The sequence below is a fragment of the Dendrobates tinctorius genome, unplaced genomic scaffold (genome assembly GCF_039654945.1).
Source record: "Dendrobates tinctorius isolate UK_male_01 unplaced genomic scaffold, ASM3965494v1 ptg000249l, whole genome shotgun sequence".
Classification (NCBI taxonomy): Eukaryota; Metazoa; Chordata; class Amphibia; order Anura; family Dendrobatidae; genus Dendrobates; species Dendrobates tinctorius.
Window position 1 is genome coordinate 290,983 of NW_027361916.1, and position 72,089 is coordinate 363,071.

Below are 72,089 nucleotides of genomic sequence, written 5' to 3' on the forward strand. Positions count from 1 at the left end.
CACGGTTACTTAATTCACAGTGTTAAATTAAGAGGGTCCGTGGCCAACCCCTTGAATTAGTAGCGATTATCTAACAAAGGCGTATAGTTCGAGTCTTAGAGCATAGAGACAGATCTAAATAATTATTTCATTTATTTTCCGAAAGAGGACAGTGATTACAGATAAAAGTTGCTATAAAATTGAGACATAAAATATGTACAGTACAGGTATAAAATAAAAGTGGAGAAAACAAAGAGAGTACACTCACAGTTCCATATTGTTCCTTAGGCAGACCATGCGGCTAAGGTGGGTGGAGGCGGAGCTGCACTTCTCCACTCATCTGGGTCTTTCTAGCACGACGACTTGAGCTGTTCTGCCCTGGTTTTGTCCAGGAAATGCTTTATAGACTTGCTATGTGACATCACGGAGAGATGCATGCTGGGTTAATCCCACCTCTCCCTTTTGGATTTAGAATTACACTAGAAAACTTATACTAATCATAACTCCGTGGGGGCAGCCCGCACAGACATATATAGGGCATCATTGGTTGTGATTTGTTGAGTACAATAATTCAAGACCAAATATGCAGTAGTTCTGATACACCGTTTAGCTGGAACACATATCTCAGGTTCTGAAAGGATTAGGCTTCGCAAGAACCACGGCAGCGACGCTGTGACCGCCCGGATTACAAAAATGTGATTTTCATATCTCTAGGGTATTTGGTTCTTATGGTATAGTCTCTCATAGTTTTATTCGTTTCAAACAAAGAAGTTTTTCCCGCTCTGAAGAGGAACCAAATGGTGATAGCAGGAAGTATCCTATTGCTAGCTGGAGAGGTGATAACACTTGGGGGAGGGTAGGCACTGCTATAGCTTCAGTGTGCCATGTAACTCAGAAGGGAAGGGGAGATTTCTACCACATTCCAACAGAAAACATCATATTTTGTGGACAAAACCCCATACCTCACAGACATTGTACATCACACCTCCCCCCTTAAGAGGGCGCTAAGGAGGCATTACCTCTCGGTAATCGGCCATGCGCACCTCAGCGTGTTCGCCCCGGCGGGACAACCCATCGGCATTGCCGTTTTCACTGCCCTTCCTGTGTTTTACAGTGAAGTCGTACTGTTGAAGGGCAAGGCTCCAGCGGAGCAACCTTCCATTGGTTCCGGACACTGTGTGCAACCAGCTCAGAGGGTTGTGGTCAGTTACCACCGTGAAGGCGCGCCCGTACAGGTAGGGCTGCAAACGTTGCAGTGCCCACACCATGGCCAGACACTCCTTCTCAATGGTCGAGTATGCTACTTCCCTCGGCAAAAGTTTCCGGCTCAGGTACAACACGGGGTGTTCTTGGTCCCCCGAGTCGACCTGGCTAAGCACAGCACCGAGGCCGAACTCGCTGGCGTCGGTCTGTACCAGAAACGGGCGACTGCTGTCGACTGCTCTCAACACTGGAGAGTTGCACAGGGCTGCTTTCAAAGCTTGGAAAGCCGCCTCACAGTCATCTGTCCAGTTGACTGTTTGGGGTAGCCTCTGCTTGGTGAGGTCAGTCAAGGGTTTGGCAAGGGCGCTATAGTCCTGTACGAACCGCCTATAGTACCCTGCAGTGCCCAATAAGGACTTCACCTGTTTCTTGGTCCTGGGGGTGGGCCAGGACACGATTGCGTCCACTTTTTCTGGCTCCGGACTCATGGAACCCCCGCCTACCCGGTGCCCCAGGTAGTAGACCTCGCGCATGCCTATCTGGCACTTCCCCGGCTTGATGGTCAGGCCTGCCTGGTGAAGACGCTTGAGCACCTCCTGGAGGTGCTGAAGGTGTTCCTCCCAGGTGGAACTGAAGACGACAAAATCGTCTAAGTACGCCACCGCGTACTCCTCCAGTCCCCGAAGCAGGTGGTTGACCATCCGCTGGAAAGTGGCAGGGGCATTCTTCATGCCAAAGGGCATGACCGTGGACTCGTACAGTCCAAAGGGGGTGATAAAGGCGGATTTCTCCTGCGCCTCTGGGCTCAGGGGAATCTGCCAGTATCCCCGACTCAAATCCATGATGGATATGTAGTTGGCATTTGTCAACCGCTCGAGCAGATCCTCGATGCGCGGCATTGGGTGGGCATCAGAGGTTGTGATGGCGTTGAGCCCCCTGTAGTCCACGCAGAACCTGGTGGTTCGATCCTTTTTAGGCACGAGGACTACAGGTGAAGCCCACGCGCTTTTTGACCGTCGAATCACCCCCAGCCTTAACATCTCATCGATCTCTTGGCGCATGACTTGTTGCACCGTCTCAGAGATCCGATAGGGTGTTCGCCGTAATGGGGCGTGATTCCCGGTGTCCACCTCATGAACCGCTAACTCCGTCCTCCCCGGTTGGTTGGTGAACACGGGCCGGAAGAGTTCCAGGGTGGCCATCAACTGCAACCGCTGGGATATGGTTAGCGAACCACTTATCTCCCTGTCCTCAATGGACCCATCGGCCTTGGCCTGGGCCAGCATGTCCAGGAGAGGATCTTCCTCCCCATCCTCTGGCAGATTGCAGACCGGTAGGACGCAAGCTTCACGTTCGTAGTGCGCCTTCAGCATGTTGACGTGAAAGGCCTTGCGCCTACCCCGAGCATGGTCAAGCGTGACCACATAGGTGACCGGGTTGAGCTGTTGGTGGACGACGTACGGGCCTTCCCTGGCTGCCTGAAGCTTATCCGTTGGTACAGGGACCAGCACCCACACCTTTTGACCCACCTGGTAGGTCCGCTCCCGGGCGTTCTGGTCGTACCAGCGCTTCTGGTCAGCCTGAGCCTGCGTCATGTTGTCATGCACCAACTGCGTCAAGGTCTGCATCTTGTCACGGAAACGCATGACATAATCCACGATGGACACTTCTGTGGGGTTTGGCTCATCTTCCCAGGATTCTCTTATCAACCCAAGGGGTCCCCGGACTCGCCTGCCATACAGGAGCTCGAAGGGGGAGAACCCGGTCGAGGCCTGCGGAACTTCTCTGTAAGCGAACAGCAGGTGTGGGAGGTACCGCTCCCAGTCGCGCCCTTGGGTCTCAACCAGTATGCGGAGCATCTGTTTGAGGGTACCGTTGAAGCGTTCACACAAACCATTAGTCTGTGGGTGATACGGACTCGATACCAGGTGCGTCACCTGCATTCTCTCACAGAGAGCCTCCATTAGGCGAGACATGAATTGGGGCCCTTGATCGGTAAGCATCTCCCTGGGAAATCCTACCCTTGAAAAGATGGTCACCAGAGCGTCAGCCACCTTATCTGCCCTGGTTGAAGACAGAGCTACTGCCTCTGGGTACCGAGTAGCGTAGTCTACCACGGTGAGAATGTATCGCTTTCCGGAGCTGCTGGGGACCGACAGCGGTCCTACAATGTCCACCGCGATTCTCTGGAAAGGCTCCTCTATCACCGGCAAAGGAATAAGGGGAGCCTTAAGAGCAGGCCCCGCCTTAACCACTTTTTGACAGGTGGCACAGGAGCGGCAGTAGTGTGTTACATCTGTCCCCATCTTGGGCCAATAGAAGTGTTGAGACAGCCGTGCCTTTGTTTTGCCGATCCCCAAGTGTCCAGCGAGTGGAATCTCATGGGCAATCCGCAACAACTCAGTTCTGAACTGATAGGGGACGACCAGCTGTCTTTCCCTCAACCACTCCTTTTTAGGATCTCCGGGTACTGTCTCCCGGTACAACCTTCCTCGCTCCCAGAACACCCTCTCCTTAACAGACTCGGAGGTGGGCGTCTCGGCGAGACCTCTCAATTTCTCCAGGCTGGCATCTGAGTGCAGAGCAGCCTGGAACTCCATGCTGGAGGCTGCCAGAAGTGACGTCAGGGTCCCCTCTTTACTGGGACCCCCTGGAACCGGCTCTGGGTTCACCTCTGGTTCAGTCTCTCCTGTAGCAGCAGAGGATCCAGAAGACAGTGCGTTACCTGCGATCTGGGCACTCTGACTGCGTGTGACAGCTGCTATGTATGCTGTCTCCCTGGGGATTTCTACAGACCCACCAGCCGGTGCTGCCCTGGGCTCTACCTCCCCATCCACCCCCAACACTTCAGGAGCAGTGCTACTTATGGGCCAGTTACCTTCCTCGGTGGCACTGGTCAGCTGCATGGCATTACCTTCCTCATGGTCCCCATGCACCTCCCCATTCTCTTGAGCACCATTGCTTACTCCTGCCAGGGGTTCCTCAGCCGTCTCACTCCGCAGAGTGACGGGGCTGAGCACTTCGGTACCTGTGGACACATCTACCGCTTCAAAGAAAGGGTTAACGGATTCAGTCGGCACAGATACATCAACCTCATCATCATCCTTCCTAGGGGAAGAATGGTTATCGGTTTGCTTTGGCACATTCACATCAGCATCATACCTGGGGAAAGAATGGTTGTTAGTTGCATCATTACTCATCAAGGCATTAGCAGGTAACACATTCAGTTTCCCGTCATCATCATCATCATCAGGGTTAACGTTACCCTTATTATCAGTTTGGGGAAGGGTGTCAGGGACGTAGTATGCAACCATCCGCCCCAAGTCAGTCCCCAATAAAACATCAGTGGGCAGGTTTTCAGACACTCCCACCTCCCTCAACCCGCTCCCAGCACCCCAATCGAGATAAACTCGTGCCACTGGCAAGGGACAACGGGTGCCTCCAATCCCGGTGACAGTCAGGGTTTTCCCCTCAACAAACTCTTCAGGGGCCGCCAGTCCAGGACGGATGAGGGTTCGTTCAGCCCCGGTGTCCTTGAGGCCTGTAGCAAGACGGGCCCCCACCTGAACAGGTTGAACGTTGTCGTCAGCCCTCCCAACCACACCTCCCACCAAAAGAACAGAGGCATTGGGCCCGGGGGCCTTGGCTGGGGGGTTCTTCGGCCTGTTCGGACAGGCGTAAAAGAAGTGACCAGGCCGCTGGCAGTGGTGACACAGGCGACTGTCAGTAGCCGGCCTGTTGTTGGCAACAGGGACAGGGCCTCCGGAGGGATGGCTAGCTGGGGCATTGGGGTTGGTTGCTGGCTTACCCCCTTTCCAGCTGGTGGCGACTGGCCTCCGTGTCTCGGGCTTCCGGTTGGCCTCGTGGTTGTCGGCGATCTGCGCCGCTTTGTCCGCGTTCGTTGGTTCGCGGTCCAGGATGAACTGTCGGACCTCAGCTGGGCAGAGATGCAGGAACTGGTCTTTGATCATCAGGTCCCGTAGCTGCTCAAAGGTTTCAACGGACAGTCCATGGATCCACTGGTCAAAGTGGGTCCTGAGTCCTTGCACCACATCACTGTAGCTATCATGTGGGCCACGTTGGAGGTGCCGGAACTTCTTTCGGTATACCTCAGGTGTCAGCCGGTATTTGGCGATCAGCGCCTGCTTTATGGTGACATAGTCGTCATCAGCTTCTGGCGGAAGAGAAGCAAATGCCTCCAGGGCTTTGCCTTTTAGCCCTGGGGTCAAGTACCTTGCCCATTGGTCTCTAGGCAGCTGGTACTGTCTGCAGGCTTTCTCAAAGGCTCGCAGGAACGTGTCCAAGTCCCCATCCTTTTCCATCACGGGAAAATGCTCTGGCCGGGGTTTAGGAGTCTGGACGCTGCTGGGCTCACGGCTTCGGGCTGTGGGGGCATTCCCACCCCGCTGGAGTACCTCCAGTTCATGGGCCCTCTGCGCCTGGCGCTCGGCTCTCTCAGCCTCAGCTTAGCGCTCAGCTCTCTCCGCCTGGCGCTCGGCTCGCTGCTCTGCTCTCTCTCGAGCTTGCTGGATCAGCCTCACCCGCCCATCACTGTCTTCGGCGGGGAGTTCGTCCAAGGCCATTTGCAGATAGGGGTCCACCCCGTTCTGGTTGAATGTGGGGCCAGCGCTCAGGAGTGGAGCCTCTGCTGCAGCCCCATTGCCACTTGGGCCAACTTCTGCGCTCGCTGGATTCTGGTCGTTGTCCAGCTGCACTAGAGCCGCGATCATTTGATCTTTGGTTCCGCCTGCGGCGTCTATGCCTCAGTACGTGCATAACCCAGCAAGGGTGTCCTTTTTCTGCTTCTGATACCACTCCACTGTCCTCGCCGCCATGGTTGCCAAATAAAAGATAGAAAAAGAAAAACGAAGAAATGGGAGGGGGATACTTGCATGTACACACTAATGTCTCAGGACTAGTAACCACTGAGTCTGTTCTCCAAAACCTATGATGCAGGATTCCCGCAGGAACCGTGCAGGTCTTTAGTGAGAGGAATGATTGCTCAAACCAAATCACTAATGCTCTAGGATGATCCCACCGCTCTGCCACCAATATGTGACGAACAGCCCACCGCCGTTCGTCTACTTACGGGCGACACTAACGGGGGTCCCGCTGCCACCAAAACGCGACGGACAGCGGACCCTGTGTCACCACTATGTCACAATCCCAACACTGACACCGGTGTATCAGCGGACGGAGGGGCGTGACACAATGCCGGCACACGGCTATCACAGGCGCAGTGGGGCTTATCTTAGTTATCCCAACACTGGCACCATGTGACCAAAAATATCCAGCAAGCTAATCTCGCTCTACAATTTGCCGCAGGGGGAGTTTAATTTGGATGCCCCACCACTGCTATCAATCTTCCAAGTACTGCGGGGATTTCTGTATATCCCACTTTCTCAGTTCCACTTTGGAACTCGCAGCTCTCCGGCGCCCCCCTTACCCTCAGGTCAGTCAGGGAACTGCACCTAGGATAATTAGTCGCCGGACGGGCTGCCTGTTGTGAACCGGCAATTAGGCTTCTGCAGTAAGGGAATTATCAATGCTGTGGCTGCAGCCCCTTATTCAGCAATATAAGACCCTTCTAAACTGCCAGCAAGCCGCAATAGCCGTACACAACGCGCTGCCACCAGTCACGGTTACTTAATTCACAGTGTTAAATTAAGAGGGTCCGTGGCCAACCCCTTGAATTAGTAGCGATTATCTAACAAAGGCATATAGTTCGAGTCTTAGAGCATAGAGACAGATCTAAACACTGGCGTAGCGTGGAGGGGCGGGGGGGCGGTCCGCCCCAGGCGGCATGTGTGTGGGGGCGGCGCGGCAGCAGCAATTCCACCCTGCAGTGCAGTGCAGCGGCAGGCAGGGAGCGATGCGATCACGGCAGCTCCGCTGCCTGCAAGAGTGAATAGCAGGAGCGGAGCGGCAAGGGTCCGTCCTGCTTCCTGCCCGGAGGCCGCGCTTCCTGTTTCACACATAGGAGCGCCGCTGAATGACGTCATCATTCAGCGGCCGCTGCTGTGTGAGGGAGGAAGCGCGGGCGATGCTGCGGACAGGTGAGAGGAGAGAGGTGGTGTCTTGTGTGTATGTATGTATGTATGTCTGTGTGTGTATGTCTGTGTGTATGATGGAGCAGGCAATGATGGGAGTGATGGTCTAGAAGGCAATGATGGGGTGATGGAGCAGACAATGATGGGGTGATGGAGCAGGCAATGATGGGGTGATGGAGCAGGCAGTGATGGAGCAGGCAATGATAGGGTGATGGAGCAGGCAATGATGGGGGTGATGGAGCAGGCAATGATGGGGTGATGGAGCAGGCAATGATGGGGTGAAGGAGCAGGCAATGATGGGGTGATGGAGCAGGCAATGAGGGGAGTGATGGAGCAGACAATGATGGGGTGATGGAGCAGGCAATTATGGGGTGATGGAGCAGACAATGATGGGGGTGATGGAGCAGGCAGTGATGGGGTGATGGAGCAGGCAATGAGGGGAGTGATGGGGGTGATGGAGCAGGCAGTGATGGGGTGATGGAGAAGGCAGTGATAGGGTGATGGAGCAGGCAATGATGGGGTGATGGAGCAGGCAATGAGGGGAGTGATGGGGGTGATGGAGCAGGCAATGATGGGGGTGATGGAGCAGGCAATGATGGGGTGATGGAGCAGGCAATGAGGGGAGTGATGGGGGTGATGGAGCAGGCAGTGATGGGGTGATGGAGAAGGCAGTGATAGGGTGATGGAGCAGGCAATGATGGGGTGATGAAGCAGGCAATGAGGGGGGTGATGGAGCAGGCAATGATGGGGGTGATGGAGCAGGCAATGATGGGGTGATGGAGCAGGCAATGAGGGGAGTGATGGGGGTGATGGAGCAGGCAGTGATGGGGTGATGGAGAAGGCAGTGATAGGGTGATGGAGCAGGCAATGATGGGGGGTGATGGAGCAGGCAATGATGGGGTGATGGAGCAGGCAATGAGGGGAGTGATGGGGGTGATGGAGCAGGCAATGATGGGGTGATGGAGCAGACAATTATGGGAGTGATGGAGCAGGCAGTGATGGGGTGATGGAGCAGACAATGATGGGAGTGATGGGGTGATGGAGCAGGCAGTGATGGGGTGATGGAGAAGGCAGTGATGGGGTGATGGAGCAGGCAATGATGGGGGTGATGGAGCAGGCAATGATGGGGTGATGAAGCAGACAATGATGGGAGTGATGGGGTGATGGAGCAGGCAATGATGGGAGTGATGGGGAAAAGGCACAGTGATGGGGTGATGGAGAAGGCAGTGATGGGGAGAAGACAATGATGGGGTGATGGTCGAGAGGGCAATGATGGGGTGGTGGGTGAGAATGCAATGATGGTGGTGGTGGAAAGGGCAATAAATGGGGGTGGTGGAGGAGGAGGAAATGATGGAGGTGGTGGAATGGGCAATGATGGGAGTGGTGGGGGAGAAAGCAAAGATAGTGGTGGAGAAGAAAATGATGGAGGTGGGGGAGAGGACAATAATGGGATGTGAGGGGAGGAGGACAATGAGGGGTGTGGGGGATTGGGATGGGAGGAAGGGGGACTTATAATGGCCTTAGGAACAGGGGGAGGTGGAGGAAGACATTATCGTTTATTATGTCTAACACAATCCCTTAGTATATAGTGTACTCACTAATTCTGTATAACACCATCCTTAGTTACATAGTTTCCTCTTTTATTATGTATAACACCGCCCCTTATTACCTACCATCCTCTCTAGTTATATATGGTGCCGTCCCTTATTATATAGCTTCCTCTGCTGTTATGTATAGTGCTGTCTCTTACATAGTGTATTTTTGTTATTTTTGTTATTCACAGCGCCCTCTTTTATTACATGGTCCCCTCTCTTGTTAGATATAAAATGACTGCTGATCGAGGAGCCGGTGACCAGACGACCAGTCCATCAGCTCCTCCATTAGAAAGGAAGCTTTCCCATGCTCCATCAGCCATCATTGCATTATACAGCTAACAAGACAGGACGGTATGTAATAAAAAACAGGGCTCTATATAATCCAATATGTAAGGGACGGAACTGTACATAACAAGAGAAGGCACTGTGTATGGGACAGCAATATACATAATAAAGGAGACTATGTAATATATACCTGTATGTGTGTGTGTGGCTATATAATATCAATAATCTATCTATCTATATATATATATACACACACACGTAGCTTTGACGCCATAAAAGGAGGGGGGCCCGGACACATTTCTTGCACAGGGACCCCAAGCTGTCAGTGTCCGCCAAAATAATTTGTACTTTCTGTTTTTTTTCTGTCACATTATTAAAAATTATTATTAAAAAAAGCCATTAGGTCTTCATCCAGCATCATCAAGCTAATACATACATATATATAGAGAACTGCAAGAAGTTGAAAGTCTAGAAATTTAGAAATAATAGCAGAGTTAGTAGCAGACTAAAAATTAGATCTTTGAGTGTAGTGTGGGCTCTTCGGATGCTTCCGAATTATCAACGACCAAAGGGGCGGCAAATTTTTTTCGACCGCCCCGGGCGCCACAAACAGTTGCTACGCCACTGGATTTAAATAATTATTTCATTTATTTTCCGAAAGAGGACAGTGATTACAGATAAAAGTTGCTATAAAATTGAGACATAAAATATGTACAGTACAGGTATAAAATAAAAGTGGAGAAAACAAAGAGAGTACACTCACAGTTCCATATTGTTCCTTAGGCAGACCATGCGGCTAAGGTGGGTGGAGGCGGAGCTGCACTTCTCCGCTCATCTGGGTCTTTCTAGCACGACGACTTGAGCTGTTCTGCCCTGGTTTTGTCCAGGAAATGCTTTATAGACTTGCTATGTGACATCACGGAGAGATGCATGCTGGGTTAATCCCACCTCTCCCTTTTGGATTTAGAATTACACTAGAAAACTTATACTAATCATAACTCCGTGGGGGCAGCCCGCACAGACATATATAGGGCATCATTGGTTGTGATTTGTTGAGTACAATAATTCAAGACCAAATATGCAGTAGTTCTGATACACCGTTTAGCTGGAACACATATCTCAGGTTCTGAAAGGATTAGGCTTCGCAAGAACCACGGCAGCGACGCTGTGACCGCCCGGATTACAAAAATGTGATTTTCATATCTCTAGGGTATTTGGTTCTTATGGTATAGTCTCTCATAGTTTTATTCGTTTCAAACAAAGAAGTTTTTCCCGCTCTGAAGAGGAGCCAAATGGTGATAGCAGGAAGTATCCTATTGCTAGCTGGAGAGGTGATAACACTTGGGGGAGGGTAGGCACTGCTATAGCTTCAGTGTGCCATGTAACTCAGAAGGGAAGGGGAGATTTCTACCACATTCCAACAGAAAACATCATATTTTTTGGACAAAACCCCATACCTCACAGACATTGTACATCACAGTCTGCACTGCGGTTTTTGATTCCCATAGGGAATCATGGTACTGTACACCGCAGCAAAAACTGCTGCGGGTCTGCAGCGGCCAAAACCGCTGCGGAACCGCAGCAAAATCCGCAGCGTGTGCACACAGCCTCACACCTCTTGCCATGTTAACCCTCAACACACCACACTGCCTCAACACACACTCCTCTCACCTTTCACCTCCACTCATGTCCACTCACTCTTTCACTCCACATACGTTCCTTTCTCTCACTCCGTTTCTCATACTCACACCGTCATCGTCGCTGCCCCGACATCTTCCTCCGCCGCCGCGATCCAGGATCCAGACGTTCTCCAGGCCGCTGACATGTTCTTGCGGGACGCCATCTTGGATTTCGTGAAGTCCCGCGATATTCAAGATGGCGTCGCCGCAACAACATGTCGCTGGCATGGGCGACATCGGGATCCAAAATGGCGTCGGCGTAATCACGCGAGATTTCGCCGACGCCATCTTTTTGGATCCCGATGTCGGCGGCCTGGAGAACGTCTGGATCCTGGATCGCGGCGGCGGAGGAAGATGTCGGGGCAGCGACGATGACGGTGTGAGTATGAGAAACGGAGTGAGAGAAAGGAACGTATGTGGAGTGAAAGAGTGAGTGGACATGATTGGAGGTGAAAGGTGAGAGGAGTGTGTTGAGGCGGTGTGGTGTGTTGAGGGTTAACGTGCGTGTGTGTGTGTGGTGACGTCACCGGTTACAACTGGACGGAAGTTGTTACAACCGGAAGCTGGTTAGGGCATTTATTATTATAGATTCCCCGAAAAAGTAGGGCAGTGATTACAGATAAAAGTTGCTATAAAATTGAGACATAAAATATGTACATTAGACAAGTATAAAGCAAAGTGGATGAAAGAAGAAGGTACACTCACATTCAGTCAGTTGTTGTTAGGCATCCCATGTGGCTTTAAGGGGGTGGAGGCGGAGCTGCACGTCTCCACTCATCTGGGTTCTGCTCAGCACAAGGATTGGAGCTCTTGTGAGCTGGTTTTGCCAGGGAATGCCTTATAGACATTCCTATGTGACATCACGGAGAGGTGCATTCTGGGTTGATCCCACCTCTCTCATCCAAGTTATGTTTTGGCTACAAAACTTAGATTAGCTATAACTTTATGGGAGAAGCTGGTATGGACTCATCAGTGGTATCATGTTTCCCAGCGTAATGAGCCTATCAAGAAAACATCAAACATCTATGCAATATGACCGTCCATTTGGGGACAAATCATATATCATGTTCTAGACAGGGTAGAACTTCGAAAGATATGCGGTATCGAAGCTGGGACCGCTCAGGTTACAAAAATGTGATTTTTATATCTCTAGGGTATATGGTTTTCGCAGGGCAATCTCTCATAGTTTTATTCAAACCTCTTTGTTTCAAACAAAGAACCATCCCGCACTTTTTTTTCTTTCAGCTCTGGCGAGGAGCCAAATGGTATGACAGGAAGTGTCCTAGCTAATTAACATTCCTGATCCTACAGAGGAAGTAACCGGGATCAGATTTCAGTGCTAGCTGCTTCAGGGTACAATTATAACCGAGGAAGGGTGGGGGGAGATTCCTAGGCACATATCTCAATATTTAAAACAAAACAACATCTTTTACAGGAAAAAACCTCATACTTCTCAGACATTGTATATCACACCTCCCCCTTAAGAAAGCGCTAAGGAGGCATTACCTCTCGGTAATCGGCCATGCGCACCTCAGCAGGTTCGCCACGGCGGGACAACCCATCGGCATTGCCGTTTTCACTGCCCTTCCTATGTTTTACAGTAAAGTCGTACTGTTGTAGGGCAAGGCTCCAGCGGAGCAACCTTCCATTGGTTCCGGACACTGTGTGCAACCCGCTCAGAGGGTTGTGGTCGGTTACCACCGTGAAGGCGCGCCCGTACAGGTAGGGCTGCAAACGCTGCAGTGCCCACACCATGGCCAGACACTCCTTCTCAATGGTCGAGTATGCCACTTCACTCGGCAAAAGTTTCCGGCTCAGGTACAACACGGGGTGCTCTTGGTCCCCCGAGTCAACCTGGCTAAGCACAGCACCGAGGCCAAGCTCGCTGGCGTCGGTCTGTACCAGAAACGGGCGACTGCTGTCGACTGCTCTCAGCACTGGAGAGTTGCACAGGGCTGCTTTCAAAGCTTGGAAAGCCGCCTCACAGTCATCTGTCCAGTTGACTGTTTGGGGTAGCCTCTGCTTGGTGAGGTCAGTCAAGGGTTTGGCAAGGGCGCTATAGTCCTGTACGAACCGCCTATAGTACTCTGCAGTGCCCAAGAAGGACTTCACCTGTTTCTTGGTCCTGGGGGTGGGCCAGGACACGATTGCGTCCACTTTTTCTGGCTCCGGACTCATGGAACCCCCGCCTACCCGGTGCCCCAGGTAGTGGACCTTGTGCATGCCTATCTGGCACTTCCCCGGCTTGATGGTCAGGCCTGCCTGGTGAAGACGCTTGAGCACCTCCTGGAGGTGCTGAAGGTGTTCCTCCCAGGTGGAACTGAAGATGGCAATATCGTCTAAGTACGCCACCGCGTACTCCTCCAGTCCCCGAAGCAGGTGGTTGACCATCCGCTGGAAAGTGGCAGGGGCATTCTTCATGCCGAAGAGCATGACCGTGGACTCGTACAGTCCAAAGGGGGTGATAAAGGCGGATTTCTCCTGCGCCTCAGGGCTCAGGGGAATCTGCCAATATCCCCGACTCAAATCCATGATGGATATGTAGTTGGCGTCTGCCAACCGCTTGAGCAGATCCTCGATGCGCGGCATTGGGTGGGCATCAGAGGTTGTGATGGCGCTGAGCCCCCTGTAGTCCACGCAGAACCGGGTGGTTCGATCCTTTTTAGGCACGAGGACTACAGGTGAAGCCCACGCGCTTTTTGACCGTCGAATCACCCCCAGCCTTAACATCTCATCGATCTCTTGGCGCATGACTTGTTGCACCGTTTCAGAGATCCGATAGGGTGTTCGCCGTAATGGGGCGTGATTCCTCCCCGGTTGGTTGGTGAACACGGCCCGGAAGGGTTCCAGGGTGGCCATCAACTGCAACCGCTGTGATACGGTTAGCGAACCACTTATCTCCATGTCCTCAATGGACCCATCGGCCTTGGCCTGGGCCAGCATGTCCAGGAGGGGATCTTCCTCCCCATCCTCTGGCAGATTGCAGACCGGTAGGACGCAAGCTTCACGTTCGTAGTGCGCCTTCAGCATGTTGACGTGAAAGGCCTTGCGCCTACCCCGAGCATGGTCAAGCGTGACCACGTAGGTGACTGGGTTGAGCTGTTGGTGGACGATGTACAGGCCTTCCCAGGCTGCCTGAAGCTTATCCGTTGGTACAGGGACCAGCACCCACACCTTTTGACCCACCTGGTAGGTCCGCTCCCGGGCGTTCTGGTCGTACCAGCGCTTCTTGTCAGCCTGAGCCTGCGTCATGTTGTCATGCACCAACTGCGTCAAGGTCTGCATCTTGTCACGGAAGCGCATGACATAATCCACAATGGACACTTCTGTGGGGTTTGGCTCATCTTCCCAGGATTCTCTTATCAACCCAAGGGGTCCCCGGACTCGCCTGGCATACAGGAGCTCGAAGGGGGAGAACCCGGTCGAGGCCTGCGGAACTTCTCTGTAAGCGAACAGCAGGTGTGGGAGGTACCGCTCCCAGTCGCGCCCTTGGGTCTCAACCAGTATGCGGAGCATCTGTTTGAGGGTACCGTTGAAACGTTCACACAAACCATTAGTCTGTGGGTGATACGGACTCGATACCAGGCGCGTCACCTGCATTTTCTCACAGAGAGCCTCCATTAGGCGAGACATGAATTGGGGCCCTTGATCGGTAAGCATCTCCCTGGGAAATCCTACTCTTGAAAAGATGGTCACCAGTGCGTTAGCCACCTTATCTGCCCTGGTTGAAGACAGAGCTACTGCCTCTGGGTACCGGGTAGCGTAGTCTACCACGGTGAGAATGTCGCGCTTTCCGGAGCTGCTGGGGACGGCCAGCGGGCCTACGATGTCCACCGCGATTCTCTGGAAAGGCTCCTCTATCACCGGCAAAGGAATAAGGGGAGCCTTAAGAGCAGGCCCCGCCTTACCCACTTTTTGACAGGTGGCACGGGAGCGGCAGTAGTGTGTTACATCTGTCCCCATCTTGGGCCAATAGAAGTGTTGAGACAGCCGTGCCTTTGTTTTGCCGATCCCCAAGTGTCCAGCGAGTGGAATCTCATGAGCAATCCGCAACAACTCAGTTCTGAACTGATAGGGGACGACCAACTGTCTTTCCCTCAACCACTCCTTTTTAGGATCTCCGGGTACTGTCTCCCGGTACAACCTTCCTCGTTCCCAGAACACCCTCTCCTTATCAGACTCGGAGGTGGGCGTCTTGGCGAGACCTCTCAATTTCTCCAGGCTGGCATCTGAGTGCAGAGCAGCCTGGAACTCCATGCTGGAGGCTGCCAGAAGTGACGTCAGGGTCCCTTCTTTACTGGGACCCTCTGGAACCGGCTCTGGGTTCACCTCTGGTTCAGTCTCTCCTGTAGCAGTAGAGGGTACAGAAGACAGTGCGTTACCTGCGATCTGGGCACTCTGACTGCGTGTGACAGCTGCTATGTATGCTGTCTCCCTGGGGATTTCTACAGACCCACCAGCCGGTGCTGCCCTGGGCTCTACCTCCCCATCCACCCCCAACACTTCAGGAGCAGTGCTACTTATGGGCCAGTTACCTTCCTCGGTGGCACTGGTCAGCTGCATGGCATTACCTTCCTCATGGTCCCCATGCACCTCCCCATTCTCTTGAGCACCGTTGCTTACTCCTGCCAGGGGTTCCTCAGCCGTCTCACTCCGCAGAGTGACGGGGCTGAGCACTTCGGTACCTGTGGACACATCTACCGCTTCAAAGAAAGGGTTAACGGGTTCAGTCGGCACAGATACATCAACATCATCTTTCCTAGGAAAAGAATGGTTATCAGTTTGCTTTGGCACATTCACATCAGCATCAGCATCATACCTGGGGAAAGAATGGTTGTTAGTTGCATCATTACTCATCAAGGCATTAGCAGGTAACACATTCAGTTTCCCATCATCAACATCATCAGGGTTAACGTTACCCTTATTATCAGTTTGGGGAAGGGTGTCAGGGACATAGTATGCAACCATCCTCCCCAAGTCAGTCCCCAATAAAACATCAGTGGGCAGATTTCCAGACACTCCCACCTCCCTCAACCCGCTCCCGGCACCCCAGTCAAGAAAAACTCATGCCACTGGCAAGGGACAACGGGTGCCTCCAATCCCGGTGACAGTCAGGGTTTTCCCCTCAACAAACTCTTCAGGGGCCGCCAGTCCAGGACGGATGAGGGTTCGTTCAGCCCCGGTGTCCTTGAGGCCTGTAGCAAGACGGGCCCCCACCTGAACAGGTTGAACGTTGTCGTCAGCCCTCCCAACCACACCTCCCACCAAAAGAACAGAGGCGTTGGGCCCGGGGGCCTTGGCTGGGGGGTTCTTCGGCCTATTCGGACAGGCGTAAAAGAAGTGACCAGGCCGCTGGCAGTGGTGACACAGGCGACTGTCAGTAGCCGGCCTGTTGTTGGCAACAGGGATGGGGCCTCCGGAGGGATGGCTAGCTGGGGCACTGTGGTTGGTTGCAGGCTTACCCCCTTTCCAGCTGGTGGCGACTGGCCTCCGCGTCTCGGGCTTCTGGTTGGCCTCGTAGGTGTCTGCGATCTGCGCCGCTTTGTCCGCGTTCGTTGGTTCGCGGTCCAGGATGAACTGTCGACCTCAGCTGGGCAGAGATGCAGGAACTGGTCTTTGATCATCAGGTCCCGTAGCTGCTCAAAGGTTTCAACGGACAGTCCATGGATCCACTGGTCAAAGTGGGTCCTGAGTCCTTGCACCACATCACTGTAGCTATCGTGTGGGCCACGTTGGAGGTGCCGGAACTTCTTTCGGTATACCTCAGGTGTCAGCCGGTATTTGGCGATCAGCGCCTGCTTTATGGCGTCATAGTCATCATCGGCTTCTGGCGGAAGAGAAGCAAATGCCTCCAGGGCTTTGCCCTTTAGCCCTGGGGTCAAGTACCTTGCCCATTGGTCTCTAGGCAGCTGGTACTGTCTGCAGGCTTTCTCAAAGGCTCGCAGGAACGTGTCCAAGTCTCCGTCCTTTTCCATCACGGGAAAATGCTCTGGCCAGGGTTTAGGAGTCTGGACGCTGCTGGGCTCACGGCTTCTGGCTGTGGGGGCATTCCCACCCCGCTGGAGTACCTCCAGTTCATGGGCCCTCTGCGCCTGGCACTCGGCTCTCTCAGCCTCTCTTTGGCACTCACGTTTGGCTTGAACCTCCTGCCGATATTGCTGGATCAGCCTCACCCGCCCATCACTGTCTTCGGCGGGGAGTTCGTCCAAGGCCATTTGCAGATAGGGGTCCACCCCGTTCTGGTTGAATGTGGGGCCAGCGCTCAGGAGTGGAGCCTCTGCTGCAGCCCCATTGCCACTTGGGCCAACTTCTGCGCTCGCTGGATTCTGGTCGTTGTCCAGCTGCACTAGAGCCGCGATCATTTGATCTTCGGTTCCGCCTGCGGCGTCTATGCCTCGGTACGTGCATAACCCAGCAAGAACTTCCTTTGTCTGCCGTTTGTACCAAGGTTCTCCTTTTGCCGCCATGGTTGCCAAATAAAAGATAGAAAAAGAAAAACGAAGAAACGGGAGGGGGTTACTTGCAAGTACACACTAATGTCTCAGGACTAGTAACCACTGAGTCTGTTCTCCAAAACCTATGATGCAGGATTCCCGCAGGAACCGTGCAGGTTTTCAGTGAGAGGAATGATTGCTCAAACCAAATCACTAATGCTCTAGGATTATCCCACCACTGCCACCAATATGTGACGAACAGCCCACCGCTGTTCGTCCAAATACGGGCGACTGACGGGGGTCCCGCTGCCACCAAAACGCGACGGACAGCGTACCCTGTGTCACCACTACGTCACAGTCCCACCACTGACACGGGTGTATCAGCGGACGGAGGGACGAGACACAATGCCGGCACACGGCTATCACAGGCACAGTTGGGGCTTATCTTAGTTATCCCACCACTGGCACCAATATGACAAAAATATCCAGCAAGCTAATCTCGCTCTACAATTTGCCGCAGGGGGAGTTTAATTTGGATGCCCCACTACTGCTATCAATCTTCCAAGTACTGCGGGGATTTATGTATATCCCACTTTCTCAGTTCCACTTTGGAACTCGCAGCTCTCTGGCGCCCCCCTTACCCTCAGGTCAGTCAGGGAACTGCACCTAGGATAATTAGTCGCCGGACGGGCTGCCTGTTGTGAACCGGCAATCAGGCTTCTGCAGTAAGGGAATTATCAATGCTGTGGCCGCAGCCCCTTATTCAGCAATATAAGACCCTTCTGTACTGCCAGCAAGCCGCAATTGCCGTACACAACGCGCTGCCACCAGTCACGGTTACTTAATTCACAGTGCTAAATTAAGAGGGTCCGTGGCAAACCCCTTGAATTAGTAGCGATTATCTATCAAAGGCGTATAGTTCGATTCTTAGAGCATGGAGACAGATCTAAACAATTATATCATTTATTCCCCGAAAAAGTAGGGCAGTGGTTACAGATAAAAGTTGCTATAAAATTGAGACATAAAATATGTACATTAGACAAGTATAAAGCAAAGTGGATGAAAGAAGAAGGTACACTCACATTCAGTCAGTTGTTGTTAGGCATCCCATGTGGCTTTAAGGGGGGTGGAGGCGGAGCTGCACGTCTCCACTCATCTGGGTTCTGCTCAGCACAAGGATTGGAGCTCTTGTGAGCTGGTTTTGCCAGGGAATGCCTTATAGACTTTCCTATGTGACATCACGGAGAGGTGCATTCTGGGTTGATCCCACCTCTCTCATCCAAGTTATGTTTTGGCTACAAAACTTAGATTAGCTATAACTTTATGGGAGAAGCTGGTATCGACTCATCAGTGGTATCATGTTTCCCAGCGTAATGAGCCTATCAAGAAAACATCAAAGATCTATGCGATATGACCGTCCATTTGGGGACAAATCATATCTCATGTTCTGGACAGGGTAGAACTTCGAAAGATACGCGGTATCGAAGCTGGGACCGCTCAGGTTACAAAAATATGATTTTTATATCTCTAGGGTATATGGTTTTCGCAGGGCAATCTCTCATAGTTTTATTCAAACCTCTTTGTTTCAAACAAAGAACCATCCCGCACTTTTTTTTCTTTCAGCTCTGGCAAGGAGCCAAATGGTATGACAAGAAGTGTCCTAGCTAATTAACATTCCTGATCCTACAGAGGAAGTAACCGGGATCAGATTTCAGTGCTAGCTGCTTCAGGGTACAATTATAACCGAGGAGGGGGGGGGAGATTCCTAGGCACATATCTCAATATTTAAAACAAAACAACATCTTTTACAGGAAAAAACCTCATACTTCTCAGACATTGTATATCACAACAGGGGTCCGTACACACGCAGAGCTCCGCACACAGGGGTCCTTACACACAAAGAGTGCCACACACATAGGGCTCTGTACACACAAATAACGCCACATACACAGGGGTCCCCAAATACACAGAGCTCCGCACACAGGGGTCCTTACCCACAAAGAGCGCCGCACACACAGGGGTCTGTACACACAAAGAGCGCCGCACACAGGGGTCCTTACACACAAAGAGTGCCACACACAGGGGTCCTTACCCACAAAGAGCGCCGCACACACAGGGGTCCACAAATACACAGAGCTCCGCACACAGGGGTCCTTACACACAAAGAGTGCCGCATACACAGGGGTCTGTACACACAAAGAGCGCCACATACACAGGGGTCCGTACATAGGGGTCCTTACACACAAAGAGCGCCGCACACACAGGGGTCTGTACACACAAAGACCGCCACATACAAAGGGCTCCACAAACACACAGAGCTCCGGACACAGGGGTCCTTACACACAAAGAGCGCCGCACACACAGGGATCTGTACACACAAAGAGTGCCACATACACAGGGGTCTGTACACACAAAGAGCGCCACATACACAGGGGTCCACAAATACACAGAGCTCCGCACACAGGGGTCCTTACACACGAAGAGCACCGCACACACAGGGGTCTGTACACACAAAGAGCGCCACATACACAGGGGTCCACAAACACACAGAGCTCCGCACACAGGGGTCCTTACACACAAAGAGCACCGCACACACAGGGATCTGTACACACAAAGAGTGCCACATACACAGGGGTCTGTACACACAAAGAGCGCCACATACACAGGGGTCCACAAATACACAGAGCTCCGCACACAGGGGTCCTTACACACAAAGAGCACCGCACACACAGGGATCTGTACACACAAAGAGTGCCACATACACAGGGGTCTGTACACACAAAGAGCGCCAAATACACAGGGGTCCACAAACACACAGAGCTCCGCACACAGGGGTCCTTACACACAAAGAGCGCCGCACATACAGGGGTCTGTACACATAGAGCGCCACATACACAGGGGTCCACAAACACACAGAGCTCCGCACACAGGGGTCCTTACACACCAAGAGCGCCGCACACACAGGGGTCTGTACAGACATAGAGCGCCACATACACAGGGGTCCACAAAAACACAGACCTCCGCACGCAGGGGTCCTTACACACAAAGAGTACCGCACACACAGGGGTCCACAAATACACAGAGCTCCGCATACAGGGGTCCTTACACACAAAGAGCGCCGCACACACAGGGATCTGTACACACAAAGAGCGCCACATACACAGGGGGTCCACAAACACACAGAGCTCTGCACACAGGGGTCCTTACGCACAAAGAGCGCCGCACACACAGGGGTCTGTACACACAAAGAGCGCCACATACACAGGGGTCCACAAACACACAGAGCTCCGCACACAGGGGTCCTTACACACAAAGAGTTCCGCACACACAGGGGTCTGTAAACACAAAGAGCGCCACATACACAAGGGTCCACAAACACACAGAGCTCCGCACACAGGGTCCTTACACACAAAGAGCGCCGCACACACAGGGGTCTGTACACACAAAGTGCACCACATACACAGGGGTCCACAAACACACAGAGCTCTGCACACAGGGTCCTTACACACAAAGAGCGCCGCACACACAGGGGTCTGTACACACAAAGAGAGCCACATACAAAGGGCTCCACAATTGCACAGAGCTCTGCACACAGGGGTCCTTACACACAAAGAGCACCGCACACACAGGGGTCTGTACACACAAAGAGCGCCGCACACAGGGGTCCTTACTCACAAAGAGTGCCACACACAGGGGTCCTTACCCACAAAGAGCGCCGCACACACAGGGGTCCACAAATACACAGAGCTCCGCACACAGGGGTCCTTACACACAAAGAGCACCGCACACACAGGGGTCTGTACACACAAAGAGCGCCACATACACAGGGGTCCACAAACACACAGAGCTCCGCACACAGGGGTCCTTACACACAAAGAGCGCCGCACACACAGGGGTCTGTACACACATAGAGCGCCACATACACAAGAGTCCACAAATACACAGAGCTCCGCACACAGGGGTCCTTACACACAAAGAGCGACGCACACACAGGGGTCTGTACACACAAAGAGCGCCACATACACAGGGGTCCACAAATACACAGAGCTCCGCACACAGGGGTCCTTACACACAAAGAGTGCCGCACACACAGGGGTCTGTACACACACAGAGCTCCACACACAGGGGTCCTTACACACAAAGAGTGCCACATACACAGGGGTCCACAAACACACAGAGCTCGGCACACAGGGGTCCTTACACAGAAAGAGTGACGCACACACAGGGGTCTGTACACACAAAGAGAGCCACACACAAAGTGCTCCACAAACACACAGAGCTCCGTACCCAGGGGTCCATACAAACACAAGGATCCGCACACAGGGGTCCTTACACACACAGGGCTCCGCACACACACACAGCTCCGCATACACGGGGCTGTGTACACACACAGAGCTCCGTACACAGAGGGGTCCATACACCTCATACACACACGGCTCCGCTCCGTACACCTCGTACACACGCGGCTCCGCTCCGTACACACAGGAGTCTGTACACCCAGGAGTTCGTACACACACAGAGCTCCGCACACACTCTGCTCCGTAAACCTCGTACACACACATGGCTCCACTCCGTACACCTCGTACACACACGGCTCCACTCCGTACACCTCGTACACATGCGGATCCACTCCGTACACTTCGTACACACACGGCTCCGCTCCATACACACGCTGCTCCGTTCCGTACACCTCGTACACACGCGGCTCCGCTCTGTACACCTCGTACACACATGGCTCCACTCCATACACCTCGTACACACACGGCTCCACTCTGTACACCTCGTAAACACACGGCTCCGCTCCGTACACCTTGTACACACACGGCTCCGTTCCCTAACCTCGTACACACGCGGCTCCACTCAGTACACATGGTACACACACGGCTCCGCTCCGTACACCTCGTACACACGCGGCTGCGCTCCGTAACCTCGTACACACGCAGCTCAGCTCCGTACACCTCGTACACACGCGGCTCTGCGCCGTACACCTCGTACACACAGAGCTCCACTCTGTACTCCTCGTACATACATGGCTCTGCTCCGTACACCTCGTGCACACACAGCTCCGCTCCGTACACCTCGTACACATGTGGCTCCGCTCCATGCACCTCGTACACACGCGGCTCCGCTCCATACATCTCGTACACACGCGGCTCCGCTCCGTATACCTCATGCACACGGGGCTCCGCTTCGTACACCTCGTACACATGACTCCGCTCCGTATACCTCCTACACACATGGCTCCACTCCGTACACCCCGTACACACACGGCTCCGCTCCGTACACCTTGTACACACACAGCTCCGCTCCGTACACCTCGTACACACACGGCTCCTCTCCGTACACCTCGTACACACATGGCTCCGCTCCGTACACCTCGTACACACACGGCTCCGCTCCGTACACCTGGTACATACACGGCTCCACTCCGTACACCCCGTACACTCCGTACACCTCGTACACACACGGCTCCGCTCCGTACACCCCGTACACACAAGGTTCCGCTCCGTACACCCCGTACACACACGGCTCCGCTCTGTACACCTCGTACACACACGGCTCCTCTCCGTACACCTCGTACACACACATCTCCCCTCCGTACACCTCGTACACACACGGCTCCGCTCTGTACTCCTCGTACACACATGGCTCGGCTCCATACACCTCGTATACACGCGGCTCCGCTCCGTGCACCTCGTAGACACAGGGCTCTGCTCCGTACACCTTGTACACACGCGGCTCTGCTCCGTACACCTCGTACATACACGGCTCGGCTCCATACACCTTGTACACACACTGCTCCGCTCCGTACACCTCGTACACACACGGCTCCGCTCCGTACACCTCGTACACAAGCGGCTCCGCTCCGTACACCTCGTACACAGGGTTCTGCTCCGTACACTTCGTACACACACAGCACCCCTCCTTACACCTCGTACACACACGGCTCCGCTCCGTACACCTCGTACACACACGGCTCCGCTCCGTACACCTCGTACACACACGGCTCCGCTCCGTACACCTCGTACACACGCGGCTCTTCTCCGTACACCTCGTACACACACGGCTCCGCTCCGTACACCTCGTACACACACGGCTCCGCTCCGTACACCCCGTACACACACGGCTCCGCTCCGTACACCTCGTACACACGGCTCTGCTCCGTACACCTCGTACACACGCGGCTCCGCTCCGTACACCTCGTACACACGCGGCTCCTCTCCGTACACCTCGTACACACGCGGCTCCGCTCCATACACACGCGGCTCCACTCCGTACACCTCGTACACACACGGCTCCGCTCCGTACACCTCGTACACACGCGGCTCCGCTCCGTACACCTCGTACACACGCGGTTCCGCTCCGTACACCTCGTACACACAGGGCTCCGCTCCGTACACCTCGTACACACGCAGCTCCGCTCCGTACACCTCGTACACACATGGCTCTGCTCCGTACACCTCGTACACACGCGGCTCCGCTCCGTACACCTCGTACACACACGGCTCGGCTTCGTACACCTCGTACACACACGGCTCCGCTCCGTACACCTCGTACACACGCGGCTCTGCTCCGTACACCTCGTACACACAGGGCTCCGCTCCGTACACACACGGCTCCGCTCCGTACACCTCGTACACACGCGGCTCCGCTCCGTACACCTCGTACACACGCGGCTCCGCTCCGTACACCTCGTACACACGCGGCTCCGCTCCGTACACCTCGTACACACGCGGCTCCGCTCCGTACACCTCGTACACACGCGGCTCCGCTCCGTACACCTCGTACACACGCGGCTCCGCTCCGTACACCTCGTACACACGCGGCTCCGCTCCGTACACCTCGTACACACGCGGCTCCGCTCCGTACACCTCGTACACACGCGGCTCCGCTCCGTACACCTCGTACACACGCGGCTCCGCTCCGTACACCTCGTACACACGCGGCTCTGCTCCGTACACCTCGTACACACACGGCTCTGCTACATCCACCCTGTAAACCCCTCCTGACCCCACACAGAAACTTCCCCTCATCTAGCACCATGACAACCAGCACAGCAGAGTCCTGCACCCACTGAGGCCCCTGATCATGTGACCTCTGACTCCTCCCCTCCCGTGACCTCATCACAGGTCCTGTGCGCACTGCACAGTATTATATGTGGAGTTGCTGTATAAGATCAGGTAATGTTTGGCAGAAGTCACCTGCAGAAAGTGAAGCAATTCCCCCCATTAGTGATTGGATCCGGTGATCTCTCGCGGTGCGTTCTCTGGCCTCCACCGCTTTCTTATGCCCCATGGTGCATTCATCCCAGTTAGTTTCCACGCCTGTAACCCTTTCTCTCTCCCTGAGCCCTCGGTGATATTACAGACGGGAGTTTCCAGGAGCCCCAGATCCCGGGCGGTCCTAGCGCTGAATGAGCCGTGCGCCTCCATCTGAAGTCATGTAGGGTCCAGCGGTTCCTCGTCATTGCTGGTAGCGCGCTCCCTGACCATCAAAGGGAAGCACCGGCACATCTGAAAACACCCGCAGCCAATAGCTGGGAGCAGGGCCGGTTGTCATGTCCATATAAAACACGGACATGTCACACCGATATCAGGGTCACCAGTGTTTTCAATCAGTGTGCCGTCCGTGTTTCTCCAGTAGGGATATTGGAAATAGCATTACAAAGCCTCTCACATACGCTACTCTCCATGTTAAACATGTACAGCACACGGACGGCACATGTACAGCACACGGACGGCACATGTACAGCACACGGACGGCACATGTACAGCACAAGGACGGCACATGTACAGCACACGGACGGCACATGTACAGCACACGGACAGCACATGTACAGCACACGGACGGCACATGTACAGCACACGGACGGCACATGTACAGCACACGGACGGCACATGTACAGCACACGGACGGCACATGTACAGCACAAAGACGGCACATGTACAGCACACGGACGGCACATGTACAGCACACAGACGGCACATGTACAGCACAAGGATGGCACATGTACAGCACAAAGACGGCACATGTACAGCACACGGACGGCACATGTACAGCACAAGGACGGCACATGTACAGCACACGGACGGCACATGTACAGCACACGGACGGCTCATGTACAGCACAAGGATGGCACATGTACAGCACAAAGACGGCACATGTACAGCACACGGACGGCACATGTACAGCACACGGACGGCACATGTACAGCACAAGGATGGCACATGTACAGCACAAAGACGGCACATGTACAGCACACGGACGGCACATATACAGCACACGGACGGCACATATACAGCACAAAGACGGCACATGTACAGCACACGGACGGCACATGTACAGCACAAAGACGACACATGTACAGCACACGGACGGCACATGTACAGCACAAGGACGGCACATGTACAGCACAAGGACGGCACATGTACAGCACAAAGACGGCACATGTGCAGCACACGGACGGCACATATACAGCACAAAGACGGCACATGTACAGCACACGGACGGCACATGTACAGCACAAAGACGACACATGTACAGCACACGGACGGCTCATGTACAGCACAAGGACGGCACATGTACAGCACACGGACGGCACATGTACAGCACAAAGACGACACATGTACAGCACACGGACGGCTCATGTACAGCACAAAGACGACACATGTACAGCACAAAGACGGCACATGTACAGCACACGGACGGCACATGTACAGCACAAGGACGGCACATGTACAGCACACGGACGGCACATGTACAGCACACGGACGGCACATGTACAGCACAAGGACGGCACATGTACAGCACACGGACGGCACATGTACAGCACACGGACAGCACATGTACAGCACAAGGATGGCACATGTACAGCACAAAGACGGTACATGTACAGCACAAAGACGGCACATGTACAGCACACGGACGGCACATGTACAGCACAAAGACGGCACATGTACAGCACACGGACGGCACATGTACAGCACACGGACGGCACATGTACAGCACACGGACAGCACATGTACAGCACAAGGACGGCACATGTACAGCACAAAGACGGCACATGTACAGCACACGGACGGCACATGTACAGCACACGGACAGCACATGTACAGCACACGGACGGCACATGTACAGCACAAAGACGGCACATGTACAGCACACGGACGGCACATGTACAGCACAAGGATGGCACATGTACAGCACAAAGACGGCACATGTACAGCACACGGACGGCACATGTGCAGCACACGGACGGCACATGTACAGCACACGGACGGCACATGTACAACACACGGACGGCTCATGTACAGCACACGGATGGCACATGTACAGCACACGAACGGCACACGTACAGCACACGGACGGCTCACGTACAGCATACGGACGGCACACGTACAGCACATGTATAGCACACGGACGGCACATGTATAGCACAAGGACGGCTCATGTACAGCACACAGACGGCACATGTACAGCACACGGATGACACATGTACAGCACACGGACTGCACACCTACAGCACACGGACGGCTCATGTACAGCACACAGACGGCACATGTACAGCACACGGACGGCACACTACAGCACACGAACGGCACACGTACAGCACACGGACGGCACATGTACAGCACACGGACGGCTCATGTATAGCACACGGACTGCACATGTACAGCACACGGACGGCTCATGTACAGCACACGGACGGCACACGTACAGCACACGGACTGCACATGTACAGCACACGGACGGCTCATGTACAGCACACGGACGGCTCATGTACAGCACACGGACGGCACACAGACGGCACATGTACAGCACACGGACGGCACATGTACAGCACACGGACGGCACACGTACAGCACACGGACGGCACACGGACAGCACATGTACAGCACACGGACGGCACACGTACAGCACGTGTACAGCACACGGACAGCACATGTACACCACACGGACGGCATGTTTACATGGACCCATAGACTTGTATTGGCCCTTTGTCATCTGTGCCGATGGGGAAACACAGACATGAGAGCAGCACCATAGGTCAAATAGGGGACACGTGGCATCTGTGAAAATCATGACAGGTCGTGTGAAGGGGCCGTACAGTCACATAATAGAAAACATTAGCAGAATTGCCGTCTTTTTCTACATCCTACCTCACAAACAGCAGAATAAAAAGTGATTAATAACAAGTCCTACATGTCCCCCAAACTACTCTGCTAAATCCCCCCTGGCTCCGTGGCCGATGGTTCGGGGTCCCTGATGGTTATTAGTCACTTTACAGCTATAATATAAGTTGAAGCCACAAGACCCCTGCAGACCAGTGCTGAGACTGATGGAGACCCCCGGAACCACCAGACACCTGCAGCCCAGTGCTGAGACTGACGGAGACCCCCGGAGCCACAAGACCACTGCAGCCCAGTGCTGAGGCTGACGGAGACCCCCGGAGCCACAAGACCACTGCAGCCCAGTGCTGAGACTGACGGAGACCCCCAGGAGCCACAAGACCTCTGCAGCCCAGTGCTGAGACTCGCAGAGACCCCCGGAGCCACAAGACCACTCAGCCCAGTGCTAACACTGATGGAGACCCCCGGAGCCACAAGACCCTTGGAGCCCAGTGCTGAGACTGACGGAGACCCCCAAAGCCACAAGACCCCTGCAGCCCAGTGGTGAGACTGACGAAGACCCCCGGAGCCACAAGATCCCTGCAGCCCAGTGCTAAGACTGACAGAGACTCCCAGAGCCACAAGATGACTGAAGCCCAGTGCTGAGACTCACAGAGACCCACAGAGCCCAGTTCTGAGACTCACAGAGACCGCCGGAGCCACAAGACCCCTGCAGCACAGTGCTGAGACTGATGAAGACCACTGGAGCCACAAGACCCCTGCAGCCCAGTGCTGAGACTCGCAGAGACACCTGGAGCCACAAGATGACTGCAGCCCAGTGCTGAGACTGGCTGAGACCCCCGGAGCCACAAGACTCCTGCAGCCCAGTGCTGAAACTGGCTGAGACCCCCGGAGCCACGAGACCCACAGAGCTCTGTGCTGAGACTCGCAGAGACCCTTGGAGCCATAAGACCCCAGCAGCCCAGTGCTGAGACTGACAGAGACCCCTGGAACCACAATACCCCTGCAGCCCAGTGCTGAGACTGACGGAGACCCCCGGAGCCACAAGACCACTGCAGCCCAGTGCTGAGACTGGCGGCAAAGACCAGAGCCACAAAACCACTGTAGCACAGTGCTGAGACTCGCAGAGACCCCAGAGCCACAAGACCCCTGCAGCCCAGTGCTGAGACTGATGGAGACCCGCGGAGCCACAAGACCACTGCAGCCCAGTGCTGAGACTGGCGGAGAAGCCCTGAGCCACGAGACCCCTACAGCCCAGTGCTGAGACTTGCAGAGACCCCCAGAGCCACAAGACCCCCTGCAGCCCAGTGCTGAGACTTGCAGAGACCCCCAAGACCACAGTAGCCCAGTGCTAAGACTGGCAGAGATCCCCTGGAGCCATAATACTACTGCCGCCCAGTGCTGAGACTGGCAGAGACCCCCGGAGCCACAAGATCACAGCAGCCCAGTGCTAAGACTAGCAGAGATCCCCCGGAGCCACAAGACCACTGCAGCCCAGTGCTGAGACTGGCGGAGACCCCCAGAGCCACAAGACCCCTGCAGCCCAGTGCTGAGACTGGCAGAGACCCCCAGAGCCACAAGACCCCTGCAGCCCAGTGCTGAGACTGGCGGAGACCCCCGGAGCCACAAGACTCCTGCAGCTCAGTGCTGAGACTGGCAGAGACCCCCGGAGCCACAAGACCCCTGCAGCCCAGTGCTGGGACTGGCAGAGACCCCCGGAGCATCAGTGCTGGAACCGCGGGGGATTTATCATTGCATGCTAATTATTTTTACATTCTCAGTAATCCCCTGTAGTGTCTGTTCACACCCACCATTGTTGCTGTGGATTGATCTACAGTGTTGGCTGAAAATATTCTGCTTTTTTGCAGCCTTTTCACTTACATTTTTGTGTCCCATTCATTTGAACAGGAAAAAAACACTGCAGAAACTCTGAAAGACGACAGCAACAGACTTATAAAAAAAAAAGTGTCTTCTGGCAAGTGTCCTTGTCTGGCCGCTGTCCGTGTCTGGCCGCTGTCCATGTCTGGCTGCTGTCCGTGTCTGGCTGGGGTCCGTGTCTGGCCGGTGTCCGTGTCAGGCCGGTGTCCGTGTCTGGCTGCTGTCCGTGTCTGGCCGATGTCGGTGTCTGGCCGCGGTCCGTGTCTGTGTCTGGCCGGTGTCCATATCTGGCCGGTGTCCATGTCTGGCCGGTGTCCGTGTCTGGCCGCTGTCCGTGTCTGGCCGCTGTCCGTGTCTGGCTGATGTCGGTGTCTGGCCGGGGTCCGAGTCTGGCCGGTGTCCGTGTCTGGCCGCTGTCCGTGTCTGGCCGCTGTCCGTGTCTGGCCGGTGTCCGTGTCTGGCTGATGTCTGTGTCTGGCCGGTGTCCGTGTCTGGCTGATGTCTGTGTCTGGCCGGGGTCCAAGTCTGTGTCTGGCCGCTGTCCGTGTCTGGCTACCAGGGCTGCCACTAGGAATTTTGGGGCGCCATACTGTCAAAATTTATGGGGCCCCCCTTGAGACTCTGCCCAGACTCCACACCAAGTTCCGCCTCTACCCTAGCTCCTCCTCTACCACGTGAACCTTCCAAAATCGAATCCAATAGCAATAGTACAATCACGTACTGAAATGGTGGACAAACGAATACATGGACTTGTTACTTACTCACACAGCCAGTGTTGCCGCCCACCACCCAGTCTAGAAGAATCTAATGGTTGTCTCAGCTTGCCCACCGCTGCCGCCTCAGCCTGCCCACCAAATAAATGTAAAGTGTATACTACTGCATATATAATCACTGATTATACACTACAAAAAATTCTTTATTGGTATTTAAAAACCGATAAATTATAGAACAAAAATACACCTGAAAACGTAACGAAGTGATTATGTAAAAAAGCAAAAATGAATAAAATAGGAGTATAGAGTGAAGGGCTGATCACCCCATTTATTTAGATTACTAACTTTTATACAGTAATAATTCCAAAACTCTTTAGGGTATGTTCCCACGGTCAGTAAACGCTACGGTAAAGTAGACCCCGTAAGGAACTTATTTAGTTGTGTGATGAGCATTTTGAACCCCCAAGTGTTTGACAGAAGTTTATAATATAGAGCCTTAAAAATAAAAAATCTTATTTTTTTCACAAAAATGATTTTTTCACCCCCAATGTTTTATTTTCCCAAGTGTAACATGAGAAATTGGACCCTAACAGTTGTGCAATTTGTCCTGAGTAGGCTGATACCCCATATAGGACTACGGGCTGAGCTGCAGGTGGAGACAGTCAACATGCTAGTACTGTGCAGCACAGTCTGTGCTGACTAAAAGGTTAGGACTACAGGCTTAGCTGCAGGTGGAGACAGTCAGAAGTATGCTGGTACTGTGCAGCACAGTCTGTGCTGGCTAAGAGGATAGGACTACAGCTGAGCTGCAGGTGGAGATAGTCAGCAGCATGCTGGTACTGTGCAGCACAGTCTGTACTGACTAAAAGGATAGGACTACAGCTGAGCTGCATGTGGAGACAGTCAACATGCTGGAACTGGTCAGCACAGTCTGTGCTGACTAAAAGGATAGAACTACAGGCTGAGCTGCAGGTGGAGACTGTGGAGACAGTCAACAATGTGCCTACTAATCATGGACGCTGGAGATTTGTCCCCCTGGGCCCTGACTCACCCCATCATCAGCCCCTGGCTCACCCCATCAACAGCCCCCATCATCAGCTCCTGGTCCTGGCTCACCCCATCATCAGCTAGGCCCCTGGCTCCCCCAGACCCCCATCATCAGCTGGTCCCCTGGCTCCCTGAGACCCCCATCATCAGCCAGGCCACTGGCTCCCCCAGACGCCCATCATCAGCAGGGCCCCTGGCTCCCCCAGACCCCCATCATCAGCCAGGCCCCTGGCTCCTCCAGACCCCCATCATCAGCGCGGCCACCATGGGGAGGGAGACAGACAGAAAAGAATACTTACCTGCTCGCTTGCCGCCGCCTCGCTGTCCACCGTCTTCTGCCTCCGGCGCAGCCGCTCCCAGTCCTACGCCACGTGGCACGTGCACACCGCTCTGCTCTGAATGAGGAAATGGAGCAGAGCAGCGTGTGATGTCATGTGAGGGGGCGGCGCTGGACCATGGTGCACCAGGGGGAGGAGGGGCCTGGCAGGCGCTGCGCTGGGTCATCATCATTGTGGTAGGGGCCAAATTGGGGGGTGGTCCGCTGCTTACCGCCACCAGACGATGCAAAGAAGAGACGGAGGCAGATTCCAATTGTAACAGGTCCGAGTATATTGGCAGTCCTCCTGATGACCGTAGCCACACACCACAGCACCTTTACAGTTCTCCGTATTCAGGCCCGGGTACCTTCACCTTTCCTTCAGTCATGGTGACGTTCCTCGCGGATCTTTCGCTGGGGCTGTCCTAGACCAATCTACCGCCAGCGCTTCACCTGCCCGAGGTCGTCGTCCAGTCGGTACCCTCGGGGCCTCGTCTGTCCTGCGGTACGTCGTGTCAGGGCCACCCCCTGACGGTTTTCTCCTGTCAGTCCCCTGGTTGAGCTCTCCACTGTCGTCAGTCTTCTGTAGTGAGTCTCTCCACCTGAGCTCCTCCCGGGACTAACCTAACCTGGAACCCTGTCCTGTCCTATTTATCCCCTCTCTCACTGGGAATTTCCCTCCTGGGTTCCTATCTCCCCACCGCCCATGACTAAGCAGTTTCCTAAGCCCTAAGCTGATGTCAAGTCCTGATCTACACTCCCCCCTGCCATCTTGTAGTCAATTCTAGGTACTGCACTCCCTTTTCTATCTTTCCCAGCTGTTACCCTTCTGTCATCGCCAACCTACGTCTATAGTGCACAAACCATCCCCTCCTACTTCCAGTCAAGTCTGTCCATCAAGTCACCTTCCCCACACCATTATCATGACATGTCATGTAAAAACGGAGAAGCCAGGTCAGGCTGAGGCTGAACAACATGTAGGGGGAGGCCCGGCAGCGCCCGAGCATGCTGGCAGCCCGGTCCGCGTTCGGGAACTGCCGGGCCCGGGCGGGCCCCCCTAATCACCGGGCCCCTTACACCTGTAAGGGCTGTCATGCCCTGATGGCGGCCCTGCTGGCCACTGTCCATGTCCGGCCGGTGTCCATGTCTGGCCGCTGTCCCTATCTGGCTGCTGTTCCTGTCTGCCCTGTGTCCGTGTCTGGCCGGCGTCTGTATCTGGCTGCTGTCGGGGTCTGCCCAGTGTCTGTGTCTGGCCGCTGTCTGTGTCTGGCTGCTGCACTGGGACAGTGTAGAATAGTATAGTAGACGTCACTATTCCACACAATAGGATATTAAGCCCTGTTCACATTGCGCTTCTGCAGTGCGTCTGGGGGCTCTGCCTGAATTCCCCTAAAATAGGATTCACATTAATCCCCGTTGGGGCCACAGACGGCACTGACACCGGCAGAGGTCAAATGAATTTGTTTTTTTTCTGAAATTGACTGATTTATTTCTTAGGCCAGGTGCACACGATCAGGAATTGACAGCGCTTTGGACGCAGCACATGTCCGCCGCCGGCTATTGAACACAGGTAACTCCACATGTGATCACTGAACCGTGCGGATTCACTGCGTCGAATACATTGCACGGGTGAGATTTATGGCGTCTCCGCAAGATAAATAGACATGTTGTGATCTGGAAAGATGCGCCGCATGTCCGTCTCTGTGGGTGAGCCGCGGGCGTCTGTGGACACATAGTGGGCATGGGATTTCTTGAGATCCCATCCACTATGCTGTAACATCTGGACACTGCACAAGTACACAGCGTCCAACCCGCAGCGACTCTCAGAGTCTGTTTGTGTTTTTTTGTCTAAAAGTGTCCACTTTTCTGTGGATGTTGGAACAGACGGACACGTTCAGAAAAAGAAAACATCACATGTGGAATTCATGTGAGCTCCATTCCTATTATTGCAATCTACATCTCTATACATGATTCACGCAGAATGCACCGGGAGCAGTAAAGAAAGATGGTGTGAACAGGCCCCAATGTAAGACACAGGCATCAGACAAAGTGCTGATTCCTATTATGGCGACACTACAATTACAGAACTATATATGCAGCACATATACACAGATAAACACTATACATGGACACACATTATACAGTATATACTTTATAAATATAGAAACATACACTATATAAAGTATATACAGTGTGCTATGAAAATGAATAATAACAATAATATACAGATGCATACAGTGTGTATAAGCACATATATAAAGTATATACATACATTCAGTTTATATACAGTATGCTCACATACATATACAGTTTATATATATTTACACAATATACTGCACACATGCAGTATACAATTATAATATACGTACACATACTATATCTCAAATATACCTATATATAACTCAAAAATATTTCCAGAATCTGTCCCTTCCTCAGCCCTCAGTCTACTAAAACCCTTGTACATGCCCTCATTATCTCCCGCCTTGACTACTGCAACACTCTCCTCTGTGGCCTCCCTGCTAACTCTCTTGCACCATTCCAGTTTGTCCTCAAGTCTGCTGCCCGACTAATCCACCTCTCTCCTCGCTACTCCCCTGTCTCTCCCCTCTGCAAATCCCTCCCTTGGCTCCCAATTCACCAACGCATCCAGTTCAAACTACTAATACTGACCTACAAATCCACCCACAACCTTTCCCCTCCCTATATCTCTGAACTAATCTCCCAATACCTTCCCTCACGTAATCTTCGATCCTCCCATGACCTCCTACTCTCCTCCACACTTATGTGTTCCTCACACAACCGCCTCCAAGATTTTTCCCGAATATCCCCTATCCTCTGGAACTCCATGCCTCAACACGTCTGGTTATCTACCACCCTCGGATCCTTCAAACGGAACCTGAAACCCCATCTTTTCAGGAAAGCTTACAGCCTGCAATGACCATTCTGCCGCCTCACCACCGCCTGAGCTGCCGCCTCATCACCACCAGAGCTGCTGCAGCCCCGACCTTCTGTCTCTTCCCGACTGTCCCATAGAATGTAAGTCCTCAAGGACAGGGTCCTCTCCCCTCTGTACCACTCTGTCATTGTAAACTTGTTTACTGTTAACGATATCTATAACTTTGTATGTAACCCCCTTCTCATGTACAGCACCATGGAATTAATGGTGCTATATAAATAAATAATAATATACACAGTCATACTATATGCTGTATATATGCACACACATACTACATACACATATATTATTATTATTGTTATGCATTTATATAGCGCCATTTATTCCATGGCTCTTTATATATGAAAAGGGGAAATATAGACAAGTACAATAAACATGTGTAAGACAAGGGTCACACAAGTACAGAAGGAGAGAGGACCCTGCCCACGAGGGCTCACAGTCTACAGGGATGGGTGAGGATACACTAGGAGAGGGTAGAGCTGGTTGTGCGGTGGTTCAGTAGACTGAGGATCATTGCAGGCTGTAGGCTTGTGGGAACAGGTGGGTCTTCATGTTCTTCTTGAAGGTTTTCGTTGTTGGCGAGAGTCTGATGTGTTGCGGCAGAGAGTTCCAGAGTATGGGGGAAGCACAGGAGAAGTCTTGTATGCGGTTGTGGGAAGAAGAGATAAGAGGGGACTAGAGAAGGAGATCTTGAAAGGATCCAAGGTTGCGTGCGGGTAGGTACCAGGAGACCATGTCACAGATGTATGGAGGAGACAGGTTGTGGATGGCTTTGTATGTCATGGTTAGGGTTTTAAACTGGAGCCTCTAGGCAATAGGAAGCCAATGAAGGGCCTGGCATAGGGGAGAGGCTGGGGAATAGCGGGGGGACAGGTGGATTAGTCGGGCAACAGAGTGTAAGATGGACAGGAGAGGTGCCAGAGGGGAGGCCAGAGAGTAGGATGTTGCAGTAGTCGAGGCGGGAGATGATAAGGGCGTGCACTAGTGTTTTTGTGGTTTCATGGTTGAGGAATGAGCGGATCCGGGAAATATTTTTGAGCTTGAGGTGGCAGGAGGAGGCAAGGGCTTGGATATGTGGTTTTAAAGAGGGTAGAGTTGAGGATCACCCCAAGGCACCAAGCGTGCGTGACTGGGGAAAGCGAGCAGCCATTGACATTGATGGCTAGGTCTTGTGGAGGGGTATGGGGTGAGATGGGGGAAAGATGATGAATTCTGTTTTGTCCATGTTCAGTTTGAGAATGTGAGCAGAAAAGAAGGCTGAGATAGCAGACAGACATTGTGGGATTTTGGTCAGTAAGGAAGCGAGGTCAGGTCCTGTATTGCCAACTGTTTAGCAATAAGGTTCGGATACGGCTTTAAAGAAGGCACCACTTGGATATGACGCAATTTTATTATACAATGATTAATTTAAATGATAAAACACCAAATTAATGGAATGGCAGATATAATATTACCCTGTTTTGTTAATTCATTTCATGTGAATCATACAATTAATATGAATTATAGTACAGAGAAATAAGCATCAATACTATACATTACCAAGTATTGTAACATCACTTCTCCACTGGAGGGACCACAGTGTCAGCGAGAAGGAAATACTCTGGTTTTGTCATCACAGAAACCGTGCACCCACGATAACTTCTGGAAAATGTCCCTACCTCACTGACACAGGGTCCACCTTTTTATACACAACTACCATATCCTCCCCTATTACATCTATGCAGTATGTTTAGGCTGAATCATCAGTATTTTGCAGTTGCAAAGTTAGTTGTTGTCTTGATAACAGCACAAGACTTCAAGGTCTGTTTGTTATAGACTACTACAATCTTAAAGTTTGTTTGCACCAGCCCAAGATTTATTTGCCACTGGTATGTGTCTTAACAATAGCACAATGCTTGAAGGTTGTCTGCTACTGATTACAACCCAAGATCTGTTTGCCTCTAACAATCAATGTTGCACTGTTCAAAGTTCAACATATGTTGCTTGTCACAAAGTTAACTCTTCATGATCATAGCATAACGCTCTAAGATGGTGGCATGTGATCAGCATGACTTCCATAATCACCTATTCTGAAAACTGGATACCTATCATAACCCAGTCACACACTCATACTCTTCTCATTTGTATCACAATCGGTCCTCGATTATTGATGTTATGCATGACCATTGCTACATTTTGGTCTCAATGTAGAATTCCCATCAACCACCCCCCAATTGGCAGGATATAGAAAAGTGAAAGTATTCAGTATCTATCACTGTTTGACAAAGAAAATATCACAGTGGTCACTTGTGTGCAAATCAGGATAATGAATGTTTGAAACACACAGCTTCAAAGACCACAGAACAATAAACCTTATCAACCTTGTCTTACGGTATTAACACAGAGCAAACGCTTTGTGGCTCAGTATCAAAGTTCATCATTAATTATATTACACCATAGTATATTGCAATATATAGTGTTTGGATTCAAACAACCATATTTCATATTTGCAATACTTTCCACCCTTGGTCTAGTGACCACACTATATCAAAGCGTATAAACAATATATTAGAATATGTAGGCTATAAGATATCCATATTTTTATTAGCACCACAGGTCCAGATAGGTAGATCTGCTTGTCATCGGCGTAGAGGTGATACTGCAGATGATTCTATGAGCTGTCCCAGGCCGAAGGTGCAGATGGAGAAGAGTAGGGGTCCTAGGACTGAGCCTTGAGGAACACGGGGCGAGATGAGGAGGTGGTGTGTGAGAGGGAGACACTGAATATCCGGTCTGTTAGATATGATGAGATCCAGGATAGGGATAAGCATGTGATGCCCAGAGATGAGAGAATCTGGAGCAGGAGGGAAGGCAGAAGACAAGTCCAGGAGAAGGAGGACAGAGTAGTGTCGCTTGCTCTTAGCAGTTAGTAGGTCGTTAGTGACTTTAGTTAGGGCAGTTTCAGTTGAGTGATGTGGTCAGAAGCCAGACTGTAACCTGTCAAAGAGGGAACAGAAGGAGAAGTGGGAGGACAGTTCAAGATATACATGCTGTTCCAGTAGTTTTGAGGTGTAAGGGAGAAGAGATATTGGGCGATAGTTAGACACAGAGGATGGGTCGAGGGAGGGCTTTTTGAGTATGGGTGTGATTGAGGCATGTTTGAAGGATGAGGGAAAGACACCATTTGTAAGTGAAAGATTGAAGAGGTGTGTAAGAGTTGGGATAAAGTCTGTGGCAAAGTTAGGGATGAGGTGGGACGGGAGCGTGTCAAGCACGCAAGTGGTGAGGTTTGATCCTGTCAGAAGAGTCGAAAGCTGAACTTCTGTCATGGTGGAGAAGCTGGCTTTGGAAGAACAGGTCTGAGCGGCTAAGGGGGGCTGCGGGGCAAAGGTTTCTCTGATCGTATCTATCTTCTGCTTAAAGAAGGAGGCAAAGTCTTTCTCAGAAATGAGAGGAGAGGGAGAAGGTGCTGTGGGACGGAGTAGAGAATTGAAAGTGCTTAAGAGCTGTTTAGGGTTGTGAGACAGGGAGGATATGAGAGATGAGAAGTAGGTTTGTTTTGCGGCAGAGTGTGGACTTGAAGCTGGCAGAGGACTGCTTGTATGCATTGAAGTGCTCGGTAGAATGGGTTCTCTTCCTTCTCCGCTCAGCAGCCCTGGAAACCCGTCTCAGTTCTTTGATCAGGCTGGTCAGCCTGTTGATTATACGAGTTTTGCTCTGCGTGAGGGGGGCGGCCAAATCAAGTGTTGCTGTTATTGTGGTGTTATAAAAAGGGGCAGCAGCATCTGTGTCATGAAAGGAAGCTATGTCTTTGAGGGGGAGAAGAGACTCAATGAGCTGTTTGCGATTCCTGCGAGGGTGAGCGAGTTTGTGGAGTGGGGGTTGCAAAGTAGGAGAGGAGAGGGAAGAGAATGTTAGTAGGTTGTGGTCAGACAGGGGGAGGGGTGAGTTAGTGAGATCAGTGAGGGAACAGAAACGGGTGAAGATAAGGTCCAGCGTGTGACCATCTTTGTGAGTGGCCGCAGAAGAGCATTGAGTGAGGCCAAGTTTAGAGGCAGCCGGGGTGGAGGCATCAATGGGGATGTTGAAGTCACCTATGATGATAGAGGGGATGTCAGCAGAGAGGAAATGGAGTTGCCAGCTGGTGAAGTGGTCGAGAAAGATGGAGATGGCTAGTTCTGGGGGGCGGTAGATGACAGCCATTTGGAGGCTGGAGAAGGAGTAGATGCAGACGGAGTGCACCTCGAATGAGGGAAGAGTAGCAGAGGGTGGAAGTTGAATAGGTGTAAAGGAGCAGGTATCAGACAGGAGCAAGCCAACTCCTCCACCACGTTTGTTGCTAGGGTGTGGGGTGTGAGAGAGATGGAATCCACCATAGGAAAGTGCAGCTGGAGAGACTGAGTCAGTGGGAGTGAGCCAGGTTTCAGTGATGGCAAGGAAGGAGAGTTTGTTGGTAAAAAAGAGGTCATGGATAAACGACAGTTTATATACAGACACACACACTGTATACTGCACATGTACACACGCAGATACACATATACATACACATATACACATAGGTTCTGCAGCTTCACTTGGACAGATCCATTCTCAGGACAGTGCTTTACGAGCAGCCATGATGAGGACTCAGGAGGAGATGACACAGACACACAGGGCTGTAGGCATCTTCCTGGTCCTGCTCTGATCTCTGCTGTGCTGTAATCGGCCCCTCCCCCTCACTATCAACTTCTATCCTGACTGCAGGGAGAAAGAGAGAGCGAGGGGGGGTGAGAGACACTCTTGGACTTCAGAGGATGCACAGCATTATTCACTGCTGTACACCCTCTGGGCACTTCTTAAAGGGGCTGCAGATGCAGGGGGCCCCCTTTGTAGGTGAGGGCCCCAGGCATTTACCTGGTCTGCCTGTCCCAAACACCAGCCCTGACTGGGAGACTGTCACAGATGAGGCAGCAGATCGTTGCACTGCATCTGTCTGCAGAATGTCTCAGTAGTTTGCTTGATTTCAAAGAAATAGTTTTCGGATTAAACGTGCGCTGCTAGACAAAACGACTCCTTTCCAGATTGTGTACTTGTATACTTTTATTTTCCCAACGCGTTTCGAAGTTTGAAACTTCTTCCTCAGGGGATGATATGTACCAATATCATCCCCTGAGGAAGAAGTTTCAAACTTCGAAACGCGTTGGGAAAATAAAAGTATACAAGTACACAATCTGGAAAGGAGTCGTTTTGTCTAGCAGCGCACGTTTAATCCGAAAACTATTTCTTTGAAATCTGATGATCTATGGTCACGGCGTGGCCATTTGGATGTGCAGCAGCTTGACCTCTATTCCTTTATGTCTAAAACTCTCCTGCTATTGGTGAGTATAACAGCTTGAATTTTATCTCTTTTTCTTGGGTAAGACCCTATTGCGCTCTTTCTCTTTTAGTTTTAACCACTCAGTAGTTTGCTTTGGAGATGAGTGGCCACCTCTCCTGGTGCTAATGGCCACCTCCCCCCGGTGCGAATGGCCACTTCCCCGATGCTAATGGCCACCTCCCCTCGGTGCTAATGGCCACCTCCCCAATGCTAATGACCACCTCCCCCGGTGCTAATGGCCACATCTGGACTTGAGTGTTGATATACTTGCTGCTGGCAAGCACGGGTGATATTTTCTATTTGCACGTCCCTGTTGTGGCTTGGAGCTACAGCAGTCGGCTAGTGTCCTCTTTGCAGTTTCAAGGACGACGGTGTTTCTCTCTGAGTCTAATCAAGCTAAGTTTCCCCATGTTTTGTGTATCCTAGCTTTCTTTAGCGGTAGTGGAGATTGACTAGCGCCCATCCTGTCTTTCCTGATGCAGGACTTATTGCCAAGATCAGGAAGGGATTAGTCATCCCGCTTGACGATAGGTGCGGAACCTATATAGAGACGATAGGGCAGACAGGATGACATTAGATCTGTCTGGGGGTCTCCACTCCCCCTTCCCTAGTGTTTGGTTACCTTTCCCTTATCCTTCATGTTGCATGACAGAGAAGTTTGATATTTAAGGCACCCTCCATTATTAGGAGGTACCTTAGCAACTTTAGTAATCCGTGTGATTTCTGCTACTTAGTTGTAAGGTCCCTGTACCTGTGCTCCCTTAACCTGATCCTGTCCATTGTGCTTGCCCTGTTTGAACCTGATCATGTGCATCCTTCTGTAACCTACTCCTGAGTCCATCCTGCATCTACCAGAACCTGATCCGTCTTGTGCGCACCTATACCGCTACCCTCACCAGTGCAGTCTGAACCTGCACCCGTGTGGTCTTGTTTCCGAGTCCGTCCTGTGTTCCTGAACATATCTTGTCTGTTTCCTATCCAGTACCTGTCCTTTTTACCAGCCAACGAAAGGTGGTATGGAATTTCCTGATGAAGACGTCGCTCAGACTTTGAAACGCGTTGGATAAACCTCCTTTCTTTATGGGACACACTTTGGACCTTCAATTATTTGGCAGCGCAGACCATATCCACATTATCCCTTTCATCTATCTCTTTACCAGCCATACAGTCCTGATCCAGAACTTATTCTATCTTTATGTGGTGCTCTGCTTACATATTCCTACTGATGGCTTCTGACAGATCACTGATCCCTGACTGACCTGCCACCTATTTTACATACTGCGTTATAGCATGATCGCATTTATAATGTCCATTTAATTTAAATTTTTATTTGGTGATATAAAAATTCAGATAAAAAAAATTCTCTCAAAATGGCGCTGGCCGCGCCTGTGCAGTAGCATCTATTGGCGATCTGATAAATGCTACTGCATGGGTGCCACTGGTGCCATCTTAGTGGAGTCAATTTTTTTTTTTTTTCCTCTAACATAATGGCAACGGCGGCACCTGTGCAGTAGCATCCTTCGGATCGGCGATAGATGCTACTGCACAGGTGCGGCCGGCGCCATATTGAGAGATTTTTTTTTTTCTGAATAAGTTTATATCATGAAATAAAATAATTAAATTCAAATTCAAGTATGATTTTCAGATGTGACCTATAGTCCTGAATTGAGTCGTAGTGAAACACTTCCAAACTCAAGTCAGCCCGCCTACATCATTTTGATGACGTTAATCCTTTTGTTCAGATGTTTGCGCATCTCTTGATTCAGCCTGTCTTTATTTTACACTAAACCCTGTAAGATAATAAATCTCCTCATATGTTTCCCTTATTATCTCCAGTAATTGTATTATTACACAGGATTCTTATGATGTTACATCGGATCATCTTCTCATTCAGGTCTCTACAATATCGGATCCTCTCAGTGAAGATCTTCTACAGAAGAGAATTTTCCTGATTTACCCATCAAGGATGGATATGGACAGAGACAAGATGGCGGAGAGGATGTTACACCTCACCCTAGAGATCCTCTTCCGTCTCACTGGAGAGGTGAGAGATTCTGATGACGTCACATTACATCATTCTTATCTATGGGAATAACAGATGGACAGAACTGGAGAGGTGAGGACTCTGGAAATGTCTGTAGTGAGATTTATTAATGTGTCTCTCCATAACCAGGATTACACAGTGGTGAAGAAGACCTCTAGTGATCGCTGTCAGGACCCTGTGTCTGAGGGATGCAGAAGACCCCTGAGCCCAATCACAGGGCCTCAACCTCACCCCCTGATCCATGAGGACATCAATGACCAGAAGATCTTAGAACTCATCTACAAGATGATTGAGCTGCTGACTGGAGAGGTGACACTGCTGGGAATGCTGGGACATTATACAGTAACACTATGAAGGGATCGGGGGATGACGGTATCATTGTATGTGTCAGGTTCCTATAAGGTGTCAGGATGTCGCTGTCTATTTCTCCATGGAGGAGTGGGAGTATTTAGAAGGACACAGAGATCTGTACAAGAACGTCATAATGGAGGTTCCCCAGTCCCTGACATCACCAGGTAATAGACAGGGCTAAATACACACGGCCTATAATTATCTGTAGGTAGAGAATGAATTCAGTCCCTGTATGTGTTTCCTCCAGATCTATCCAGTAAGAGGACAACACCAGAGAGATGTCCCCGTCCTCTTCTTCCTCAGGACTGTAACCAAGAAGATCCCAGTGCTCCTCAGGATCATCAGGTAGATGGAGAGAAGGTGTCAGGAGATCTCCCCTATGATGTGTAGACGGCTGTGAAGGTCTTGTGCTCAGTCTTGTTTTATCCACCAGTATTATATGTTTTATACTTGTGTAATGAGAACGGTGGAGATGGCAGGATTAGAGCTGATCATAGATGGGATGTCTCCATCTGTCTGTGACTTTTACAATATTTGTTTCAGGGTGAAGATCTGACCCATATTAATACTACAGAGACATATGTGAGGGGTGATGAGCGGTGTAAAGAGGAGATTCCCACATATGACTACCCAGGTGAGTAGTAACCACTGAATGCAGAGAAGTCACAGATTCCTCTCAGTCACCGACTGTGGCTGCTTTATCGGTGGTGTAGTCCGGATTGCAATGATCACCATTTTGCCTCTAGACCACAACACTCTCCACTAAAAACTGTTAAAGTGACTTTGGGCATTGAAAGACCTTTTCTATAAAAATTACAGCCTTGAATATCCACCTTCCTAAATTCGAAGACACTGACCGTTAACTGCCCAGATCTGTAGCTATAAAGCCAAATGACAGCGTACGTAGAATGTGCTGACAAGTTAGAAAATCACTTGAAGAAAAATACTATGATGGGCCTGTAAGAGAAAGCGGAGGGTAATGATGCTGTTGGCTTCCTAGATCCCTGAGATCTTATCGGATGAATCTTCTCTCCCTTCTGTGCTGCTGAATGTCTCATGGTCCCTACAAGACCAGGTCCAGTCTTTCTGAACAAACTTCACTGTTACTATCTACAACATTAAAGCAAACACTGATTACAATTTTATTTTGGTTGATAAAATCCGTCTTGTGGTTGTTGTTTAATCTATATTTGCAATTTTCAGTTGATGAGATTCTCTGCTTCGGGTCGACCTGTGGTTGGGTCTTTATTTGGTGCTTTGTTCTCATATCCATCCTTCTGGGCTTAACTGACATGTCACTGATCCTTAAGTGATCTGCCTCCTAGTTTAAATACTGCATATAATAGTGTTGGCTTTGAAAAAAAAAAATCTACCTCCAGCAAAATGGTGTCTTAGATGCTACTGCGCATTCTCTGCTGCCATCTTGCTGGAGCCTTTTTTTTTGCTGCAACAAAATGGCGCCGACACATTAGCAACTATTGCTTGCAGGTGGGCAGTGCTTGCGGAGATTGAGCGCATTGCTTGCTGATAGATGCTAATGCGTATGTGTTGCTGTCGGCTCCATTTCTTTGGTGCAAAAAAGATAAAATATGGTCTTCAACAACATGGCGGCGCATACGTGATAGCATGTATCAGTAAGCAATGCATGCTGATATGCATGCTCCTCCACCAGCGTCATTTTCCTGCAGGGAAGAAAAAATTTCAAAGACAACGCTAATATATGAAATATTTAAAACCGGAGACAGCATGAATGTGAGAACAGAGCACTACATAAAGCCCCACCAAAGCCACCCTGAGGCACGAGACTCTCATTGTCTGAAAACTACAAAAACAGATTAACCAACAGTCACAAGACGGATTTCATAAACCAATTTATCATTTTAATCAGTGTTACAATGCCAACCTGACAAGGCCTGTAGTTTACTTTGTAAAATCCTAATGACAGATTTGCTTTAAATCTGCAGTGAGGCCAAGTGTGAATCTCTGTACAATAACAACAGAGTTTCCTTTTATCCTGACTTTTCAATTTCTTTAAAAAACAACTAATTTCAAACAGGATTGCGATAAACTACAAAAAACATTACTCCTGTACACCTGTGGTGTTCTGGTCTCTCCTCAGTAATGGCTGACAGCCCTCATATCCACTGATCTCCACCCCCCTTCCTAGCTTGCTCCCCCAATCATTCTCTTCCTCTGCTGCGCCTCCTCCCATATGATGCAGAGGAGCATTGTCTGCTGGGAGTTGTAGTCCAGGGTTGTGCAGCAAGGGATTCATTAAGGTCTGCTGCTGTGAATGTCTGTTCAGAGACTTGAGCTGATGGAATTACACACATGGATCTCATTGCTGGTGTTATACTGTCCCCCTGGTGAGTCGCTGTAGGTCCCAAAGCATAAAATAACGACTCAGCACCTGCAAAAAAATCTGGGATATCACATCCTGACTATTACCTCAGTTAGTAATACACAAATTATTTACAGGCCACATAGGAGCTGGGAAATATGGCCATATGTAATTGAAATGAGGATGTACCATTCTGGGGATATTAGTAGCTTGGCCTATCTGGTCATAAGTTAGCATCATGGGGGGCTAATGTCCCGCTTTCACGAGTGTGTAATATAGGGACTCCCTCATTGACCCCTAGCTCTTGACCTTCAGGCTCAGGTCCCACGGCAGTCACTTCTGTTCCTGGTTCTTCAGCATCTTCTAAATGCTCCCCCAACTGGGGACGGCATGGGCTGGAAGCTGGATCACACTCTTGTGAGGAGTTTTCTCTACAAGACTGGTTCCTACAGTCTTGGATTACTGAGCATGGGTCATCCATCCATTGATGGTAGGGCCCACATCCATCACTGGAATCGCTCTCCATACCTTCAGTAATGACGGCAGGACTGGTCAATTTCTGATTCCGAAGACTCCTATGGGGAGATCGATTGGGGGGATTAACTCCAGTGTCTTGTGGATGCTGGAGCTGTACATTCTGCCCTACAAGCAACAAGTACTGGTGATGATGTGTCTTGACTCTTCCACCTCCTTTCTCTGGCTCCACTCTGTAGACCGGGATACCAGTCAACTTGTCTACCACTACATGTTATTCTGAACGCCATCGATCAGCAAGCTTGTGTTTTCCAGGGAGGACCACCTGATGGATTAGGGCCCTATCTCCGGGCTGCAAGACATGGTGTCATGGTTTGAACAGGGTTCTTGCCCTGCACTCACAGGGTTAAGTGTTCATGGCCTCTTTCTGGATCTGGGAAGGGTATTTATACTCACTCTTTACCAGGGTTCTCTGTCAGCTATACTGTTGTTCTGGTGTGTCTGACCCCTGGTGTGCGTGGATACTGCATTGCTTGCTTCCCGTGTATGACCCGGTCTGTTCTCTCACTCTGTACTCCGTCTCTCATTTTGGTATTATTGTCTTTTCCGGTTCTGACCTCCTGGCTTGGCTATCGTTACTCCGTTACAGTTTGTCCCTATTGTACCGTCCATTGCCCGTTCTGGTTTTCTGATCTATTGCTACGTCCTGACTATCCATTCTGTCTAACCCTTTGGTACTATATTGCTATCTTGTGCTTTGACCCCAGCTTCATCTGGTTTCAGTCTCTGTCTATGCCCCTTGGTAACATTGTCCTGTAGTTACCTTTCTAGGAGTTTCCCTGCAGCTCCTAGCTCTGTGGAGCTTAGGCCACGCCCCCAGCAGACAAGTGCTTCAGGTCCTGATAGTCTGAAGCACGCATCGTCACCGCTGCTGCCCTGCTCCACAGGTATCTTTGAGCACTGTTTTTGTACTCAGGACACACGCACTGGCTCAGTGAGCAAGTGCAGTGCGGGGTTCCTGACACATGGTCCCTGACTTTGCGGCCGTAACGAGTCTTGTTTCTCCTCCCCGATCGACCAGAAGCCGGATCAGCCAGTCTGTAGGCCTCTTTCAGTTCTACCCTCAGCTGTGACACATACTTCGGGTAGATATTTCCCGATGATTAATCAGAAGACACTCCAAAGTTAACGTCCACTGGCAGTCTTGCTTCTCTTCCAGACATGAGGAAGTAGGGGGAGCACCCAGTTGACTCATTTTTTTGTACAGTTGTAGGCATGTACTAATTGACAACCACAATTTCATTTTTGCATCCAATAAGCCCAACATGTTAAGGAGGGTACAGATGAACATTTCAGATTGGAGATCTCCCTGAGGATGAAACGGTGTGGTTCTGGATTTCTTGATCCCACAAATATCACACAATTTCTAAATTATCTAACTCGTGAAGGCTCTTCCTTAGTCAGAAAGGATAAGTGCTGGCAGGCCATAATGCACAAAGAATTTCTCCCACAAAGTTTTGATCACGGTGGTTGCCTTCTGGTCTCTTGTGGTGTAAACTTGAGCATACCTTGTGAAATGATCAGCAACTCTCTAGTGGTCACGTATATTTCCCTCATCAGGCTCAATGGAAAGGAAATAGATGCACACTACTTGGTCAAGGGGGCCATCACTGGTAATGTTGACAAGGGGAGTGGACCGAGAAGTTCTGGACTGGACAAAGGGAATGCAGTGGACGTGGTGTACATGGACTTTTCAAAAGCCTTTGATACGGTGCCACACAAAAGGTTGATACATAAAATGAGAACAATGGGCAGAGGGGAAAATATGTGTAAGTGGGTTATAGCTGGCTCAGGGATAGGAAACAAAGGGTGGTTATTAATGGAGCACACTTGTAGTTGGTCACGGTTAGAAGTGGGGAACCACAGGGGTCAGTATTGCGCCTGCTTCTTTTTAACATATTTATTAATGACCTTGTAGGGGCATAGAGAGTAGAATTTCAATATTTGCAGATGACACTAAACTCTGCAGGGTAATCAATACAGAGGAGAACAATTTTATATTACAGGAGGATTTATGTAAACTAGAAGCTTGGGCTGATAAATGGCAAATGAGCTTTAATGGGGATAAATGTAAGGTCATGCACTTGGGTAGAACGAACAAGATGTATAATTATGTGCTTAATTGTAAAACACTGGGCAAAACAGTCACTGAAAAAGACCTGGGTGTATGGGTGGACGACAAACTCACATTTAGTGGCCAGTGTCAGGCAGCTGCTGCAAAGGAAAATAAAATAATAGGATGCATTAAAAGAAGCATAGATGCTCATGAGGAGAACATAATGTTACCTCTATATAAGTCACTAGTGCGACCACACTTAGAATACTGCGTACAGTTCTGGTCTCCGGTGTATAAGAAAGACATAGCTGAACTGGAGCATGTGCAGAGAAGAGCGACCAAAGTTATTTGGGAACTGGGGGGTCTGCAATACGAAGACAGGTTATTACACTTGGGGTTATTTAGTTTGGAAAAACGAAGGCTTAGGGGTGATCTTATTACAATGTATAAATATATGCGGGGACAGTACAAAGACCTTTCTAATGATGTTTTCATTCTTAGGCTGTGTGCACACGTTCAGGATTTTTCACTTTTTTTTTGCGTTTTTGTTGCGTTTTTCCGAGGCAAAAACGCTTAAAAAATGCATACATTAAGCATCCTATGATTAGAATGAAATCCGCAAATACAAGTTGAGATGATATGAGGCTGGGCTGTATGTTGCTCCATCTCATCATTCTCCGCCTGCAATGCATCCTCTTTGATTGTGAGCAGAGAGTGTTTTAGAACACAGAGAAGTGGGATGGTGACGCTAATTATGACGACATCGCAGCTCACCATCTTGGTGGAGTCTTGGTGGAGTTTTGGAGGATGGTGCATATGTCTGACATCCATATCCACTCCTGAGTTCTATTGTGTGGAGTCTGAACTGAATATCGATAGCCTTGTAGATGCTGGTAGTCAACAACTGCCCTCTTCTGCTCACAAATCCTTCCCAACATCTCCAGTGTAGCGTTCCAATGCATAGGGGCATCACACACCAGTCGGTGAGCCGGAAGCTGCAAACGCTGCTGAAGTATGTCAAGGGCGGCAGAAGCTGTAGCTGACGTTCTAAAATGGGCACACAGGTGGCGTACTTTGACAAGGAGTTCAGGCAGCTCCAGGTAAGTTTTGAGAAACCACTGAACCATGAGGTTAAGTACATGGGCCAGTCATGGTACGTGTGTGAGCTCACCTTGCCTCAGAGCTGCCACCAGGTTCCGCCCATTGTCACACACAGCCATGCCTGGCTGTAGAACAGCGGTGTCAGCCACAGATCAGCTTGTTCTTTCAGAGCTGTCCACAACTCTTCAGCATTGTGTGGTTTGTCACCTAAGCATATTAGCGTCCGCACAGCCTGTTGCCGCTTGGCTGAGGCAGTGCTGCAGTGCTTTCAGCTTATGACTGATGTCATTTCGGAGATGGAGGCTGAAGAGGAGGAGGAACATGTGCAGCAGCTGTAGACTGTGGGGGCAACTCTGACTGACGTAGGGCCCGCAATCTTCGGCGTCGGCAGGATGTGTTCCATCCTAAGGTCCGACTGGGTCCCGGCTTCCACTATGTTAACTCAGTGTGTTGTCAGAGAGATGTACCATCCCTAACCACAAGCACTTGTCCACGTGTCCGTGGTTAGGTGGACTTCCCCAGTAACTGCATTGTTGAGGGCTCGGCTAATGTTGTGGGACCCATGCTTGTGTTATGTGGGAATAATAATAATCTTTATTTATATAGCGCCAACATATTCCGCAGCGCATACCAGGAGACCAAGGGATGGCCGCTGCCGTCAGGTTGCGGAAAACTTCCTTCTCCATGAGCCTAAAAGGCAACATTTCGAGCGCAAACTCACGAAATGTGGGAATTTAGTAGTGTGGCTTGTGGGGCATTGGCTGCGTATTTGCGCTTGAGTTCCAAGGACTGGTGTATGAACAACTGAATTCTGCGCTGGGACAAGGACGTGGACGTGCTTGCTGATGGTGCTAGTTGAGTGTGTGCAATGACAGGTGCAGGGCAGGAGGCATCTTCGCATGCACCATGGACAGGGGATTGACTTGCACGCACAACAGCAGAAGAAGCGGTGGTGTCACCCGCAGACACTGTTCCTGGACCCTGGGGTTCGGCCTACAAAGTCGGGTGCTTTGCTGCCATGTGCCTGATCATGCTGGTGAGGGTCATGCTGGTAGTTTTGCTGGCCTGGCAGATGGTGCAAATGGCTTTTTTGGGGTTATCATCAGAGTCTTTAAAAAACATCCAGACTCGTGAAGACCTAACAGTTGGAATGTTTGCCCGCCTTCTGTCTGTGGCCACCACACTGCTTCTTCCTGCCTGTTGGGGTGCTACGTCTCCCTCCCTCTGTGTGCTGCTGTCCTTGCTCTGCATGTCCTCCTGCCAGGTTGGGTCAGTTACTATATCGTCCTCCACCTCGTCTTCCACTTCCATACCTGGTCCTCTTGATTTTCTGGCAATTGTGTCTCATCATTGTCCATCCCTTGTGACATTTTCTCCTTTTAATCTGCTTCAAATGGACCGGGCGAGAGGCCCAAATCTGTAAATAGAAAAGTGAACAGCTCTTCCGAGTGTCCAAGTGTGGGATCAGTTGTATCTGGCAGGCTCTCAGCATGGTGGGAGGAAGGAGGATCAGGGTGAGGAATATGCAGTCAAGACTCACGGCTACTGAGACTTGACCGTGTGGAAGACAGGGTGGTGGTGGCAAAGTGACTGGAATCATTGTACGCTATCCTACCAACAACTTTTTGACACTGCTCTGGGTTCAATAGTGGTGTGCTGTGGTCCCCTAGTAATTGGGACTGGAAGGCCGGGCGAGAAGATGTGGTGTTTTGTTGTGGCACAATTTCAGCTTTTCTATGGCCTCATCCCCTTCATGCACCATCACGTCCAGTTCCCCGTCCCTTGCCACACGCCTTGCCCATTTTAAATGGAGGACAATATTTTCCACGTTCACTACAAATGGCAGATTTTGGAACGAACTTATATGTGATCCGTGTGATGGAAAATCATAGTTTTAAATAGATGGCCTGTAGGTAACTATTTTTGGCTGCAAACTGGTGTCAATAACTTCGCTAACACACTGCAACAAAATTTAAACACAGCAGCAGCAGACAGAACTGGAATGGACCCTCTTGCTACAGGCACTGCAGTCTGCCACATACACTGCCTGCCTAGCACTGATATTTATACAGCTTTATTAGTCCTCAGAAGTATTGTTAGTTGAGATGCATATGTGTATAAGATATGGTAAACCCACACTAAGTAAGAACCAAGCAAATCTTTCCCTAGCTCAGCAGCAACTCTCCCTACACTGCCTGATTCTGAATCAGACTCTGACGAGCAGGGCAGCACCAGGTCTGATATAGACCTGATGATGCTGTGAGGCCGTCCAATTACTGTAATGCCACAACCAACATGGCTGCAGCATTACAATGTGTGGCAGACAATCCCTGCATGTTCATTGGTGCCCAACATGCAGGGCTGGGCCCCAAGCTCCCGCCGAGCACCCCAGGAATACTCGGCGAGCACCGAGCTGTGAGATGCTCGAATGAGTACCGAGTAATAGCAAGCATGTTTGCTCATCACTACCCTTATGGTATTCTGGTCTCTCCTCAGTAATGCTGACTACCCTCATGTCCACTGGTCTCCACTAGTGATGAGCGAACATACTCGGTAATGGTCTGTACTCGCCCGAGCATCGCTGTACTCGGCAAGTGCTGAGCATTTCCGGGATTGTTCAGCAGGAATTCTGATCCCCGCCCTGCATGTTTGGCGTTCTTTAGAGCGCCAGTCAACATGCTGGGATTGTCTGCCACGCACTGTAATGTCGCAGCCATCTTGGTTGTGGTATTAGAGTGATTGGCTGGCCTCACAGCGTCATCAGGTCTATAAGAGACCTGGCGCCGCCATGCTCGTCACATTCAGCTCCGGAATCGGCTACTGTAGGGAGAGCTGTTGCCATGAGAGGGTCAGATTTTGGAGTGTCAAAGTTAGTGTGGGTATGCTATAATAGAATAAACAAATCCAGCTAAATCAACAGTCCTTCTAAGGACTAATTACGGGGTGTATAGATTGCAGGGCTTGGTAGGCAGGGAGTGTATGTGGTTATATAGATATCAGTAGCAGGCAGGCATTATATGTGGCATACATCAAGAGGGTTCATTCCATTACTGTTTGCTGCTGCTGCTGCCTATTACTGTACATATATTGACCGTATATACATAGCCCCAGGTATCAGTGGCCAGGAATAATTTTTTTGCATCTTAATCCTGATTATTTTATTCCAAAGCAATCCAGAGCCCTTTTTTTCGTCATTTGCTTGTTCACACTGCAGAATACAGCCAGATCCGTTTCATAGTACAGCGTGAAAATCCCAGCCATCACATCTGAGTGCGCATCAAATTCTGCTATTTTTGTGATACTGTAAAAAAATTTTGGAGTGTCTTATACAATTTCTTGACACCATTTTGCTGCCCCAAAAAATATTTAGCTGGCAAAAAAATATTTAGCTACAAGGCATATATTTTACACTGAGTTTTGTCTGTCACCCGGATCGCATTGTGCTAAAAATTGTGCCATTTCAGGCCTCCATAGAATTTTTTTTGTTGTGTTGTAGCCTATTTATTGACACAATTTTGCTGGCGAAAAAAAAAATATAGGACACATATTTAACAGTGTGTTATCTCCGTCACACACCTCATCTATCAGTGGGCTAAAAATTGTGGCATTTGAGCCTCCATTCAATTGTTTTTGCTGTGTCTTACCCTAGTTATTGACACTCTTTATCTGCTAAAAATAAATTGTATCCTACAGGCCACATATTTTAAACTGTGGTTTTAACGCACACAGATCACACATCATTTTTTTTCCAAATTCAGGCATTTGTAGTGCACGTGGAAAATATTGTAGTACATTTAAAATGGGCAAGGCGCGTGGCAAGGGACGGGGAACTGGACATGATGGTGCATGCCAAGGCCGTGGGCAAGCTGAAATTGGGCCACAACAAACAGCCACATCTTCTCACTCGACCTTCCTGTCCCAATTACTAGGGGACCGCAGCAGAACACCACTGTTGATCCCAGAGCAGTGTCAAAAGGTTGTTGATTGGACAGCAGATACTGCTTTCATTCAATTTGCCACCACCAGCACCCTGTCTTCCACACTGTCAAGTCTCAGTAACCTTGAGGCTGGACAGCATATTCCTCACCCTGAACCTCCTTCCTCCTCCTTGCCCGGAGACAACTGATCCACACTTGGACACTCGGAAGAGCTGTTCACTTTTCCATTTATTGTTTCGCGCCTCTCTCCCGGTTCACATGAAGCAGGACAAGATGAGATTGCATATAGCGATGCCCCAATATTTGAACAGCCATGGTCACATGAAGACGACAGTGGGAACGTGTCACAACAGGTGGACGATAATGAGACACAATCGCCAGAAAGTCAGGAGGAGGACCAGGGTGCGGAAGTGGAAGAAGAGGTGGTGGATGATATAGTAACTGACTTGACCTGGCAGGAGGACATGCAGAGCGAGAACAGCAGCACACATGGTGAGGGAGACATAGCACCCCAACAGGCGAGAAGAAGCAGAGTGGTGGCCGCAGACAGAAGGCGGGCAACCGTTCCTCATAACACCGAAACGACGGAAGTTGGCAATACAACTGTTAGGTCTTCCTGAGTCTGTTTGTTTTTTAAATACTCTGCCGATAACCCCAAACAGGCCATTTGCACAACCTGCCATGCCCGCATCAGCAGGGGCAGCAAAACTTCCAGCCTGACCACCACCAGCATGTTCAGGCACATGGCAGCAAAGCACCTGACTTTGTGGGCTGAACCCCAGGCTCCAGAAACAATGTCTGGTAATGTCAGGTAACAGCACTACTTCTTCCACAGTTGTGCATGCAAGCCAATCCCCTGTCCACGGTGCATGTGAAGATGCCTCCTGCCCTGCACCTGTCATTCCCCACAGTCAACTAGCACCATCATCAAGCACGTCAACGTCCTTGTCCTAGTGCAACCTTCAGTTCTCCATACCGCCGTCATTGGAACACAAGCGGAAATACGCAGCCAATGCCTCACAGGCCACAGTACAAGATTCACACATTTCTCGTCTGCTTGTGCTAGAAATTTTGCCTTTTAGGCTCATGGAGGCAGAAGCTTTCTGCAACCTGATGGCAGCGGTCGTCCCAAGGTACTCGGTCCCCAGCCGACACTATTTCTCCCGGTGTGCCGTCCCGGCATTGCACAAGCACATGTCCCACAACATTACCCGTGCCCTCAACAATGCTGTTACTGGGAAAGTCCATCTAACCACGGACACATGGACAAGTGCTTGTGGGCAGGAACGGTACGTCTCGCTGATGGCACACTGGGTTAACATAGTGGAAGCCGATACCCAGGCGGACCTTGTGATGGAACACGTACTCCTTACACGCCGACGATTGTGGGCTCTACATCAATCAAGATTTCCCCCACAGTCTATCACCACCACCTCCTTCTTCTCCGCCTCCTTCTCCGAAATGACCTCATCAGTCAAAAGCTGGAAGCACTGCCTCAGCCAAGCGCCACAGGCTGTGCTGAAGCTAATATGCTTAGGTGACAAACCGCACAATGCTGAAGAGTTGTTGACAGCTCTGAAAGAACAGGTAGATGTGCGACTGACACCGCTGAACCTACAGCCAGGCATGGTCGTGTGTGACAATGGCCGTAACCTGGTGTCGTCTCTGAAGTGAGGCAAGCTCACACACGTACCGTACCTGGCCCATGTGCTTAACCTCGTTGTTCAATGGTTTCTCAAAAGCTACCCGAATCTGCTTGTGAAAGTACACCTCCTGTGTGCCCATTTTAGAATGTTAACTACAGCTCCAGCTGCCCTTGCCGTGCTTCAGCAGCATTTGCAGCTTCCGGCTCACCGACTGGTGTGTGATGCCTCCTCTCGTTGGAACTCTACACTGCATATGTTGGAAAGGTTTTGTGAGCAGAAGAGGTCAGTTGTTGACTATCAGCATCAACAAGGCCGTCATTATTCAGTTCATACTCCACACATAAGACCTCAGGAGTGGACTTTGGATGTCAGACATATGTACCTGTAAGGAGATAGACCAGACCACGGGTACCTGCAACTTGAGAGGCTGCTTTCTCTGTCCCCGGGAGGAAGGATTAGGGAGGCGGAGCTTCTCCTGCAGTCTGGGGTAAGCTTGTGTGAGATGGACTTTCATGGAGTGACAGTAGAGTGGGGAGGAGCAGAAAAGGGCGCAAAGCAGCAGGGGAATAAAAGGAAAATACGCAAGAAGGACTGCAGTCTGGCGCCAGCGGGGAACAGCGCGGAGAGCAGCACGCAGGAGAGTGGTGAGCAGTGCGCACGGGTCCCCCCTTCCTCACCAGAGTGTACCAGGGCAGTGACAGACAGTGCTGCACCTGAAGAGAGAGACCGGGACCGCTGTGCTGAGAGTAGCCGTGTGCCACTGAGCAAGAGTGCAGAGCTGTGTCACTGAGCCAGAGAGTGCAGAGCTGTGTGCAACCGAGCCAGAGAGTGCAGAGCCATTTGGAGCCAAGCCAGAGAGAGCAGAGTCGTGCGGAGCAGTGCATAACTGTGCATACAGAGCAGTGCCACGCAGACCAGCTTCCGCCGTCGCCCGCCGCCAACAATGGGGACCAGGGAGAGCGGGCTGTACAGTGTGTGTAAAGTGACTGCCAGAGAACCGGGTGCTGTGCCCTACGTGACCGTGAGTACCGCACATATGCTGCACAAGAGAGACGGTATACCAGACTGACACTTGTGCCATGACTGAGTCAGTAGATAGTTGCTCTGACATTTTTGACCGTACATTACTTGTGGAAATAATTGAGGAGCCACGTTGGGCTCATACAGGACTGTGGTCCGTGCCTTTAATTAGCCACGTTAATATATGGACAAGGGGCAGTGAAAGGTGCCGGAGGCCGACCACTGTCACCTGAAGATGGACCAACATCTACAGCGTCCTCCAGGAGGAGGAGTAGCTCCCGCCGTTTTCGGCGCTATTGAGTACGCAGCCGAAGCTGTAGAGTCAGGACTTCCTGATATACCTTTATATGCAAATTGTCGTGTACTTGTACTGTTACTATTGTACTGTGCCTTTAATACCGTTTAACGCTTTCAGCTCCCTGCGTGGAGTATTTCCCCTGTAAATAAATCCTGTTAACCCTTGCTCTGTTGCCCGCATACAGTCACTGCATCCCGCGTTCCTGCTTGATATCTTACATACCATCCTAAATAACTTTGAGGATTCAAATCAAAAGAAATCTACAGTAGCGCTCAGAGTAAATGGTGCTGCAGAATTAAACAAAAGACCACTATTTTGTCAGTATAATCATTAGGAAATAAATAAAAATGATGAATTCACGCACACAAAACACCTCACCTTAATAAGGAATTAGTTGAGATGAAGAACTATTAGGTAGCAATACACACAATATACCAAGGAAGTAAATAATTCCGTAAAAAAACAAAATACTTGAAATTAAAAATAATCTCCAAACAAGCTGTTGGAGATTCAACTAGTAAAAGTCCAAAACAATTAATCACTTCAATAAAAAAATCAGAATATATTCTGAGGTTATAACAATTTATTTAACATACACATAGGGGTAAAATACTCGTTTAGAAAACAGAACCTCAGTGTTAAACATATGGGATAATCAGCAATAAATATAAATGGATATAGCGCTATATCTCTAAATAAAAAAGGGTCAAAAAATATGAGGATTCCACCAAGATGGTGAGCGGCGATGACGCCATAATTAGCGTCACCATCCCGCTTCTCTGTATTCTGAAAAGCTCTCTACTCACTGTAAAAGTGGATGCATTGCAGGCTGAGCACGATGAGATGGAGCAAGGAACCATACAGGGTGATTACACACAACCCAGCCTCATGTCATCCCAATGTGGATTGGTTGACAATGAGGAAGAGGAGGAGGAAGAACAGGAGCTACTATCATGTGCTATAGGCAGTGCTGCAAGCACATCTGTCATACCGTCTGTTCAGCGTGGATGGCCTGAGGGCAGGGAGGAGGAAGACACCATGGTCAGTCCTCTTGGTGAGGACACGGAAGTCTTGCCTGTTACAAGACTATGTCGCGCTGCCTTTCCCATGACCCTTGCATTGTCAAAATTTTGGGTGACACTCATTACTGGTTGGTGACACTTCAAGACCCATGCTACAAGGAGAACTTTCAATCTCTTCTTCCAGGGGCAGACAGGTGTACTAAAATGGTTCAGTACCTGAGGGCCCTCGTTGCAGAATTATTTAAAAAATTTCAATCTGAAAACGCTGGTGGCAGAGGTCACAGTTCGTTGGACAAACAACGAGTACAGGTGAGAGAGACAACTCCAATCCAGCAGAGGCAGGGGAACTCTGGCAAAGTTCTGGGAGAGTTTTCTCAGACCCTCCCATCGCACTGGCCCTGAGGCACGGGGTACTCTCACAAGGAATGCAAAGTTTTCGAAGATGATGAGGGAGTACCTTGCTGACCATACCAATGTCCTCCGTGATTCTTCTGTGCCTTTTAACCCCTTAATGACAGCCAATACGTCTTTTTACTGACTTGAGATATAAGAGAATATCATCCCCATACAGGTGACAATCCAGCAGCTGTCGGCTGTCCACTATAGCTGACAACTTGCTGTATCATAAACAATCAGTGTTGGCACCGTCCATATCTTTTTAACCCCTTAGTTGCTGCTGTCAAGTAACTACATCAAACAAATGGTTAATAGATTGTGGGGGCCTCCACTGTAATCTAATTGACACACCGATATCATGATTGTGTGGTCCTGATGTTTGCTATAGCAATTCATGGCCAAATAGCGGCCTTAGAGTCTCCCGGCTATAGCGGTCAGTTCAGAAGTTAGCGACATTTTTCATTCCTGCTATACCACATTGCATTAATTCTTGAAAATCACCTGAAGGGTTAATAAACTACCTGACAGCAGTTTTCAATATGTCAGGGGGTGCTGTTTTTAAAATGGTATCACGTTTGGGGTTTTCCAATATATAGCACCCCCAAAGTCACTTCAAACTTGGATAGGTCGCTCAAAAAAATACATTTTGTAAATTTCCTTGAAAAAATGAAAAATTACTGCTACATTTTTAAAACCTCCTAAAAGGCTAACAAAATAAATTACAGTTTAAAAATGGTGCTGATGTAAAGCAGACATGTGGGAAAGGTTATTTATTAATGTTTTTGTGTGGTATGACTATCTGGATTAAAGGGATAATTATTTAAAGTGTGAAAATTGCAATTTTTTTACATTTTTGTCAAGTTTCTGATATTTTTTATAAACAAACACAAAACATCAATTATCAACCTAAATTTACCATTATCATAACTTATAATTAGAGTTGAGCGACTTTGGCCGGATCGGGTTTCGTGAAACCCGAATGAAACAAAATTTGTCTGATGAAACTGGTCCAACTAGGACAAAAAAAAGTCGGAGTTTCGTCCAAAACCCGACCCCAATGCAAGTCAATGGGGAATAAAAGTCGGCATTGAGTGGATGAATGTCATCCGCTCAATGCCGACTTTTATTTCCCATTGACATGCATTGGGGTCAGGTTTTGGACGAAACTCCGACTTTTTTTTTGCCCCAGTCGGACCAGTTTCATCAGACTCAAACTTTGTTTCATTCGGGTGTCACGAAACCCGATCCGACCAAAGTCGCTCAACTCTACTTATAATGTGCCATGAAAGAACAATCTCAAAATCAATGGGATTTGTTGAAGCGTTCCAGAGTTATCACCACATAAATTGACATTGATTTAAAAAATTGGCCCCGTCACTAAGTGGATAATTATTGGGTATCCAAGCTGGACACGTGGCATGAACTGACTCTCTACGCCTTGGAGGTGATAGCCTGGCCTGCTGCTAGCGTTCTGTCAGAGCAGGTTATTAATGCCGCTGGTGGAATTATAACTGATTAGCGCATGCGCCTGTCAACTGAAAATGCTGACAGGCTAACTCTTATAAAAATGATCAACAGCTGGATTGGGCCAGACTTCTCAACACCACCGAAAGATAACAGTGAAACCTAACCTCCAATACAGTGTCTTTTTTGGGAGGTGTATTCCCATGCACCTCTTCACATTCACACATAGGTATACGTATCCTGATTTTGGCTATTTGGTGTCCTCTTCCTTCTCCTCATCCTCATCATCCACCACCACTTGATCACCAGGGTGACCGTGGTCCGTGATGCAACAGCCATGTTAGTGTTTTCAAGGGTGTTTAGGATGGCTGTGAAAAAATTATTTACACAGTAGCTTGATGTATACCCCCCCAGGGGAAAATCTTTGTCAGCCCATACACTTAGTGTATGGGCATTACAAGGGCAGGAGACCCGCTCCTTTATAATGGAGACTTTTTTTTTTTAGACCCTCCGCCACGTCTCTTTCAAGGGGCATTGGAGAGCCTCCAAATTTTTGTCAGCCCTTGCATTTACTGCATAGGCTAACAGTATGGCAGTACCAAATAAAAAAAATGGGAGCTTTGGTTTCCTGTGGCCATCCAGGACGTCTGTTCCAAGGGTTATTGGGGTGTGTGTGACTTTGTGGCAGGGCAGGCTTTGCATTCAATGCATAGGCTAACAGTAAGGCAGTACCAAATAAAAAAATGGGAACTTTTAAGCATAATGGGAACTTTGGTTTCATGTGGCCATCCAGGACGTCTGTTTTTTGGGTTATTGCGGTGCATCCAAATTTTGAGCAGGTCCTGCATTCACTTCATGGGCAAACTTTGTGGGAGTACAAAATTCGTAATCGTGGGAACTTTGATTTCAGTGGCCATCCAGGACATTCGTTCAAAAGGTTAATGGGGTGCGTGTAACTTAGTGGCAAGGCAGCCCTTTCATTAAATGCATAGGCAAACACTGTGGGAGACCCATTTTCTTATAATGGAAACATTTTTTTCATGAGGCCCTCCTGCACGTCTCGTCAAAGAGGTATTGGGGTGTGTCCTAATTTTTGGCAGCCCAGCCACTCACTGCATAGGCAATAACAGTATAGGAGTTCCACTGTTTAATAATGAGAACAACAAAGCATAGCCAGCTGATGGCCCTTTAAGAAGTTTAATGCCACCTGATGCCCCTATAAAAATAGGCTCTGTGACTTTCAGAGTCCTTCCTTCATAAATGAAACAGGATGTGTCTGATGATGTGTCACACACCACATGGCCAGCTAGGGTTGGTAAATGTTACCATGACATTTCCCAGTGAATGCATTTGTATTGGTTGAAAGCAATGCTAAAGCTGAAAAACGCATGAAAAACGCATTAAAAACACTACGTGTGAACATAGCCCAAGTGGTGGAGGTACTTTTTTTTTGGTTCTTTATTTTGCCTTACATACAAATCATTACCCTGGAAAGGTTTCATTTTTGTATGTTTTTGTGAGCGCCTGTAAAAGTGGCGTAACACTTTGACAACATTGTTCACAGCAGTGACCTAGGAGTCAGAAATGTTTCCAGGGGGTCTTCCCCATGATGTTCCTGTGTCATTTGTGCACTGTTCCCATAGATTTCCAACATTTTGATACCCTAGAAAGACCTCCGGGGGGAGTCACGGCAAAAAAGCTCGGGTTTCCCATAGACTTACATTGGGCTCGTTGTTCTGTCCGAGTACCCAAGCATTCCAATTTGCTCAACACGAGCACCCAAGAATTTTAGTGCTCGCTCATCACTAGTCTCCACCCCTTCTTCCCCAGCTTGCTCCCCCAGTCTTCCACTGCTGCTCCTCCTCCCATATGATGCAGAGGAGCAATGTCTAGTGGGAGTTGTAGTCCAGGGTAGTGCCGGAGCGATTCATTAAGGTCTGCTGCTGTGAATGTCTATTTAGAGACTCGAGCTGCAGGGATTATACACGGGTCTCACTGCAGGGGTCACGCGTATTCAGTGGGGAAAATAAGTATTTGGCACACTGACGATTTCCCAAGGTTTCCCACCTACAAAGAATGGAGAGGTCTGTAATTTTAAAAAAAATATTTTTTATTGATTTTTAACATCTATAGTTATACAATAAAATAATGTACACTTAATTTATAAGCTCTCAGATTTACCGTATTTTTCAGACTATAAGAGGCACCAGACTGTAAGCACCACGCCAGAGTCCTGCTCTGACATGCAGGATCCCCAGCGTGTCTTTTCACTCACCCCTGCTGCGGTCAGTTCTTCCCTTCTTCATGCTCTGCATGCTTCCAGCTGGTCCTCTAGCCATGTCCTTAGGGCACGTGTGCGTGCACTCCCACCCTCTTAAAGGGTCAGCGCATGCACTTGCTATTTCTTCCCCAGGCAATAGCTGTGGGACATTATGTATATATTGCGTCCTCCCCAAAGGGGAGGTGCCTGAGCAACCTTCCTGTTTCGCAGTCTAAGTTGTGTTAGGTTGCATACCAGTCCCCTCTGCACTCAACTGCAGACCCTGCCTGCTGCACTCAACTGCAGACCCTGCCTGCTGCACTCTGATGCAGACCCTGCCTGCTGCACTCTGATGCAGACCCTGCCTGCTGCACTCTGATACAAACACTACCTGCTGTACTCTGATACAAACCCTGTTTGCTGAACTCAGATGGGAACTGTCTGCTGCATTCCAATACAAACCCTGCCAGCTGCTCCTTCCAGACTGTCCTCTGGGTCCAGCTGCTGCGTGTCTGTTTTGTCTGTCCTGGAGTGGCACCTGGCGTTCATCGAGAGCCAAGTCTAACCTCACCATTAGAGGCTCTAGTGAACAGTCAGGTGTTCGCTTAATCACGCCTCTCCAGGCTCTCCACGGTCCGTGGCACAGTGGTTCCTCAAACCACATTTGTGACAGTTTGCTCAGGCTATGGATCCTGCTGGACCCCGCATCCTGCCTGTTCGGACCATGTACCAGGAGTTTTACCTACAGAAAGACACACAGCAAGAGCTGTCCATACAGTTGCAGTCTTTAACCACTATGTTGAGTCTTAAACATTCCTCCAGGGTTTCAGCATGTTGAAGCAACTGTGTCTTCTCTAGAGACTTCCCAGACAGTTTGCTTAATTTGAGATCCAGGGCCCCGACTCGCAGCTCCACCACATTTTGATGGCAATCCAAAGCTCTGCCATGGGTTTATCAATCAGTACCGGCTACATTTTGAACTCCTTCCACACCACTTCCCGTTTGACTGAGCAAAATGTCGTACCTTGGAGGTGAGGCCCTGGCGTAGTGGAACCCATTATGGGAGAGAGAGGATCCTATCATCTCCAATTTGCCTGCATTCTTGGAAGCTTTTTGCAAAGGGTTCGATGATCCCGGGTGAGCCACCTCAGCAGCTTCAGCTCTTCTCTGTTTACGTCAGTCCAATTCATCTGTTGGGCAATATGCTGTACGCTTTCGCACCCTGGTGTCCGAACTCGGATGGAATAGCGAGGCTTTGATGGCAACATTCTGGGAGGGGCTTTTCAGAGATATTAAGGATGAGCTAGCCAGTCGAGACCTGCCAACTATCCTCGAAGTCCTGATCTCCCTCGCCATCCATATAGACCTCAACTTCCATGAGCATGTTAGTGAGGTGGCATGTGAAAGAGAACCGTGGTGCCTGGCTCCATCTTTTCAAGGACCGCCTGTTCCTTCGCTCTCCCTTGTCGAGGACTAATCTGAACCCATGCAGATCAACCACCTTGCCTTGCTAGACAGTGACTGAGGGATCGTCACGCTAAAGGCCAGTTCCTGTATTGTGGAGTTATGGGTCACTCCATTTGAGTCTGCCCTGTGAGACCGGAGGAGCTCCGGTATCTAGGGGTGGTAGGAGAGATCTCCCTAGATGGAAAGGACATACCCTTGACCCTTACTGTGGCCATGACATCCGGTGAATCCCAGTTTGTTGAGTCGGCATATTTGTATTCCGGGTTAGCCAGAAATTTTATCCTCCAGGACGTAGTGGATCGGTTCCAAATCCCAGTTCACCCGCTCAAGAGCCCTCTGGCAAAAACATCTGTCAATGGGAGAGCTCTTTGGGAGACGATTCGTCTGGCTACTGAGCCACTTGAGGTCCGTATTGGGATGCTTCATACTCAGAAAATTGCCTTCTATGTTCTTTCCCACATGTCTCACGCCTTTCTCTTAGGCCTACCGTGGCTATGGCAGCACAAGCCTGTGTTGGACTAGAGATCTGGAGAGGTGCTTCGCTGGGGACATGCCTGTCATGAGAAGTGTCTGTCTCCAGTACGTCCAGTTAAGGCCCCTTCTTGTCCGGCATCGCTGCCCTGCACTGTCTGCCTATTGGTCCTTTGCTGATGTTTTTGACAAGAAGGAAGCAGAGACGTTGCCGCCCCACAGACCATATGACTCCCCTATTGAATTGATTCCTGGATTTACACCCCCTAGAGGCTGAATTTACCCTCTGTCCCCAGCTGAGACTCAAACTATGTGGGACTTCATTCAGGAAAATTTGGCCAGGGGGTTCATTCAGAAATTATCTCCTGCTGAGTCTGGGTTTTTCTTCCTTAAGAAGGATGGTTCACTCTGACCCTGTATTGACTATCAAGGTCTCAACCAGATCACGGTGAAGAATAAATACCCTAGCCCATTGATTTCTAAGTTGTTCAACCAATTAAGAGGTGCCAGGATCTTCAACAAATTAGACTTAAGAGGTGCTTACAGTTTAATCCACATTCACCGGGGAGAAGAATGGAAGACTGCTTTTAGCACCATGGACGGACATTATGAATACCGAGTGATGCCCTTGCGCTCTCTTAAACGGTCCTTCTCGACATCTCCTGTTCTGCATTGCCCGGATTTGAACAAACAGTTCTTCCTAGAGGTGAACCCATCCTCGTTAGGGGTTGGAGCTGGGAGCTGTGCTCATCCAGAAGTCCTCCTTAAGTTGCCGTGTGTCCTGCGGTTTCTTCTCTATGACCTTCTCCACTCCTGAGCGTAACTACTCTATCGTGGATCGAGAGTTACTCACCACTAAGATGGTTCTGGAGGAGTGATGATATCTGCTGGAGGGCACAGTATATCCACTGGTCATCTACATGGACTATAAGAACCTGGTGTATGTCCAGTCTGCCCAGAGACTTAGTCCATGTCAAGCTAGGTGTTTTTTTGTTTTTTGCCTGCTTTAACTTTCTTTTACATTTCAGGTCTGGTGCCATCTCTTGCTCTTTTCTGTCCGAGGATCAAGAGGAGGATCCACAATTTATCATTGAACCGTCTAAGATGGTCACTGTTGCTCCAGTCAGTCTGTCACAAATTTCTCCAGGGAAGACCCTTGTGGCTGAATCTGAAAAGGAGCGAGTTTTGTCTTGGGGCCACTCTTCCCAGGTGGCTGGTCACACCGGAAAAAGGAAGACTCTACAGTTGATTTCTCGCCACTACTGGTGGCCGTCCATGAGGAGAGAGATCTATGCTTATGTGGCTGCTTGTCCGATTTGTGCCTGCAAAAAAGTCCCCAGATGACTTCCTGCCGGTTCTCTCCTGCCTTTACCCATACCATCTGGTCCATGGCAGCACATAGCTATGGACTTCATTACGGACTTGCCAGTATCCGAGGGTTGCACCGTCATAAGGGTAGTTGTGGATTGCTTCTCCAAAATGGCGCACTTTATCCCGTTGTCTGCTCTTCTGTCTGTTCCTGAACTGGTTGACAGCTTCATTAAACATATTTTCCACCTGCATGGATTTCCTCGTCACATTTTGTCCGATCGAGGTTTGCAGTTCACTTCCAGGCTTTGGCGAGCTCTCTGTAAACATTGGGATATCGCCTTGGATTTCTCTTCGGCATATAACCCCAGTCCAATGGGCAAGTGGAGTGTGTCAACCAGGTCCTGGGCAATTATCTTCGACAATTCCTCAATGCCCACCATAATGATTGGGTGAAATTGCTTTCTGGGCTAAGTTCTCGTATAACAATCACGTTGGTGAAGCCTCGGGAGAATCTCCTTTCCATATTGTGTTCGGTCGGCAACCCAAGGTTCCCCTCCCCGTGATAGCTCCTTCTGATGTCCCTGCGGCAGACTCTCCAAGGATTTTGTGAAGTTGTGGGAGGAAGCCAAAGCCACTTTATAAGCATCCTCCACCCGTATGAAGAGACATGCAGACAAAAGGTGTCTGGATCCTCCGTGCTTCCGTCCTGGTGACAAGGTATGGCTTTTGTCCAGGTACGTCCAGCTGAAGGTTCCCTCTTACAAGTTGGGTCCTTATTTTATTGGGCCTTTCGAGGTTTTGAAACAGATTCACGAGGTCTCCTATAAATTGAAGCTGCTCTCTTCTTTACGGATTCCAAATCCCTTCCATATATCTCTGCTGAAGCTGGTCATCCTGAGTCCCTTCTTCAAGGATCCCAGTACCACGCCCATACCAATTGTCTCGGATGATGTTTTTGAAGGGGAGAACATCTTGGCCATGATGAAGGTGAGAGGCAAGACCTTCATTGACTGGAAGGGATTTGGTCCCTAAGAGAGATCCTGGGAGCCGAAGGAGAACATTCACGCTCTGATCCTTCTCTGGAAATTCCTCGATGACCTGAAGAGGAGGGGGCGTAAAGGGGGTACTGTTAGCACCACGCTGGATTCCTGCTCTGACAGGCAGGGTTTCCAGCATGTCTCTTCACTCACCCGTGCTGCAGTCAGTTCTTCCCTTCACCATGCTCTGCCAGTCCTCTAACCATGTCCTTAGGGCATGCATGCGTGCACTCCCGCCCTCTTACACTACCCTATGATGTAGAGCCTGCCTGCTGAACTCTGCTGAAGAACCCTGCCAGCTGCACTCTGACGCAGACCCTGCCAGCCGCTCCTTCCAGTCTGTCCTCTGAGTCCAGCTGTTGCACGTCCATTGGTCTGTCCTCGAGTTGCACCTGGCGTACATTGGGAGACAAGTCTAACCTCACCATCAGAGGCTCTAGTGAACAATCAGGTGTTCGCTTAGTCACACCCCTCCAAGCTCTCCACAGTTCGTGGCACAATGGTTCCACAAACCACATTCATGACACGGACCATGAGACGCAGCTAGGTTTTAGAGAAGGAAAATAAAAAAAAAAATTGAAGCAAAAAATGTGATCAATTCTGTACTTATCCCCTATCCTGGTATATATGGCCCCTTCATTCCTATCCTGGTATGCATGGCCCCTTATCCCTATCCTGGTATATATGGCCCCCTCGTTCCCATGCTGGTATGCATGGCCCCCTCGTTCCCATCCTGGTATGCATGGCCCCGCTCACCCTATCCTGGTATGCAGGGTCCCCTCATCCTGGTGTACATAGCCCCCTCATCCCTATCCTGGTATGCAGGGTCCCATCCTTATCCTGGTATGATTGGCCCCCATCCTGGTATACATGGCCCACGCATCCCTAACCTGGTATGCATGGTCCCCTCATCCTGTTGTGCATGGCCCCCTCATCCCTATTCTGGTATGCAGGGCCCCCATCTCTGGCCTTATCCTTATCCTGGCCCAATCTCCATCCTGGTATGTATGGCCCCATCAGGAAAACATTTTTTAAAAAAACAACCATTATACTTAAATTCCTGCACTCCCTCGCAGCATCTTGTTCCGATACCATCAGCTGCTTTATGCTTGTAGGCAGTGCATGGCAGTGATGTCATGCACTCCTTACAAGCTGAGGACAGCTGCCGGAATACTCACTGCTCTGCATGCCGGGAATATGTGGGTGGAGAGCAGTGAATATTCATTGCTCTTTAGTAGTGAGCACAGTGGCAGCCACAGCTTCCAGGCTTTCACATGTGCTGCTACTGAAGAAAAGATTTAGCCTCAGAGGACGTTAACGTACGTTGTAGCGCAAGGAGAAACGAAGCTAGTAATTTTATAGATTTTACTCCAAAAAGTAGGCAGTGTTTACAAAAAGATATTACAAAATAAAACAATTGAAATATGTACAAACGATTGCAAAATAACAGGGATTAAAAGGAGAAAAACACTTGCAGTTGCTTAAGTCATTTCATAGCAGACCATGCAGTGCGGGGGAGGGGCGATACATCACAGTGCATCACAGAGCCTCTCTGTATCAGGGTTCCAGGGCAAAGACACCTGCAAAATGAGCTCCCACTATCTTATACCCCCGGTCTTGACATCACTTAGTGGGGCGGAGCTATGGACGCACTCCCCTTTCGGAAATGCCTAATAAACTCATAAGTATCATTTCTTGGGGAGGGAACCTCGTATAGCGACGAACAAAGTATCATCTTACTCGACATTACGTTGGCGTTCATTTAAGTCCAAAGGTGAAGTGCCTGTATGAATCAGTTAAGTAGGAATCCATTTCTTGGATTCCGATTAAGCTGGAGTCTAGATAACTACAGGATGGGTAGCTGTATCAAAGCACATTCCAAATATGTAACTTTCACTCATATAACAGCAACTGGGGTCACAATATGTCCTAATATTAAGATCTTAAATCCACTCTATCTTAGACAAAAGAACACGTTTCCCCAACTGCCTTCAGCCAGCTTAGGGCCATAAACTATTATCACATTACACAGAATGTGGAGCTAGAAGGAGCTGGGAGGGGAGGGTGTTGAAAAGCTCACAGCGTGTGTCTTGCACAGACCTAATGGATGTAGCAGAGCTCAGTGTGTGTGTGACAATGAAAAGTTCTAGAAGGGTACTTTGAATGTGAGCATATATTTATTGTATCATTACAGTGGGCTCACTGCTGGAGCCAACTCAAAGTGAGGGATACTGCCAGCTGACATACTCTTCCATCAGCTGGCAGTAAGGGGTTAAAGGCCAAGATTACTTTGCATGATTCTAAACTGTGTGTCCTCCGAACCTCACTCAAAATGTTCTTATGTACTACCTTCCACCCAGGGCCGGCGTCAGCACCAGGGGTACCCGGGCAAGTGCTGGGGCCCTGGTGAGACGGGGGGCCCACTCAGCACCTGAACAAGTTTTTTTTTTTTTTAAATTTATAAGTCCGGGGTCGGTCCCCCGCTCTCCGCCCAGCATCATACTGACCACCATCTTTTTTCCTGTGAGAGCGTGCCATCCACATGTTAGCGCTCATTAAGGTCATGAATATGGACCCCACTCCTCTCCCATAGGCATGGCGCCCATATTCATGACCTTAATGAGCGGTACCATGTGACCATACGCTCTCACAGGAAAAAGTTACCGGCGCCTGGACTCAGGTGACAGGTGAGATGCGTTGAGAATGAGCGGCAGTGGGGAGAATGAGCGGGGGGAGAATGAGCACAGCCCCCGGGGGAGATGAGAGAGAGTGGGGGGGAGAAATGAGCCCAGCGGGGGAGATGAGCCCATCATGAATTGTATGTGTTAAAGGGGCCCACTGAGACACTTTTGCCCGGGGCCCACTAAAACTTGGAGCCGGCCTACTAAGCTTTTCCCAATTTCCTTTCCCTCTATTTGCCTATCCAATTACCTAAATACTGTTAGCGTGGGTGGTCAGGAGCCAGAATCTCCAGGAGTGAACCCTCTGGACCGTGGCACCGAGGGGCCCCGGGCGAGCTGCCAGGTGGAACTGACCCCTATACAGGGACCGTTAGGAGCAGGCCCAGGGGTTCAAGTACCATGGTAGCCGGTACCGAGGGGCGGCTCAGGATGGACTGGAGTAGGAGTGTGGGACTGAAGTGTAGACTGTAAGGCTGGAACGTGGAGAGATGGCTGGAGTGGAACACAGGAGACAGGCCTGGAGTAGGACTGTAGGAGTGTGGATAGCTGGATGAAACAGGAACACCGGAGGCAGGACTGGAGTAGGATGGAACAGGAATGCAGGAACAGGACTGGAGTAGGACTGTAGGAGTGTGGATAGTTGAGTGGAGCAGGAACACCGGAGGCAGGGTTGGAGTAGGATGTAACAGGAACACAGGAACAGGGCAGGAGACGGAGGAAACAGGAACACTGGAGCAGGACTGAGAATACTGCCGGGAACACGGAAGACAGGCTGCAACGCTGCTGCAGGAAACACCGAGGACGGCACCGAGAGGCTGCAGAGAACACAGGAGGAAGCAGGGCCCAGTGTGCAAGGTAACCCAACGATCAGGCGCCTCCCTCAGGGGGAAGCGGCTTGATATGGCCCCATCTGGTCTGCCATTGGTCCGAAAGGGCTTCCGAATCAGGGCACAGCCGGAGCACAAGAAGCAGAAGGGAGGCGTGGCCGTGGCCTATGGCGCATGCACATTGCATGCAGAGATGGCGTCGGCCGCGAGCTTGTCAGAGGTGGCCATCTGGTGGCGAGAGGCTGCGGCGTGGGAGCGGAGGCCGGGTGAGTATGCAGACGGCGTGGGAGCGGAGGCCGGGTGAGTATGTCGGAGCGGTGTAACAAATACGCGTACTGCTTTTAATTTCCCCAGAATTTATTTGAGTCCTCTGTATAACGTAGATATACTGTGTGTGCCTGCTCGGTCTAATAATAGAGTATCCATTACACTTCTTTCCGTTTCTTCCCTTACATTTATCAGATTTGCCATAATCATTCCTCTGATTTGATCCAGTTGTAGAAATTGTTGCTTACTTAATGTAAATGTTGACACAATATCTTCTCTAGTCAACCACCTACTCTCTTCCTCATGCAATAAATGAGCTATTCTGAGTTTCCTTCTCAGCTTCCATTCCGGGAATAATTTGTTCTCCCCTATTTGCTATAACTCTGGACTCCCCCACAAGGACAAATCCATGAGGTCTGTAATTTTTATCGTAGGTACATTTCAACTATGAGAGACAGAATAAAAAAATCCAGAAAATCACATTGTATGATCTTTACATAATTAATTTGCATTTTATTGCTTTAAATAAGTATTTGATACAATAGAAAAACAGAACTTAATATTTGGTACAGAAACCTTTGCTGCAATTACAGAGGGCAATTACAGAAGCTTCTTCATTCTTTGTAGGTGAGAAAACTTGCAAAATCGTCTTAAATTCCATTATATTTTCAATCCTTCTGCAGTCTCTCCTGAAATGGGGGCACTAATACTTTCTCTACTCTTCTGGTCAGGACTCAGAGTGGCTCCAATGGTCCACCATAAATGAGTGCAACTCAGTTTAGTATTGGACATAAGTCTTTGTTGGGTATGTAACATGATTTTTGGATTCTATACCTATTTTTTTGCAGTTTTTAACTTCGTATGATTTGTGTTTGGATTAGCCTGCCTCACTTATGTGAGTCTGCTGTCACTCTCGGACGTGAATATAAGCATGTAAGTACAAAGGGATGGAAAAAAGAGAAGGCCCTAACGTTCGAGAGCGGGGGATGGGACACCTCCTGACACCAACCTGTGCCTGTCCCTAAGCTTCCCTAGCGCCCTATGTGGGTCCTTCCCCCCTCCCCACCACCATCAGTTCCTTCTGACTGTCATCTCTACTAACTCAGGCTACTGCACTGGCCGGCAAGGATGCTAGCCTTGCCACTGCAAATGTTATAACACGGGGGGGGACACAAACAAGGGACAGACAAAAAGGATACTACTCCGCTTAGAATCTGCTGCGCTAAGCACCAGGGTAGCAGAGTAAACGGCACCAGGATAAGGCTGGTTTCACACTTGCGTTTTTTTTGCGCTGTATTTTAGCGCTAAAAAACGCATGCGCTTTTTTCCCTATATTTTGTATGGGATGCGCTTATGTGCGCATACACATGCGTTTGTATGCGTTTTTACGCACATGCGTTTTTTGTGCATCCTGTTGCATTTTTTGGGCGTCCGACTTGCCTCAAAAAAACGCATGCGCGCGCAATGCGTTTTTTTACAGCAAGACACCGATTGTAAGTCTATGGGTGCGCATTGGCATGCTCATGTATGCGTTTTTTTTGTTGACCATTGGTTAGAGAATGGAAATTAGGGGTTTGGGTTAGAGTTAGTTAAGGGGGTTTAGGGTTAGTATGGTTTGGTTAAGGTTTGGGTTAGTAGGGTTTGGTTAAGGGTTAGGGTTAGTATGGTTTGGTTAAGGGTTAGGGTTAGTAAAGTCATGGTTTGGGTTGTTAATCCTAACCCTATCTTGATTTTTTTGGTGAGGCCAACTAATGTTGGAAAAAAACGCAAACGCGGTAAAAGTGCACTAAAAATGCATACAAACGCATAAAAACGCTGCGGTTTTTTATGCATGCGCATAAAAATGCTTGAAAAAAACGCAGCGTTTGTATGCGTTTTTTTGCGGGAAAAACGCGCTGCAAAAAAAAGCAAGTTTGAAAGTAGCCTAACAGAATTCCAACAGCAGCAATACCATTGGTACAGACAAGCTCCACACACCGAGCTTGTCTGCCTAGAAGAAAACTCTATAACCAATGATCAGCTGATTGTTCATGTAACTATTTAAAGGGAGTTGGGAGTGGTTACCAACCAACATCAGCTGACGAGCCTAAAATAAACTGCCAGCAAGAGACATTATCTCTTGCTGGACCAGAGGAAAAAAAACATTTAAATACTAGCAGACCCAGAGCTGCCAGAAATCACTTAAGAATTTGGAGCATCTCCAACTCCCAGGCAGTCTTTAAAATAAGGTTTCTATTGTCTCTTCCAAATGCCTGAAATCTAAACTTACTAGCTGTTTGGTGATGTGCGGTGGGAAGAAGAATAGTCAAGTAGCTGGGTCACAACCGGGAGGGCAGAGAAAATACAAGATCAGAAGACACAAGTGTAGCCACTAAGTGGGCCAGGGTGACAATAGGAAACAAATACACCAGCCAGCAGATGAGCACAGAGGCCTGAACCAGAGGAGAACAGCGCTGTATCTAGCTGCTTCCAGCAATATGCTTCGAGCTTTAGTGGGGTGTGATGCTTTCAAATTGCCTGAAGTAAAGAGTAGATTACTTTGTGTGGACAGCAGATACACCCATGCTGTCAGACTGGATGGTTCTACATGTCCCAGGCACCTTAATCTTAGTGGCTAGACAGAGCCTGCACTGACCATAGCTTTTGGTTCCGACGTCTCCTACATCACCTGCGCCAGCTCCTGCGTGAATAAGATGGTGCCTGATGACAGAAGCAGTCGTCGAAGGAGCAAGTCCCAGAGAAAATGGGACACACCATTTGCAGAAGCCCTGCTATGACACAATGTCAGAACAGCAAAACAATTGAAATTATTATTATTTATATAGCACCATTGGTTCCATGGAGCTGTACATGAGAAGGGGTCACATACAAATTACAGATATCACAGGAAACAAACTTACAACTTATAACAATCAGTAGATTTGGTTTCCAGTACCATCTCTATGCTGATGACACCCAATTATATGCTTCTTCTCCTGACATCACGCCAGCCTTTCTAGAAAACAACGGCGATTGTCTAAACGCTTTGTCTAACATCATGTCCTCACTATATCTGAAACTGAACCTGTCAAAGACTGAACTCCTGGTGTTTCCTCCCTCTACTAATGTACCTATACCCGACATTGCCATTTCTGTGTGTGGTTCCACTATTACTCCCTAGCAACAGGCCCGCTGTCTTGGGGTCATACTTGACTCCGAGCTTTCCTTTGCCCCCAAAATTCAATCACTGGCTCGCTCTTGTCATCTGCACCTCAAAAACATTTCTAGAATTCGACCTTTTCTTACTTTTGACTCTGCAAAAACTCTTACTGTTTCTCTTATTCATTCTCGTCTCGACTATTGTAACTCTCTTCTAATCGGTCTCCCTCTTCCCAAACTCTCCCCTCTCCAATCTGTCTTGAATGCTGCAGCCAGGATCATACTCCTCACCAATCATTACACCGATGCCCCTACCTTGTGCCAGTCATTACACTGGCTACCCATCCACTCCAGAATTCAGTATAAACTTATTACCCTCACCCACAAAGCCCTCCATGGCTCAGCACCACCCTAAATCTCCTCCCTTGTTTCAGTATACCACTCTACCTGCGCCCTCCGCTCTGCTGATGACCTGAGGTTAGCATCCTCAATAATCAGAACCTCCCACTCTCATCTCCAAGACTATACACGTGCTGCGCAAATTCTTTGGAATGCACTTCCCAGGTCAATACGATTAGTCCCCAATCCCCACAATTTTAAGCGTGCCCTGAAAACGCATTTATTCAGACTGGCCTATCGCCTCAACACATTAATCTAATCTATCCCTGTGTGGCACAGCCAAAAGTTTTACCATAACCAGGTTCCCCGCATCATGTTCCCACATGCTTTATGCATCCATTAACAGTGTCAGTACTGTTACACACTTAATATTATGGCTGGTCCATACAATCAGGGCAACTGTTACCACCCACCTTTCGT